General features: G+C 32.0%; 2 protein-coding genes and 1 long non-coding RNA gene across 3 annotated transcripts; 1 reads left to right on the top strand and 2 right to left on the bottom strand.

Annotated features, from left to right (window-relative positions):
- Positions 1–10,376: 10,376 nt before the first annotated feature.
- On the bottom strand, positions 10,377–18,159 carry LOC107912933 (post-GPI attachment to proteins factor 3). The gene is made up of 7 exons (XM_016841325.2): positions 18,015–18,159; positions 17,700–17,797; positions 12,454–12,715; positions 12,143–12,339; positions 11,218–11,405; positions 10,630–10,922; positions 10,377–10,520 (listed from the first exon to the last, which is right to left on the bottom strand). The coding sequence occupies exons 2-6, from the start codon at positions 17,795–17,797 to the stop codon at positions 10,636–10,638; spliced, it is 1,032 nt and encodes a 343-aa protein (XP_016696814.1). The 5' UTR covers positions 18,015–18,159; the 3' UTR covers positions 10,377–10,520; positions 10,630–10,635.
- A 1,845-nt stretch (positions 18,160–20,004) lies between these two features.
- LOC107911339 (uncharacterized) lies at positions 20,005–23,762 on the top strand. The gene is made up of 5 exons (XR_001687846.2): positions 20,005–20,167; positions 20,395–20,457; positions 22,303–22,443; positions 22,534–22,778; positions 23,562–23,762. It is a non-coding gene; the product is annotated as an uncharacterized lncRNA (long non-coding RNA).
- Positions 23,763–41,177: 17,415 nt separating this feature from the next.
- On the bottom strand, positions 41,178–42,844 carry LOC107912932 (scopoletin 8-hydroxylase). The gene is made up of 3 exons (XM_016841322.2): positions 42,193–42,844; positions 41,678–42,023; positions 41,178–41,603 (listed from the first exon to the last, which is right to left on the bottom strand). Exons 1-3 carry the CDS (start codon positions 42,696–42,698, stop codon positions 41,352–41,354), a joined length of 1,104 nt encoding a protein of 367 aa, XP_016696811.2. The 5' UTR covers positions 42,699–42,844; the 3' UTR covers positions 41,178–41,351.
- Positions 42,845–71,109: the final 28,265 nt, after the last annotated feature.

Below are 71,109 nucleotides of genomic sequence, written 5' to 3'. Positions count from 1 at the left end.
TACTATTAGATGTTTTGAATGTATTGGAGATTCAATTATTATTGCAATTTTGATTCGATAGTTTTCCTGACCTTAGGAAAGAGAAATAATAACTTGTAATGAGTTAGGGGGAGAGTAATTTGAACCAGGAGTTCAACAAGGATAACTCATTACAAGTTAGCTGTCAAATGTATTTACAAACAAAATAAGAATAACCAAGTGTTATATACCATCTAATATTTTAATTTGAATCAAAGTCTCAGTAGGACAATTAGAATAAATAATAGATTAATCTGTTCCAAAGATGAAAATTCTTCTAGATAGTCATATAGTAGAGGCAAGTACTCCAAAAGAGACCTAAGATATAATTAATAAGTAAAACTCTAGAACAGATTCAGGTACCTGAAAGTAAAAATTAAAATAATGAAAATAAGAGATCTAGATAAGTTATGTCAATTTGAGAAAATGTGGAACTGAATAATAAAAGTTGTCGACAATAATTTTGCATGCAATAGTATTATGAAATAATGAAATAAAAGGAGGATCTTAAAAAAATCTATTGAGAAATATAGATATGAAATGAATTGATCAAAATAGAAAGATGCAATTCAAGTACAATTAAATTTGTGGAGTTTTTGGACCAGTAGTCCAAATATCTAAAGGTATAAAGCCAGTGAAGGTGTAAATGAAGTAGTTTTGTAAAAGCAAAATAAAAATATGAAGTTTTTCGCTAAGTCTTGGTATTGATTATGAAAAGATATAATATTCTTTTGTGGTGGATGAAATAACATTTAGATATATTATTTTGACAATTCATAAAATATTTTAACTTGCGTTTAATAGTTGTTGTTACAGCCTTTTATGAACCACTATATAATAAAGTTTATATTAAAATCCTTGAAGGATTTAGGATGCTAGTTGCATATTGAAATTCTTGGGAAATTGTTCATTTATATGATTTGAAATAATTTGAACATATGTGGTAAATAGTAGTTGAAGGAAGATTATAAAATAATCCAAAATACCCATTTGTGTTTTTATAGAAGAATCATGATTAAAGTTTGTTATGATTATTGTCGAAACTCCTGAAGAGATCAAAATATATTTCCTCCAAATTTTCCCTCACTCATGACTTTTAAAATAATGTTGATATAAATGCTTAGCAAATATATTCAAATAGTCATTTGAAAAACTAGTATTCAATATTGATTACGTAGAATATGAGAAAGTATGTGGTGTTTTCATGAAGGAGAGTAAATACGCGTTGTACTCTTTTTCCCTTAACCGAGGTTTTGTCCCATTGGGTTTTCCTGGTAAGGTTTTTAATGATCCAACATATTATGTGTATTATAGATATGTGTACTCTTTTTCCTTTACAAGGATTTTTTTCCCATAGGGTTTTTATCTTAGTAAGGTTTTAACGAGGCACATTATCTACTAATGGAAATAAAAGGGGGAGTGTTATGAATATCTTATTAAGTGGATGCCCATCAAGATCAAGATAAGTTTTGATGTACTTTAAATTCTAATAGCCATTAGAAGTAGATCTCTACTTCATTTATACTTCTTATGCCTATAAATAGAGACTTTGGCGAAACTTTGTAAATATTTTGATTAATCAATAAACTACACTCTCTTTTGCTCTCCCATTTTCTTTGTTATTTACTCATTGTCTATTTATTTTATAACACATTCAACATTTTAAAAATACTCTTTGGACCAAATGACGCAACTTTTCGATTTGGGAAGGCTCACTCGAATAGTCATAATGCTTCTGTTGAATAAAAGCATGTTTAACTTCTTCTTTTTTAATCAATGTCATCACCATTCAAAATAAAGTAACTTTTGATCTATTAATAGACTCTTTACCAATCGTGCATTTTCATTCCATCTTCTTTCTTTTTTTTATTTCTTACATGATATATATTATATAATTTTATACCAATCAACTAGCATTTGAGTTTTTTTTTCCAGTAATTGATGTATGAGACACCCACATCTTTTGCATAATGCAATTCAATAAACACATGAAAATTGAAAATCAAATTATGCAATAAATTTGACATACATTTTCTTACGAGAAAGATTTTTTCTAAATTAAAATTTGACAAGATCACTAATCTTTATGCAACCACAATTGCCAATATCCATCCTCATAATACCATGCATGTAGTGGCATGTGAATGTGTAGTAAACAGACAAACCTTCTTTAATTTCTCATTCAAGTAATTTATAATGTTCCAATATCAAGACTTGCAACAGCATACCTAACCAGGAAGCACCATACTAGCAACAAAATAATGTACAACATCAAAGGCAAAAAGTCTCACATAACAGCACCATAATAGAACAACAGCAAGATGCAAAGAATTTCAATGAGCAACAAGAACTAGTAGCATTGACTGCAACACCAAAAATTTCCCAACTGAACCACATCTCAACAATAAGTACCAAAGCCACTCAATTATAATACAATAAATCAAAAGTCTCTTCCTTAACCTGACTTAACACGAAAACAGTAGTATAGGAGACACCAAAAGCATCCACAATTCAATGAAAGACCAAACCAACCAAACAATATATCTCCACTATCAAAGCTGAATTATGCCAATAATCCAAAAATGTCATAGAGATCCAACAACAAAGATTTATTATATTTCCATTGAGATTATACCCTGCAATATTTTTTTTTGAAAAATAGTTGTTTTATTAAAGTTTAAATATGCTATAAGTCTTTATACTTTTCATAAATTTAGAATTTAATCTTTGTACTTTTATCTCTATTTTTTTTTTGGATGAATGATGAACTTCATTAGTCTAAGAAAGCAGTTAAATTGCTACAAAAGAACAAAAATACTGTACAATAACTATACTTTAAGTTATACAAACAAATTAACCAATGATACCTCAAGAAACACAAAACGAAGCATTAATAGTGTCAACTCTATTGATTGGTCTTTCTCGTAAATGAGCCTGTACAATCTCTTTAATATGCTCCAAGACAACATTTTCAGTCAAGTAAGATGCACCAAAATACCTCTTGTTCCTCTGTCTCTATATCACATGCAAATATACACTCCAAGCAAGCTTGAGTATAGCAACAAGTTGTAACGCCCCGTACCCGAGACCGTCGCCGGATTCGAACACGAGGTGTTAACAGACTTAATTCATTATTTAAACAGCTCAAACAATTTATTTTTAAAATTTTCAGTCAAGCTAACAATCTGCGTCATAGTCGCTTAAAAATTCATATCTCGAGTTATGAAACTCGAAATCCAATTCCGTAAATTTTCCCTGAAACTAGACTCATATATCTATTTAATAATTTTTTTCTAGAATTTTTGGTCAAGCAAATTAGTACATTTTATTAGTTAAAGTCTCCCCTGTTTCAGGGTTCGACTACTCTGACCTCTGTGTATTACGAATCAGATATCTCCCTTTACAGAGTTTCAATGACTATGCCGTTTGTTTCTAATAAAACTAGACTCAATAAGGAATCTGTACATATAAATAATGACTTCTAATAATCTTTGAAAATTTTATGGTGAATTTCCAAAGTCAGAACAGGGGATCCAGAAATCGCTCTGGCCCTGTTTCACAAAAATTTAAACATCTCATAAAATATAACTCATATACCTGTTTTGTTCAATCCATATGAAAATAGACTCATAATTATTCAATTCCATATTTTATTCACCATCTAATTGTATCTCTACTATTTTTAATGATTTTTCAGACTCACGTCACTGCTGCTGTCTGAATCTATTTTATGGTAAATTTTACCTATTTCATGTTTTCCATGGATTAGCTAGTAATTTAGCATACATAACACCAAATATGATCATGATTAGCCATTCCAATGGATAATCATTACCAAGCATTTCCATACCACTCAATAACCATATCATAAGACCATATATACAAAATGATTATAATGCTACTCAAAATATGCAAGCCATTATGCCAAGATGGTATACGGATATAGTGTGAGCATGCCTCCGACCGTTCCCGATTTCCAAGCTGGCTTGTCAACACTACAAGGAATGAAAAGGAGGAAGTAAGCATAAATGCTTAGTAAGCTCACATACAAATAGCAAGTAACACAACTATATAAGCAAACATAAAACATCATTTGCATAATCATCACCGAGACATTCATATCACATTTTCATTTATCATCTTACCATATTGTTGTTATATCGAGTTTTCAACCCGAGGGTTAAGTACATACCTGTTCAAAGTATTCATTTCACAACACTTACCAATACGTCTCTTTCATCTCGAGTATTCCTCCATTTGAGTAGAATTTTACCCGTTGAACACATCGAAATATAATTCGGATACATGGAAAGTTTGCACATAAGTGCCACATATGTAGCCAAGCTACCATGTAACCCGCCCATAAGTGAACTCGGACTCAACTCAACGAGCTTGGGCGTTCTCATCCATAAGTGAACTCAGACTCAACTCAACGAGCTCGGATGCCTAGTTACATCTCTCGAACTCGGACTCAACTCAACGAGTTCGGACATTCGCATCCATAAGTGAACTCGGACTCAACTCAACGAGTTCGGATGCTCAACCATCCTAGTGACATGTCACTTGTATCCTAATCTATTCCTAAGGTTCAAACGGGATTTTCCTCGAACACATCTCCTTGCCATCTTCCGTAAAATACCGAAACCAATACTCGGTAGTACTTTATATTTAACAATTAATACACATAATTTGCATTTTATTCGAAAATAACCACAAAGCATAATATTTCATGATAAAAATCAGCATCATATCATATAAACAACATTAAATTGCTTAAAACGACAATTATGTTACTACATTTACACATGAACTTACCTCGTATGCGAAAATGACTACTTTTACCATTTCGTCCACAACTTGGTATTTTCCCCATTTTAGCCCGAATTTTAGTTTTCCTTGCTCTATCATTTAAAATATAGTCTAATTAGGACTCACATTATTCAAATTGACCCAAAATCATATTTTGGAAAATTTACAATTTTGCCCCTAAACTTTTGCATATTTACACTTTTGCCCCAAATCTCGTAAATTAAAATTCAGCCTATTTTCTTATGTTTTATGACATGCTGATCATTTTTCCCTTCTATGGCAACATCAAATTCTCACTCTAACATGTACTTATGACTATTAGGTATTTTTACCGATTAAGCCCTTTTTCTAGTTTTCACTTAAAACCGAGTAGCACAAGTTGTCTAACATAATTTAAAACCTCATATTCTATCATAAAACACCAAAATACACAAATTTCACCTATGGGTATTTTTCCAAATATGAACCCTAGGTTGAATTATTGCTAGCATAAGCTTAATCGAGCTACCGAGACTCCAAAAACGTAAAAATCATTAAAAACGAGGCTAGAACGGACTTAAAATCGAGCTTGGAAGCTTGAAAAACCCTAGCCATGGTTTCTCCTTGCTATATTCGGCCATGGGGTTGAAGATGAGCAAAATTGGCTTTTAATTTTGTATTTTAATTTATTTTACCCCTAAATGACCAAAATGCTCTTACTACTAAACTTTCCAAAAATTCCATCCATGTCCAATTTTTGTCCATAGACTTATAAATTGGTAAAATTTATATTTAAGACCTCCTAATTAATATTTCAAAACAATTTCATACTAGAAACTTCTAGAATGCAAGTTTTACAAATTATTCGATTTAGTCCCTAATTTCAATTTAAGCACTTTATGCATAAAATTTCTTCACGAAATTTTCACACAATCATGCAATCATATCATAGACCTCAAAATAATCATAAAATAATTATTTCTATCTCAGATTTTGTGGTCACGAAACCACTATTCCGACTAGGCCTAAAATCAGGATATTACACAAGTAAGGACTTTCTAAGTTTCAATATCACAGAAGCTAACTCTTGCCTCTAAGTTCCTAAAGCCCTATGAATGGAGCAAAGTTGCAAAACCAACTGTCGCACATTCCTTGAAAAACTGCACTAAAAGAAAATGTGATCACGCGTCTTTGCAGCATCCATGCAGAAAAAACAACAAATATCAAACCAAAATCCCAAAAGCTAGCAAGTGGTCTTAAGTTGGGAGCTTATTGAAAATGACTATCCGAGCAATAAGAGAATGTTAGAGAATATGTAAAGGGAATCATAGCAAATGGTGTCACTCCACCTTCATACCATGAGTTCTAATTGCCTCCCACAATCTAGAAATACTCACTTTAGCATTAGCAAATTGTTAAGAAGAGGCAGCAACTGAAGGCTTCAACTTAAGCTGTAACACCCCCTACCCGTATCCGTTGCCAGAATAGAGTACGAGGCATTACCGAGGAGTACGAAACACTTACAGATTATTTAAATATATTTTCATAACAACTTTTCTCGATTTCATACTATTTCATATTTAAGCTTTATTCACCAAAGTATTTGAAATATCATCTTTATGCAAATAGCACACATGAGGTACATAATTCCATAATTATGAATGAACACATTTATTAAACATATTCCACATTCATATATCAATGTTTCATGTCTCCATATATCAATAACTGTCATTTTTCTTGATTTTCAGATAATTATGTGTAACCATTCATAAGCACGCAATTCACTGTTTCTTCCTGTCAATCACAATTTCAAATGATAAATTCATGTGAATGAGCTCAACCTCATTAGGTGTTTAAATTTTGTCACTTTGATTCACATACTCATAATTTACTAACATATCCTGTCAAACACAATCTCTAAATGACGAAATCATATAATTGAGCTCAATAATAATAATGATAACATTACTTACATTTCTTTTTCCACACGTTACATTTACGACTTACCAACTTGTCCATTCAAGGAACGGCTTACGGATTTGAGTATATCGTGATCTGAAGCCCGAAGTCTAGCTGAAGCACATGAGTGCTAAACGGAAGCCCGAAGGCTAATTGAAGCACACAAGTGCTAAACGGAAGCCCGAAGGCTAACTGAAGCTCATCAGAGCTGAATTGAAACCCCAGAAGGGTTAACTGAAACTCATATGAATTAACGAAAGCTCGTAAGAGCTAAACGGAAAGCAAACACGAGAATTCACAACAAATGCTGGGGTAATTTACCATCAATTCATCTTTTTCACTGAAAGATCGTACTCATTTCCTGCGTTCCGTTCCTCCGAAATACTCAGTTCAATTTCATAACTTTTGTACATAATTTACTTATTTTCAACAATTAACATACATAAATATTAATCACCATTCATAAAATAATATTGAAATTTAATAATATTAACAAATGGTCACTAAAATTGAGTTATATAAACTCACAAGTTCGATTTTTGTATTATAGCCATAATCATAATTTCATAATAAATATTCCAAATAAATCATTATATCATTTCTAATTCAACATTTATAGATTATAATCGGGCATGTGATCAATTTATACACAAGTCATTCATATATATATATGTATATTTACCTCCTCCTCCTCTCCATCCACATCCTTAGTATAAATAAATTCACTTGTAAGTAACATTATCCATAATTTTCACTATTTACTTATATGAATATTCAAGCTATCCATTCGTGTCATAGTCACTAAATTATTTTTATCTTGAGCTACAAAACTCTAAATTAAGATCTTCTAATTTTCCCTGAAACTAAACTCATGTATCTTCTTACCATAAAATTTTCATAATTTTTGGTTCAACCAATAAGTACAGTTTATTCTTTAAAGTTACCCCTGTTCTGCTGTCTGACAGTTCCGACCATTCTTCACTAAAAATTAATTATCTCCTCGTACAGAATTTGAATAATGTTCCCATTTGTTTCTATTGAAAATAGACTAATTAAGGATTCTAAACATATAAATTTAATCCCATAATTATTTTTATTAAATTTTTTATGATTTTTCAAATTCAAAACAGGGGAACCCAAATTCATTCCAACCTTGTCTTACAAAATTTATTATATCTCATGATTTACAATTCCATTGCTTACATGGTTTATTCTATGAGAAACTAGTCTCAATAAGTTTTAATTACATATTTTTTTCATCTTCTAATTAGATTTATAAAATTTATGGTGATTTTTCAAAGTTAGCTTACTGCTGCTGTCCAAAATTGTTTTGGTGCAAAATGTTTATTGCCATTTTTCCCCTAAGCTTTTAATAAATAATAATTTCGTCCCTACTCAATTAGCCTCTCAATTGAGCTGATTTTTATCAATTAACACTTTATTATGTCACTTTAAATTACTTTATATCCTTTGGGAATCAGAATTTCAGCACTAGACTTTAATTCTAAACATTTTTACAATTAGGTCCTAAAAATCAATTTCTATTGAAATTACCTAATAAAATCATCTCATAAACAAATTAAAGCTTTTATTTCATGCTATTTCATCATAAACTTACATCACTCAACCATGATGACTTTCAATTTCATTCATGAAATCAAAAACTAATGAATTTAATAGTAGGACCTAGTTGTAAAAGTCTTAAAAATACAAAAATTATAAGAAAAAGGCAAGGATTAACTCACTTGGTGCAAAAATTATGGAATACCAACTTACAGAACCCCTCCTATGGCGTTTTGGCTGATGAGAATGAAGAAAAAATGAAGAGAATTCTAGATATTCCAATTTGGTCCCATTTTAATTTAGCTAATTTTGGTAATTTTCTAATTTTGCCCTTCTTTCACCCTTTTCCTGATTTTTTCTCAGCTATTGCCACCCAAAATATTTCCTTTGTGCTTATTTTCACTTTAGGTCATTCCTCATTTGACAATTGAGCTATTTAATCCTTTTAGCAACTTTTACACCTTTTTCAATTTAGTTCTTTTTATTTAATTAACCACCCAAACGTCAAAATTTTCTGACGAAATTTTAATACTACCTCACTAACACTCCATAAATATTTCTAAAAATATTTATGGCTCGGTTTATGAAGTCGAGGTCTCGATACCTCATTCTGGACCCAATTTACCTAATTAATTCTTTTAAATCACCAAATTCACTAATTCAAAAATACTTCTATATTCACATTTGACTCATAGCTATTAATTTATTAAATTTTCGACTCACTCGTCGGATTTAGTTATCTCAAATATCTATTCCCGACACCTTTGAAAATTAGGCTGTTACATAAGCATCCTCCGCCAATTTCAGCTACTCATTGAAATAGGAGCCACATCTAGAAAACTTCTACCCTTTAGCATATATTCACTAACCCAAGCGATCCAAAGAGACCTCTCTCCTGCAAGCAAAGCACAGATAAGCTGCAAAATACAAGCTTGGTTTCATTTTACCACATTTTTTAACCCCAAGCCTCCTCAGATTTAGGAAATAAATTGCCTTCCAACAAAGATGAGCCCCTCAACCCTTTCCAAAAGAAGCTAAGACAGAATTGACAAACCTTCTTGACAACACTCTTAAGCATTAGAAATTGATGGCTCCAATAAGCTTGCACACTAAAGATTACAACCTTAATGAGTTGCAGTCTACCAACATAACTCAAGTGCTTAGTAGACCACCCTTGAATCCTGTTGGTTAAAGCAACACAGTTAGACTGAGACAGCTTCCGAGAAACAAGAGGAACTAAACCTCGTGCAAGAAGTGAGACAGCTTCCAAGAAACAAGAGGAACACCAAAGTACCTCACTAGTAGCCTACCGACTTTAAACCTTATGCAAGAAGTGAGACAGCTTCCAAGAAACAAGAGGTGCACCAAGGTACCTCATTGGTAGCCTACCAACTTAAACCTTGTGCAAGAAGTGAGAAAGCTTCCGAGAAACAAAAGGAGCACCAATGTACCTCATTGGCAACCTACCAACTTTAAACCTTGTGCAAGACTTTAAACCTTGTGCAAGAAGTCATGAGAGCCAATTACCTCTAAATGTTTAATCCATTTATTTTTTCAGATTTTAAATTTTAGATCTAACTGTTAATACAATTAAAATTATTATTAAATTCACATTCATTACAACATGTTTTGAGTTAAATGGATGCCAAGAAAGTACTTTTTTTTAAATGTCACCTCAACAAATTTAACAAAAAAAATTAGTATAAACAATTAGACCTAAATTGTAAAACCTAAAAAGTAAAAGAATAAAATTTTTAAAAATAAAAAAAATAGACTAAATTCCAAATTTGTTACCGATGGCACATTTTAACCTTTTATTAACTACTAATTGCGTCATCAGATACAAAAGAAGGGCAAAACCAGATAAATAATAGGCTGTTCAACGACCACGTCAGTTAATAGAAGCGACCAATGTAGAAATGGCTCTTGAGGTCGTGTGCTTCTACTAAGAATTCCTATCCATCGTTGCTCATTTAAAACAAAAATTAGTTCATAATTTGAAAAATACGGAAAAATTTACATGTTGAAATTCCAACATAAATGTATAAACTAACAGGGTCAAGTACCAATTCAACAAAATATAATGATTTGAATCTACAAAAGAATTCATGTTGAAGTTGAGCATCCAACAAAAATGGTCTTTTTTAAGTTTCAACCAACAGAGCAGTGAGCAGATGAGATCTCCATTTCTGCATCATAAATAACCGGGAAATATATTATATGTAAAAACATTGTGCCAAATGATACGACAAAAGACTTTTGAATGGTGGAGCTGCTACAAGATGATGTTAGTTTTACATGGGACTACTTAGCCTTCTTAAGGAGGATAGAAGTCCTAAACTTTGCGTCGTCCCTAATGAAGCTCCACCACAGGCAGGTAAGTGGAATAGTTGTGGCATGCCATATAGCATGAGCATCAAAGAATCCTTGATAAGGAGGGAAATCATAGATCTCCAAAAGCATTGCAAGCCCCCCTCCAACCACCACCACCCACAACTTCCAGCGAGAAGGATGGTGAGTAATACCAACCCAGATTGCCCAAATGAGAAGTTGAGCAACCCCAATGGCTACACAAACTTTCATGTTCCACCCTGCACAAATGTTTCATAACATGTTATTCTGGCTAATAGTGCAAGAAAATCATGTTTAAAAGGGAAAAAAAAATACAACACTCCAAGGGCATGGAGCTGTCCAATTTTGTATTCTTAATGAGAGAAGTGACATTGCACACAGTTGAGGAAATAAAATGGAGTATCTTCTAGCACGTTATATAATTAGAACATATTATGTACACCTAAACCCACGGACATAATGTACACTTAAACCCTCAGATACTGAAAAAATGTTAGAAGTAGAAACAAGCTATCAAAAGAACATAGATCTTACCATAGTCAAAGGTATAAAAGTTGAGGTACAATATATGAGTAGTTACAAAGGCAAGAAATGGAGCGGCAACCATGACTCTAGCAGCCTCAACTCTCACATTGAAACTTCTTAGTATGGATACAATAAGAGAGTACCCAAGCAGTGCCACAGCAGATGAGTAGTCTAACTTTTCTGTTAAATCCACATCACTGCAGTTCAAACAAACATATCAGGGTCAGAACAAGACCATCATTTGGGTGTACGTGGAGTTGCTCGCAGAAAGGGAGAGAGAACTTAGAGTTTCTAGGCACGTGTGTGACTTATGATTAAGCCAACTAAGCCAAATATTTTCCAATCTAGACAAGACATTGAGGGAAATGCAACATTCCTACCAACGGACAGACAGAATGCATTAAAATGAAAAAAGAAAAAAATATCCAGCTGGTAGGTAAAATGACAAATTAAATTCCTCTACCGTCCTGTTCTCCTGCACACCTACGACATTGGATACCTTAAGCTAGACATCACAATGAGGATACAATCTTCTAAACACAAGGAAAACCTCACAAAAAGGTAAAAACATATCATGTCTGATACATCGGACTCTGACACTTGAACCCAAGCACATGCAACACAGAACACAGACTTGAGTAAGGAGAGAAACAAAACTAGGTTCTGTTTAAAATGCCAAATCAGGATCTGACTTTGCAAGGTAATAATGGGGCAAGAAGGATCTTATTTGCCATATTAGTTTCTTTCGGTTCCCCTTGTTACATTAGTTTTATGATTTTATAAAAGCAAACAAAATATCCATCCAAACCGAAAAATATAAAAGCTGTAAGTTTGCAGGTACCACTCAAAAGAACCACACATGTCGTTGATGCAAAGTTCCAAAGACATTTATTTCTGGGAAATAGGAGAAGTGGAGAATGGAAAATTTTATTACCGACTGTGGAAAACAGCACTCCAGAGCCATGAGTTCATTGCCAAAAGTCCATATATGTGCCACAAACTTGCATATTCATAGTATGCTTTCTTATCTTGTCTCAAAGGCAAGTTATAGTAAAGAAGGATGAAGAAAGATAGCCAACCATGAAAATGCATTGCTAGGTTGAGTGCAGAGAATGCTACAGAAGCTGGTTCCTGAGCAAATAAACAGCAAAGTCAAGATGAATACTGCAAAAAGAAGTCGCTAAAATTCCATAAAAAAAAAAGGAAAAATGCTTGATGGAGTAAAAAGAAAAGAAAAGAGCAAACCTGAATTCCAAAAACTCGCGTGAAGGGCCATTTACCATGATACTTGACAGGTCCATGACCAACTGCTTCCCTTTCTTTCTCTCTGTCAATCATACAATTGTAACGACAGTCACTTTGGCAATCCCATTGTTTCCACTTCAAGTAAAGTGGCTCTTGCATATACCATGGACCATCATTGGCAACACCATCGGAAGGAAACTTGCAGTGTGGAAAGCATGTTCCCCCAGCACAACCAGTTTTCTCGCATTCTGCCACACAACCCCTAAAATTCAAACAATCCATGTTTAGACTACCTAATTGTCTAATCATTTCACACAAAATGGTATAGGAATCAGGATTAAATTATTTTCAAGTTAGAGAAAAAGGAGTATGGCATATTGCAATCCACAACAAAGAACACCCTTACCCCATTTCAAATTACAAAGAAATAAGATGGGTTAAAATATGCCTACAGTCCCCGTACTTTTTGAAAATTAGGAATTTAGTCCCTCTACTTTTAAGATTTCAAAATTCAGGCCTAACTGTTAATATTGTTTTTTTTTTTGGTTAAATTCAGGTTAATTACAGCATCTTTTTTTAATTATATGGCTATCAAGTAAGTAGTTTTTATTATTATTTCAAAATGTCAAAGCAACCAATTTAACAAAAAAGAAAAGAAAAGAAAAAGTAACAGCATTAACAGTTGAACCTAAATTTTGAAATTTGAAAGTAGAGAAACTAAATTCCTCAAAATAAAAGTATAGGGAATAAATTCCTAAATTTCGAAAACTACAGGGACTACAGGCACATTTCAACCAATAAGGTGCGACTCACTTTATTCCTCTTATCATTTATTTTCTTTAGACAGCTTTGCCAAAGCATAATGCTGTTAGATTACTCCTACAACCACAGTGAAATTATTGTGGATTCTTTTGTGGGCCGAACCTATGTTAGGAAAGGCCACTAATTTTGATTAAGGCTTAGTTTTCTTGATTAAGATCTTATTTTAGTCGAGCTCTTTCCTTGGGTTTCTTAATTGCAATTTTATTTCAATTAATTTCTTTACTTTCTAGAAAAGGTTTCCTGTTTATGTAATAAGATTGATCCTTATTTAAAGGGAGGTATGGAATAATAAAACCTAAGCAGAACTTTATCAAAAATGCGAAAAAGAGATCTTGATCTCTCTCTAACAAGTCCTAAGATTTCAGTCTCCCTTTGATGAGTTTGAACTGTCAACCACAATAGGTTGTTCAAGAAATCAAGACAAGGGGAAGACAACCTGACTTTGACTTCCCTGTCAATCGACCAGTGACACAATCCTATTCATGTATTCTTAACAATTTGGCATCAGAGCCTACCACAATGGGCAACTTCATACAAGCATTGTTACAGGAAAAGCGTTACAAAATCTCCAGTGGAAACTAAATTTAATGATGTGGAAAATCACATAGACAACCATCGTCAGCAAATGACTTTACAAATCCAGGAATAGATGAAACCTTAATTTTTTTACTTTAGGCAAATCAACAATCAGAGATGGTGACAAAAGCAGGAATACAATCTGACTATTGAGCATGTCTCCCACCAGCTGCTGGAGGAGACGACAGGTCACCTCAGGTACACAAAATTAGATTTCCCTACTTTTGATGGGTCCAAAGATGACTTGATTTGGCTCCACGCTGTGATAGTTCTTCGAAAGCCATCACACCAAGGAGGCAGGCCCGTTTGGCAGCCTTCCACAGACTGGGTGAGGCACAACTTTGGTATTATTAGCTTAAGTTGGATAGGCAAATGATGAACTAGTTAGAATTTCTCAATTATTACTCCCTCCGTTTTGGTCTTCCGATAAGCAGCAACCCATTGCGGGATTTGGTTAGCTTAAAATGGACAGAGACTATAGAGCTTAATCAGCGACAATTTTAGGAAAAGTTAGCATGAGCTAGTCAGTGTGTTCCAGTAGACCCAGATGTTGGATTATTCATGGCTGGACTTGATATTCCGTTCAACTAGATGTTCAAATGCACAAACCCCTTCATTTAACCATGGCTATAAGCCTCACTAGAGCCTTTGAATAGTGGCAACAAATGCTAAAGGTTGGGAATAAGTGTAGGGGAACTTGGCAAGGCAATTAGGATTGTTCTGATTCTCCTACTAATATGACAGTTCGGCATCCCAACCTTTAAGGGCAAAAATACGTTAGGAAGAAATGCTAAAGCAAATTCGGTAAATTCATCTACCTCTTTTATACAAAAATTATTAAGGCAGAAACAACTGAGAAAAGGCAAAGGACTTGTGTTATAAGTGTGATGAGTGGTATACAATTAGGCATCAATATAAGCTCTTTTGGTTGGAATTCTTTGACCATAATGACGCAGAACTAGAAACTGAAATTGAGACTAAACCAAGCTAATTTACACGATCAAGTTCATACTGACTTCAAAATTGAGAACAAGCTCTTTCTGCTGAAGGGAGTAATGTTGTGGACGCTTTTGTGGGCTAAACCTAAGTTAGGAAAGGCAATTGATTTCGATTCTCTAATTAAGACTTAGGTTTCTTGATTGCAATTTGATGTCAGTTGATTTCTTTTCGTAGGTTTCTTTATTAATTTTTTTCCTTTCTAGAATGGGTTTCCTTTTTACGTAAGAATAATAAAACCTACCTAGAATTTTATCAAAAACCCTAAAAAATATCTGGTTTATCTCTAAAACGAGTCCTAAGGTTTCAAACTCCCTTTGATGAGTTTGAACTGCCAACCACAACAGGTCATGCCAAAATCTAGATAAGGGGAAGACAGTTGACTACGCGTTCCCTGACAATTGTCTTGTGATATGATCCTGTTCGTGTATTCTTAACAGATATATCATATATGTGCATTTCTTCAAAATATAACTTTGCCAACATAAACAACTTTCATCTGATTTAGGTAGAAAATACAAACTGCTAATTACTTCCATAAATGTCCGACAAACCGGCAAAATCAAGACTTTACTTGAGGAAGCTCATATAAAATACACATGAAGTATTGTTGTGGATGAGTTTGTGATTTTATTTCAGTAGATTTCTCGATTGTGATTTTATTTTAATTGATTTCTTTCCTTAGGTTTCTCTATTGCGATTTCACTTTAGTTGATTTCTTTCCTTTCTAGAATATAGCAGTTTATTTTCGTTTATGAGGAGCCTAATTTATAGGGTTCCTAATCATGTAATAAGATTGGTCATTATTTAAAAGGGTGAATGGAATAACAAAAACCTAAGTTGAATTTTAGTCAAAACCCTAAAGGGATCCAGGTCTCTCTCTAACGAGTTCCAAAGTTTCAAGCTCCATCTGATGAGTTTGAATTGTCAATCAAATTAGGTCGTTGTGGAATTCAAGTTAAAGGAAAGACAATTGATCTCATTTTCCCTGTTAATCATATAGTGACACGATTCTATTCACATATTCATAACAAGTGCAACCTTGTAATTTAGATGAGCAATAGTTATGGTTCTTAGAGGTCATATCACCTATTGCAATTACCCTAGCACTGCAAGTTTGAGAAATTAAATGACAAAGTACCATGTATTACTCCTGTACAGGCTGCAAACTCTAGTATTTGTTTTCTTGTTATAATTCCCTTCTCAAGCATATTATAGTAAAATCAGTTCTTATTCTAGGAATCAATCAAGTAAAAAACTTATCCAGATAAACAATCATGTGTGAGAGGTTAAGACTAGTATCAACAACAATGACACAAGGTTCAATATCAGATATAGGTTTGGAAGGGTGTGAGAGTGTCTGATTAAATCTGAACAACTATTAAATGTATGCAGACATAAGTGCATATGGGTATTTATCATGAAATATGCACATACAAACAATGTCCTCATCCAAAGTATATAATTTGTTAAACATGGTTAACAAGGAAATATTTGTGGAATTGAAAACAAATATTTAAATTCCTACAGCAAAGTCTAAAAATATTCATAGAATTTCATGATCAATTAAGAGAAAAAAGAAAAGAAAAGAGAAACCGAATGAAGGATTAAGAAGTTCTTGTTTGTATATGCAGCCAATTAGAAGCCACAATGATGCACAATTATGTAAACACCGTCTAGTCTTGTGTTCTACTTTCATCCAAAAGGACCCATTCCAACGTTAAGCATCAATTAAATAATGGATACAATTTGCTTTATAAAGAAGGAAAATTGTAAAGCAACAAAGTCAGTAGTTTCCATGAGGTGCTAACCTTGATTACTTATCACCTGAACTAATGCACTCAGCTTTGAGTGCCTTGTTGAGCTACGTTGCCCTGACAGCTATGCAATCAATATAATACCTAGTCTCATCTAGGCAAGCTTTCAAGGACCTTGAAAGCTTGCTTTTAACCACAAAGATGAGTATAGTAACTTTATATTCTTCTCTCGCTAAAATCATTAAAAACTGAATGAAAAAATGCTAGACGTAACTCACAAATGCAAACACTTGCAATAAAAAAAAAACTTTAATTGTTGTGACCAACATAAGTTTGTCTTCAACTTGAAAGGAAATTACACTTATCTAGCCGAGGGACAAGCCAAGCAATCAAATATCAACCCTCATGAGCTCCATCATACATAAAGTCTCTTTAACTAACAGAAAAAGTTCACACTATATTAGTAAATGCATATTTGCTATGTGAACTCAAAGCAGCTCCTCCTCACATCCCCAGGTTTTACCAAGAAACCTTGAAATTTCTAAACTTACCCATAACCCATATGAAGCACATATCCATAAAGGGTGCAAAGACCAATTTTTGGGACTTGCATTAATAACATTTATAAAGCTAGTAATACTCAGTGGTGAATCACGAGTTTATCTTTTAAGGTAGCAACACAAACCAGTCACATTATGCATCCACTGCATTTCTTATTGAAGAAATTATCACTAACATTAACCAAATGAGTGGTATAACAATTATTTCTAATGCATGACTCCTTCCAATCTAAGTAAAATGCATTTGCAGTAGACACTGAAACTTCAAAACTTTACAGAACCTGATAAAGTCTCAAGATCCTTCAGCATATCCTTATCGAAAATCAATAATCAAGTATGGTTTTTTTATCGAAACGAACATTAAGCCACAGCAATTTCCCCCGGGTAGCTGGAAAATTGATTTCTTTTTTCCTACCATAAATAAACTTGTATGATGCATAAGCTAAAAAGTAGAACATTAATACATCAAGGGGGGGGGGCAGAGAATTAAGGGTGATGGAGAAAAATTAAAAAAGGAAAAAGAAAACCGAAAAACCTGTAACGTGGATCAGCATCACCAGCGCTAGCATCCAAGAGGCCAACAAGATATGAAAAAACCAGAAACAAAGCTATTGAATAACGATCTATCATCATCTGATTGAAAAAGTGTGAGTAGCAAACAACAAGTATCAGAAACCAAAAGAAACAGAGGAAATGGAGGCAATAAAAGTTTTGATGGGCAAGTTCAATATCAGGGTAATTTTGGTTTCTATGGGTTGGAAGAAGATGGAGAAAAAAGAAAGAATGGATAGATCAAAACAGGATTAAAAGAAAGCAAGAATATGAATAAAAAAGAGAGTAAATGGTTTACCTTTGGTTGGGCCGCTTGCTGGGATTGAGATTGCAGAGTTAGACTACATATAAGAATATATAAAGAAGAAGAAATACGTTGAGAAACGATAGCTGAAGCTGACTTCTTTGGACTTTACAGATTGGCTTTGGGAAAGAGAGAGAACGCCACTAGGCTGAAAATCGTGTGTGCATTCAAAGGGTATTAATGTTTTGGGGCCCAATTTCAGTTTTATTGGATTTATTTATTTATTTAGTTTTAGTTTCAAATGTTTGGCTCTTGTAGATTAGTTGGACCAACAACAGCTTCCATTAAGCCCAATATGTTGTCAAGAAGATTTTATTTCAATGATTGCTACGTGTTGGTGGCTGATTGGATGAAAATCACATCAGTTTTCCTGATAGTGTTTTAAAGTTAAAATTTAAAATTATATTATTGATTGGATTTTAATTTGATTGATATAAAAATTGTTATTAATGTAGGAGGACGTGAATTTGAGTGCATTATCTTTTTATTATAAGTTAAGAGAATTATATATAATTTTAAGCATTATGTCAAAAAATATACATATAAAAAGAAGATTAGTGTGAGAAATTTTAATGGAAGAAATTTTTGAAGTTGAAGTGCTTGAATTTATGAATGGTAATATACATATATAATTTTGCTCCTTGTATTCTTACCCATCATCCAAGTGACCAACATGTATTCTTTTCGACAACTCATGCACTCTTTCATCCTATTCTATTTATTATTTAACTAGTTTCTTTATATTAATTAAAATACAATTTATTTTTAATTTAATATTTAAAATATTCAAAAAATTAATGACACGTTGAGAAAATTTGAAAGTAAGAACATAGAAAAATATATGTTAAAAATGAAAAAAATTAAAATACTATTATTTAAAATAATTTAAAAGTTTTTTGGATATATGACTGATTGTTTTTTAGTTTAAATTATTTAAGAGATAGTAGATAAACTTTATATATATTAAAATTAAAAAATTGCTAACCCATGCATCTCTAGATAAACAAAATTAATTAGTAAATTGAAAAAGTTAATTAAATTTCCTAAAATATTGAAAGAATATATAATTGCAAAAGAGAAAAAAAATTTAAAACTTTTTTTTTCATATTTTGAAATTTTTTGTTTTTGTTTTTGTTTTCTTACATAAAAATTATATAAAAATTTCAAATTTTATCTAATTCTTTTAAATATTACTTAAATTTTCAAAAAATTATTTATTTAAAATTAATATGAAAGATATAATAATTCGATATAAAAATTATAAAAAAAAGTCAAGCATTAGCGGCGTTTATGAGAAAAACGTCGCAAAAAGTAAGCAGAATTTGAAAGAAAAAATATAGAAAAATATATGTTAAAAGTGAAAACAATTAAAATACTATTATTTTAAATAATTTAAATTTTTTTGGATATATGATTGATTTTTTTTAATTTTAGATATTAAATAATTTCTTATATAATTGTAAAAGAGATAATATTAATTTTAATATATTAAAATTATCAATATAGTTTAAATTATTTAAGAGATAATAGATAAACTTTATATATATTAAAATAAAAAAATTGTTAACCAATGCATCTCTAGAGATACAAAATTAATTAGTTTCCTAAAATATTGAAAGAATAAATAATTATAAAGGAGAATTTTTTTTCATATTTTGTTTTTGTTTTTTCTTTCTTACATAAAAAATTATATAAAAATTTCAAATTTTATTTAATTTTTTTAAATATTACTTAATTTTTCAAAAAATATTTATTTAAAATTGATATGAAAGATATAATAATTCAATATAAAAATTGTAAAAAAGTCAAGCATTTGCAGTGTTTATGAGAAAAATGCCGCAAAATGTAAGTAATAAAGGCGTTTTAAAAAAAATTAATTTATTTTAAACAAAATGGCGCCGTTTTGCCATAAACGCAGCTAATTTTTAGTTTTGATTGAAACAACGCCGTTTTATTTCTCTCCCCCCAATTCCCTTTTCTTTCTCAGCCTTTCTCAACCTGTTCTTCTATTTTATACCCGAAAATTCTCTCAACCTATTATTCTACTTTATTTCTCAGTCTATTCTTTGATTTTTCGAAACCCTAAACACCCAGTTTCCCTATGCCTAGCCACTCTACGTAGCACCGAACTCAGTCTTAGCAAATATGTGAGGTTTTTGATGTTTATTATTATTATTTGGGTTTGTTGAAATTTACTTCCTTTAATTTCCAATTGTGTTAAAATTTTAGAAATTTTAATTTGGATTTCTTATTTTTATTATATTAGTTTTCAATCGTCTTAGAAATTTTTGATGTTTTTTTGTTTGGGTTTCTTATTTCTATTATATTAGTTCAAATGTTTTTTTTTTAATTTGGGTGTTGTCGGTTATCTAAGTTCTTCGCTTATCAAGAGGCTCCTGGAAAGGGACACATTGTTCACGCAACTACAAGGAATTTGGTTAGTTTTTCTTCTCTCTTTGCTATCTTTGATTCATTTGTAGAAGGTGATGATTTTGTTTTGCTTTTATTAGGTAGAAACAATGATTACATTTGATTTTAGTGTCATTTTTCTTAATTCCTTTTGGGTTAGGATAAAATGAAAGTGGTGAGGAGCACAAACATTCCCTTTTTTACATGTATTCATTTTCCTTAAGCTGCCAAAATAACAAACTAAGGATTTCCAATTCTGTGAATTTTCTGAGAAACTTTTTATTATTATTGGGTGGGAAGAATGCTCTAAGTGTATGACTACTCAATTTATTTAAATTAAACCAATTTTGCTATTCATCTTCTCTTGTCTCCATCTATATAAAATTCTTTGTCTTTTATTCTATTTTTCAGGAAAAACTAAAATGAGAAAAAAAACTCTATCGTGAGTTTTTCCAATAGACCAATAAAATAAATAGAGTGAAAATCATATTAACATAAAAGTGAAATGATTTATGCATGCAAATAAAATATTTTGATATTTGTGAAAAATGTTCCCCCAAGTCATGATCAAAATGTTGAAAATTGCAGTCCAAAAAAATTTTCATTTGAAAATTTGAAGGTTGGATTTGGGGAAGTTTAGGTAAATTTTTACTCCCCCTTGTTAATATGTTTACTAAAATATTGCTGTTAAATTTATAATCATATTTTTAAACAATAATTTTAATTTGATAAGGTTTTATAACATATTTGTAATTGCACACTTAGATGATAGATTTTGGGTACAAGCACATCAATATGTTCTTTTTCACCGCGATTAATTGAACCATTACGCAAGTAAGTTTTAGAATTTGATAAATATTCATCTTTTTAATTTGTTTATCTTCTAACCAAGTAATCCACTTTTTAACATAGCGAGTACAAACAAGTCTTGAGATCTCGTTCACGCTCCCAAAGATTACAACATCGAGAGATTCATAAGTGTTCACAGAATCTTTTCATGAATGGTTAGGGCAAACAATATGCAACTGAAGCTTTCATTGACAAATATCTCATAACATTTATAATTAATCAATTTACTTTCGATTCAATAGGTTTGGAGTGGGAAGGACGTCAATGACGAAATTAAATGGCTTTCTCAAGGTCTGAATAGAGTAGTAAAAAGATATAATGCCTTCCTCATCAATGGATTCAGGTTTCATACAAAATCTTGCAAAAGATTGAGGTGGACTCAAAATTGTGGAATAGTTGTTAATTCTAGTTATGCTAGTGCTAGGGACAGTAATCTTGTTGAGGGAAATGTGGAGTATTATGGACTTCTTACTGACATTATTGAGTTGGATTACTATGGCAAATGGAAAGTTGTCTTATTTCGATATGATTGGGCTGATGTTAATACTGCTCGCGGAATTAAAAAAGATCAATTTGGTTTTACAATACTTCTCTCGATTAATTCACACTGGACAACAATTGATAGACGAGCCGTATGTATTTTCTTCTTAAGTGAAACAAGTTTTTTACTCAAAAGATCCAACTGATGAAGGTTGGTACGTTGTATCTTGTAACACCCCTAATGACTTGTTTAACATGAGCAATGGAAGTAGAGATGACATCGATGAAAGATCAGAAACTTTGCCTTTTCAAGAACAAAACTTAAATGAAACTATCCCTAGTACTAGTACACAATTTCAATAGGTTCGCCAGGATGTGGATGAAGATATTTACGAATTATGATGTAGTAAGATTTTACGATTTTTTAATTATATGTAATATTATAATTTAAATCTTGATCTTGTTAAATATTTTAGCTGTTTTATATGTACTATTATTGTTGTAATTAGTTACTAAAATTTCAACTATTTTATGTGTATTGCAGATAAAATGCCTAAAAGAAGATTGCAAGATCTAAATATTGTTCAAAATCCTCCAAATTTGGAAAAAACAAATAGTGAACAACAGACTACTATTAGATCTTTGAATGTTCCGAATACAGTTGACGAAGCTGCAGAAATTTAAAGTAATGTTACCTTTAATTTACATGCGTGTTGACTTTTATCATTGATTTTTGTTTTCAAATTCTTATATTATAATATATCATTTTTTTCAGTTGAAAGTGGTGGGACGTGCAAAACTCGAGGACATACACTATTAAAAGATTTATAAGAGTTAAATTCTGTCGAGCATGTCAAAGTAGCTAGAAACAATCTAGGTCAACCTATTGGATCAAAAGCTTGACTTTTAGCAAGATACTTGGGCATTATAGCACAAAATGCCAATCTGTTGCCTATGAACTACGAGTCATGGCATCATATGTCTGATAGTAACAAAAATCAAGCTCTCGATAATATTAAGGTAATAACATGAATGTAATTTATAATACTTTCGTTTAAGTTTCATTTATATTTACTTTCTAAACTTATATTATTTGGAGTAGAGATTTGCTTTGGAGGTCTCGGATAATTATGTGAATAAGGTATTAGGAAAAAAATGGAGAGACCATAAAAGTGCTTCAAAGAAGAAATATTTTAAGAAAAATATAAGCCTCGAAGAGAAATTGCGAAATGTCCCATCGGGAATGCTGATGTACCAATGAGAAGATGTAGTTAGATTTTGGAATTCAAAGAAAGGATAGGTATTACGTACTTCCAAACTCTTATAATTATTTCGGTTTATAGTATTTATTATATATGTAATAATAATTTCATAATGTAGAATCGTGAACAAGTTGGAACTACTAGTAGGCAAAAACAAAAATTCACGCACACAACTGAGTCGAAACGTTTTGCTTGTGTAGCTGAGGACGAGGTTTTTTAAATTTATAAGTTGTGTCAAATATTATTTACTTTCTACTAAATAATATTTTTACTATTATATTATAGGAATTGTCGTTTGGTCAAAAAGTTGGATGCCTTTAGCTTTTTGATATTACACATAGAAAGAAAGATGGATCTCCTATGACTATTGAAGCTACAGAAATTATAGTATATTTACTTAATAAAATTTGAATTATTTTAAATATTTATCGTGTTCAATTATAATGATTTAATTCGTAGTTTGTAATGCAAATAATGTTAAGTTATGTTGCATTTGTTTTGATTATATATTTTGTTTTTAACTCTTTGATTGATTTATTAGGATAAACTAAAGGATAAAAGGGCGGAGTATGAAGCGATCGCTTCGAGTGATGGTTCTGTTAATCTTGACAACACTGATAACTAAATTATTACTGAAGTTTTAGGTCTTGAAAGGCATGGTCGGGTTCGATTTCAAGGATCTTTTGTTAACCCAACCCAATATTTTAGATCCAGCTTGCAGCAATACATGCCTTTTGGGAGTCAGGCTCAAGCTGAAGTTTAGAGGTTAAAAGACCAGATGACTTAGAAGCAAGCGAGCACAGTTGAGTAAATTGCTCAACTTAAAGCAGAGGCAACATCGAGAGAAGCAGAGGTTTAAAGAAAATATGAAGAATTCCTACTACAACTTAAAGTGGAGGCAGCAGCGAGGGAAGCAGAGCAAAGCAAAAAATATGATACACTCTAGCTATAGCTTTAGAATATGATGAAGATGTTTTAGCAGTCGCATAATTCGCCATCTTAGACGTTTGTTTTCTTATTGTAAGAATATTTTAACATTATAACTTTTGAAAATAATAAATTTTGTTATTTCATTTATTAATTTAGATCATATACATATTTCTTTCGTTGGATTTGAAATATCATTTAAATGTGCAGTTTTTGGTTGGATTTGATGTTATAGGAAATTATGTTGACAATTCGGGTTCTATATGAATGAAAACGGGATGTTAAAAATCTGCTAAAGTTAGTGGCGTTTTTTCCACAAACGCCGCTAAAGAACATGACCTTTAGAGGTGTTTTTAGGAAAAGCGCCACTAAAAGTCATGTTCTTTAGCAGCATTTGTGGGATAAGCGCAGCTAAAGGTCATGTTCTTTAGCGACGTCTGTAGGTTAAGCGTCGCTAAAGGTTATGTTCTATAGCGACATTTTTCCACATAAACGCCGCAAAATTTAGCAGCGTTGTCTAAAACGGCGTTTTTTGCAGCGCTTATAAAAACACCGCAAATAATTTCAACGGCGCTTATAAGCTCCATTATAGGCCCAAAAAAAGGCCATTAAAAACCTGTTTTACTGTAATCCCTTATTAAACATTGTTTTCTTTGTTCCTTAATTTTTTTTCTTAGCATCAACTTTTAAATTGAATTGTCAATACAATTTATTACAAATATTTCACATGAATATTCATAGTCATTTAAAATAATATGAAGTGTTTAAAAGTAAGGATAAAAAAATATATATTTATCAAATAAGTAAGCTAAAAACATATTTATAATTCAAATTCAATACATAGTTTTTTAGCATTTAATTTTCATATGTTTATGAAATATCAGCTTAAAATCTGATTTCTTTTCTACTAAATTATTATTAAAACATCTATCAGTGTGAGTGAGACTGGGGTTGAATGCTGAAATGTTTTTCCTAAGTTATTGAATTTATTGCATCTCTTTTCACCCTGCTATAAAAACAGTAATTGACTTTTTCTTTTTAAGATGAGAAGTTTCTTTTCTAATAGTCAAACAGCCTCTTCCAATAAATGAAAATATGGCTTTTATATATCTAATACTATAAAAATTCCTTTTTTTAAATTAATTTATTCATAGCACAGACGTTTACCAGCAATTTGCGCCTTTTGTCTCCACTGAATTCAACAAAGAATAGCAGCAACTACATTTTTTATAATGCAGAGAAAAAAAAAGCACCATCGATCATAACATTTTATTATACTGAATAAATATAATAAAATTTAGTATATAAATAAGAGGTATGGACCTAATTGAACATTCTAAATATTTCAAATAAAGACCTAATTGTATAAACAACAAAATATGAAGGACCAAATCTAAAACTATCCATTACTCATTTCTTCGAAATGCTTAAAAAGATTTCCCTCCCTAGATCGGTGTCACCATGGCGATAGCTTGTACACTATATACATAATGCCCAACCTTTCTATTTTAACTTAAGCTAAATAGCATATTTAGTTACTAACTTTGATCAACAATTACCCCATTACGGAAAGTTGATGTGGCACATTAACTTAGCCACTTAATTGTCACCTATTTTCCATGCATTAAAAATAAAAAAAATGGAATTGAAAAGAAAAGCTCAAAAATGTCTTCTTCATCATCCATTAGAAACCCTAAACTATTTTTTTCTTCATTCGAAAGCTTCACCTCTTGGCTCTCGGCGTCTTCTTGGCTTTCTTGTTGGTCTGTAGGAGAAGGCGTGAGTTGCCCAATCTTAGTTGTTTCAAGAATTTGTAATTCGAACACTAGTGGGAGCTTGGGGATGAGTTGCTTTACAATGCATAACCACATAATTGCACTGATAAACTTTTGATAGAATTATCTCACTTGAGAAAATATAAATATATTTTTATAGAGGGAAAAATTGGAGGACGGATGCCCATTTCCAATGAATTGGATGATGTGTTTACGTGTCTAACATGAAGGTTGGCAGTGCTCAGGGATAGTATGATCGCAATAAGGTTGGATGGCTAGTGTACAAGCCCATTTGGCCCGGGCCCAAATAACCCCCAAACTGACCCAACTAGCCTAAATTTAGGGTTTCAGAATTTAAAATCCTAAATCACCTAATCCCACCGCCCCCCGTCACATCGCCAGTGCAAGTGGCACCTGCCTCCACCGCCATTCGCCTGCAGCATTAAAGGAGGAAAGGACAGTGCACAGAAGAAAAAAACTTGTAAAAAGGGCTATAAAAACCACAGAGGGATCGGGTGTAAGGGGCTTTTTTTGGTTCTTGATTTTCATTCTTTTTTCGAAATATAAAAAGAAGATTAACATCAATAGGGCTCAGTGATACAAACACAAACTTGCAGCAAGGAATATCAAAGACCGGTCTAAAGGTCTATTTACCGTTTATCTTACCTTTTTTTGCTTTGTTCGAATATTATCGGCATATATCATCTCTATTTTATTAAAAACAACATACATATATTAAATAAATATATAAAATAAGAGAAAAGAGAGAAAAAATCACTTCTTGGTGATTTTCGGCCACTGTGTACATTGGCCGGCGCGGAGGACGGTGACCAGTCCGGCGACGGAGACCTGGGGCTGAGAGAGAATTGAGAGGCTTGATTTCTGTTTTTTTTAAGAATGGAGAAGACTGATTTTTTTTAAAAGATTTTGGGTTTATATAGTGACATAATACGACGTCGTTTTGGGCCTTAACTCTCAGCACCAAAACGACGCCGTTTAGGCGCCGACCCGAAGACCCGACCCTCTCCACTAAGGATCCGCGTGTTTCTTCAACGGAAGGGCTATTTGCGCGTTTAGCCCTTCCACATTTTTTTGCTTTTAAATTTCATTTTTTTTGCTTTTAATTTATGCCCAGGAATTTGATTTCTTTTCCAATTTAGCCCCTTTGAAGCTGCACGTTTTGGGACAAAGGGTTATTGTCCATTTTAGTCCATTCTGGTTATTTGCGTGTGCGAATTAATCCCCTCTTCTTTTATTTATTACATATTTACCCCAAAATTGTGCTTTCAGATTCAATTATTTCCTTTCTATTCCTTTTGATTGTTTTATTACCTTATTTATATTATTATGTTTGCATTTATATTTATTTTATTCTAATACTAGCATTATTATCACTTCTATTGTTTTTACTATTAATTAATGTATGTTTTATTACATATATAAGTATGTACATATTTATATATAGTACTATTTTAATTACTTTATTTTAATATTGCTATTATATTATATTTACTTTTTACATTTTAAATATTATTATTATTATTACTATTATCATTATATATTAGTGTATATTTTATGTACATATATGTATATATATATTTTTATATATAATATTGTTTTTTTATTACTTTAATTCAATATTTTTATTATATTTGCTTTTTGTATTCCCATATATTATTATTATTATTTATTGTTATTACAAATATATATTTTTTCTTCTTACTAATGTATTATTATTATTGTTTTCCACTTTATTATTGTTACTAGTATTATCATCATGTTATTAGATTAATTGATTTTACATAGCTATTATTATGTTATTGTATATATTCTCTATGTATCCATTTATATTATTACTTATAGTAGTATTACTATTACCATTATTATTTATTACCTCATTATTATTACTACTATTATATTATTATTATTATTATATTTTACCCATTACTCTTTAAATACACTTATTTTGTTTTTATTTCTCACTCATATTATATATTATTTATTTATTCATATATACACATACATATATACCTTTTCATACATCATTCCAAACCTTAAAATATTTATTAATTGTATCATTACTATTAATATTATTATTATCATTGCTATATTATCATTTTTTAGTTTTACATAATGATTGTTTATTTATTACTAGTTCCTTTTAATTTCGAATATTTCCTAGCTTACTTATTATTTTTATTCGTTTATTTTTATTTTTGCTCTTATCATTATCCTTTACATCTGCATCTATGGTTATTCTGTTATGTCTATCAATATCAAAACTTGTATTTGTTTACGCATTCATTATTATCCCATTTTATTACGACTTATGTTATACTAGTTTTACTTAACCCAAAATAATTCTTTCATAAAAGTAATATTCCGTATTTGGTAATTCGAGACAATCGTGCCCTAACTTACTGGGTTTCAATTTTTCTCATTTAACCTAAATAACGGAATACTCTTTTAAATCGCAACATGAGTTTTGAAAAATGCTTATTCTCGGAGATACGAGGTGTTGTGCCCCAACTTACCGGGATGACATTTTGTCACCTCGAAACAAGAATTTGTTTTAAAATAAAGGCAATATTCGGTGTTTGAGAATTCGAGAAAACGTACCCTAGCTTACTGGGTTTCGATTTCTTTCGTTTACTCTAAATAATCGAATACCCTTTTAATAAGCCAAAATACATAAATTTTATATAAAAGGCAAGCTCGCCCTCGAAAATTCAAGATGTCGTGTCCTAACTTACTGGATGTGACATTTTATATTTTGAGATGAGAAGGTCTTTAACATTTGAGCATTTTTACGAAGAGGGATCGTATTTCAATGTCTTTCAAGTTTTCTGTAATGACCTGAAATTCACGGGCACCGGAAAAGTGAGTTATAGGGCCTCCGTCTTAGTGAAATAAGTTCGAAAATAATTATTAAAAATATTTATGAGCCTAGTGGTGTGTCTAATTAGGATCTAATTAAGTGAATTTAGCTTAATTTAGAGTAAGTAATAAAAAGGATTAAATTGAATAAAGGGTAAAAGTTTAATTATAAAGCAATAGAAAATAAAAAGGATTAAAATGGAAATTAAGCCATTGACTACAAATGAGGTGGCATATTGGTGAAATAAAATCAAAGATTTTTTTTAGGTTTTATATATTATAATGATTATTATTATGGTTTTATATTAAATTGTTATGATTATTTAATTGATAATATATTATAAATAAATTAAATAGAAGACAATTGTATGGTAATAAAATATACATGTGTAAGAATTGTATGGGTACATTTGTAATTTAAATATTTAATTACTTATAATTTAAGTATAAAAATATTTTATAATTATTAATTGTATTAATTAAATCATGAGATTTTTATTTAATAAGCAAATTAGATAATGACATTTGTAATAATATAAATATGTACACTTGTTATATAATTATTAATTTACTTAATATTAAAGTAAAAGATATTTTAATATATTATATTAATATTAAATTATGTTAATAAAATAATAAAGTATAAAAGAATTAAAGAAATAAAGAAACAAAAGGAAATAGAAACAGAGTTGAAAACGGGAAGGAGGGGAGAAAAAGAGAAAGAAAAATAAAAGAGAAAACTAAGGATTTGAAGCTTGGAGTTAATTTGGTAAGTCAATTAAGTCCTTTTTAGTTAATTTTGATGTTTTAGGAGCTTTGAAACAAGATTTTGATGAAATTAAGTTGATAGTTCAAGAGTTCATATGTTCCAAGTAGGGTTCATGTTGGAAAAATTATGGAATTAGGGATTTAATTGAATGAATTCTAAGTTAGAATTGATTAAGGGATTGAATTGTAAACTAGGCTATAAGTTTTATGTTGTAGGGACTAAATTGAAGAAATTTCGAAATTAGGGAAATATGCTGGACATTTTATAGTTAAATATAAGTTTAGACAAAATTTGAATAGAAAAAGAGAGTGAATTGGATTAAGAAAATAATTAAGTTTAGTTAGGATTAAATTGGGAATAAGGTAGGAGTTGTTTAGAAATTTAATTATTTATTATAATTAATGTTGTAAATAATAATGTAAATTACTATTATTTTCGTAGCCAACAAAGAACCGGAAGCATCAGCATTGAAAGGAAAGGAGAAAGTCATCGAGGACTAAAACGGGAGAATTACGGTGTGTATTACTATAATTCAAATTTTAATTATTATTGATTGCTGAAATTTTAATTGTTATGTATGGTAAATAAGACTTGAGGTAAGTATGTGAAATCGATATGAATATTGAGTGAAAATGAAAGTGATATAAATTGAATCAAATTGAATTGAAGAAGTGAATTATGGAATATGTGATTATTTGAAAAGTGTATTGATTGAAAATAAATAAATTGTGACAAATGTATGGTGTTGATGGTATACACTTGTGTGAAAATTAATTTGTATATGAATTAAGATAATAGATATTTGAATTGAATGAGTATTGAAAATTTTTGTGTAAATGAAATTGAAATTAGAAAAAAAATAAAATAATACCCTATTAACTTGTCGGACTAGATTCGATACAAATGGCATGCCATTGGATTTGTGATGTGATGAAGAGATTGTAGTTCGGCCGAGAGGATGTTTCTGTTATTATATACTTCAGTTTATCCGAATAGGCATTTAATGCTTTATTGGTGTGTTTGGGAGGATATATTATACCGGTGTGTTATGGAGGATTTACAATATTCCGGGTGTGTTTGGGTTGGACATTCTAGTGTGTTTGGATGGAATCCGCGTATCTGTCATAGTCCGAGCTTTGTTAATAGGGTAAATAATTGAAATGAAATTTTGAAAATGAGATTATTTGTTTTAGCACTATTGAAAAGTACGAGAAAGAATGTATGAACTAAATTATGAATTGAGTTAGTATGAGAAAAATAAATTATGAATTTAAGATTTATGAAGTAAAATAATTTTATATAAAAGTAGTTTAAATAATTATAAAATTTATGGTTGATGTTTGTAATTTATTAATGTTAAATAGTCTTGATTTATAGTAATACCACTGAGTATATCCATACTCAGCGTACGGTTGTTTCCGTGCGCAGGTTAGTAGAAGTCAAGTGTCCCGGCTCAGCATTCAGAACAATCCCGACTCCAACACAAACTTGGTGATGTATATTTTTCTTTTGGGTAAAGGTGGCATGTACATAGGTGTTATTTAGTCACTTGAATATGTATATTACTTTGGGTAGTAAAGGATGAATTATAAAATTTAGATGGTTAAATGAAATGGTAAGGAAAGTACATGATATTTTGATACATGAACATTAAGTTGTTAAATGAATGAAGTTTTTAATCAATTTTGAATGATGCTATGATAGTTATTAAATTAAAATTTTGTTAATAATATAAATATTAGTATATGAATGTGAAATATTGGTGTTGGTTGTTTTGGTTTGAATTTGCAGGAGGTTTAGGTAAAAATAAGCAGAAATGCTGCCGAAATTTTTATAAAAAAAATTGGAATACTCGAACAAGTCCCGTTCTACTTTTAATACGTGTTTGAACTTCGAGAGTTCAAGATAAGGACTTAATTATTATATTATACTATGAAAGTTATATTAATTGTAAATTATTCGTAAGTTGTCTGATATATCCGGTAATGCCTCATAACCTCGTTCCGGTAACGGCTTGGGGTTAGGGGGTGTTGTAATTATTGGTATCAGAGCTATCAGGTTTAGCCGATTCTCGGGCTAAATTGGGCTCGGAAGTGAGTTTAGAAGTACATGCCACTGTCGAGTCGAAATTGAGTCGGGATTTTTGGATGCTAATGTATTTCTTTGATTTTGTTTTATGGATAAAATGTCAGATGAAAGAATGGATAATGTTGAACAGGAAATGTATACTGGAAGTCGAGAATTAGAAGAAACTGAATCTGTTACACCTGGTGTGAATCCGTTAAATAATCAATCTCCTAACGTAGGGAGAGAAAAAAATACCTCACAAGTGTTAAGAGATATAGCTGATGCATTACAGCATATAGTGAGAGCTATACCTGCTACTACATCTGTACCTACTGTCAGACAGGCCCCAATTAAAGAGCTACGAAAATATGGTGCCACGGAATTTCAGGGATTAAAAGGAGCTGATCCATCCGTTGCTGAAAATTGGATAGAAACAACAAAAAGAGTTTTGCAACAATTAGACTGCACCCCCCGAGAGAGTCTGATATGTGCTGTATCACTGTTACAAGGAGAAGCGTATCTCTGGTGGGAATCTGTGGTTAGACATTTACCGGATGATCAGGTAACTTGGGACTTGTTTCAAAAAGAATTTCAGAAGAAGTATATTGGGGAATTGTACATCGAAGAGAAAAAGCAAGAGTTTTTAGTGTTAAAACAGGGGAATATGTCAGTATTGGATTATGAGCGAGAGTTCTCTAGATTGAGCAGGTATGCTTTAGAATATATTCCAACCGAGGCTGATAGTTGTAAACGATTTCTACGGGGACTGCGAGATGAAATCAAGATTCAATTAGTAAGTCTCAGAATTACTGAACTTATTGATCTGGTTGAGCGAGCAAAAATGATAGAACAAGTACTGGGTCTGGATAAAAAATCAGAAATTGGTAAATCAGCTGGGAAACGTATGGGAACTACTAGTTCTAATCCATTATCGAAGAGATTTAGAGAATCAAGAAGTGACTGGAGATCCAGTTTTAGTTCAGATAGAGGTGGTAGAAGCAGAGGTAAACAGATGACAATATCTACTAGTAGTGTGAGAGGTCCATCCCGAAGTATAGAAATTCCAGACTGTGAGCATTGCGGAAAGAAACATTTAGGTGAATGTTGGAGGATAACTCGACGATGTTTTCGATGTGGGGCCACAGATCATTTCATTCGAGATTGTCCGAAAGGTGAAAGTGCCACACCTGCAACATCTCAAAGATCAGTACCTACTGTTCGTGGCAGAGGATCTAGTAGGGGTGGTTCGGGTTCTGTGTCTAGAGGTGGAGGTGTCAGAAGAAACAACGATATAGTTACACAACAGTCAGAGGTCAGAGGCCAGAGCGCCGGCCAGAGCGTACGTAGTCCGGACCCGTGAGGAGGGCGATGCACATGATGTTGTTACAGGTATATTTCTATTGTATTCTGAGCCTATTTATGCTTTAATTGATCTGGGTTCGTCACACTCATATATAAATTCAAAACTAGTCGAATCAGGGAAATTAGAATCTGAAATGTCTAAAGTTTCTATAGAAGTGTCTAGCCCTTTGGGACAAATGGTGTTAGTAGATAGAGTATGTCGGAGGTGCCCATTAATAATACATGATAAAATGTTTCTTGTGGACTTGTTGATCATGCCTTTTGGTGATTTTGATATCATTTTGGGTATGGACTGGCTATATGAACATGGGGTAGTTTTGGATTGCTATAAAAAGAGGTTTAGTATTCAGACAGAAAATGGGAATAGAATTGAAGTGAATGGCATCCGTACCAGTGGTTCGACACGCATTATTTCAGCGATGAAGGCTAATAAATTACTGCAGCAGGGTTGTCCAGCATACTTGGCATATGTTATTAATTCTGATTCAGTTGGGAGTCAGTGCAGTCAGATTAGAACTGTACGTGAGTTTCCAGATGTATTCCCAGAAGAATTACCGGGCTTACCACCTGACAGAGAGGTTGAATTTGCTATTGAGGTGTATCCAGGTACAACACCAATTTCTATACCTCCGTATCGAATGTCGCCCACTGAGTTGAAAGAGTTGAAGGTGCAGTTTCAAGATTTACTAGATCGTGGATTTATTAGACCAAGCATTTCACCCTGGGGAGCTCCAGTATTGTTTTTGTATTGATTACCGATAGTTGAACAAGGTAACAATTAAAAATAAGTACCCGTTGCCTCGCATTGATGATTTATTTGATCAGTTGAGAGGAGCTTCTGTGTTTTCGAAGATTGACTTAAGGTCGGGTTACTATCAGTTGAAGGTAAAAGAAAGTGATGTACCGAAAACAGCTTTTCGTATGAGGTATGGCCATTATGAGTTCTTGGTAATGCCATTTGGGTTAACAAATGCCCTAGCTGCTTTTATGGATCTCATGAATCGTATCTTTCAGCCGTATTTAGATCAGTTTGTGGTGGTTTTCATTGATGATATATTGGTATATTCGAAGACAGAGGCAGAACATGATCAGCATATTCGAATAGTTCTACAAATTTTACGAAAGAAACAGTTATATGGAAAGCTTAGTAAATGCGAGTTCTGGTTATCAGAAGTGGTATTTCTGGGACATGTAATATCTGCAGATGGAATTTGAGTTGATCCGAAAAAGATCGAAGCAATTGTTCAGTGGAAGGCGCCAAATAATGTATCGGAGGTACGCAGTTTTCTCGGTTTAGCTGGGTATTACAGGAGGTTTGTAAATGGATTCTCTAAGATAGCACTACCAATGACTAAACTATTGCAGAAGAATGTTCCTTTTATTTGGGATGATCAATGTCAGAAAAGTTTTGAAACATTGAAGCGAATGTTAACCGAAACACCAGTTTTGACATTGCCAGAATCGGGTAAAGAATTTGTAGTGTATAGTGATGCTTCTTTGAGTGGTTTGGGTTGTGTATTGATGCAGGATGGGAAGGTAATAGCCTATGTATCTCGTCAATTGAAATTACATGAAAGGAATTATCCCACTCATGATCTTGAGTTAGCAGCTGTGATTTTTGCATTGAAGATTTGGGGACATTATCTTTATGGTGAAAAATGCTACATCTATACTGATCATAAGAGTTTGAAGTATCTTCTTTCTCAGAAGGAATTGAATTTGAGACAAAGGCGTTGGATCGAGCTTCTGAAAGATTATGATTGTGTTATAGACTATCATCCGGGAAGAGCTAATGTTGTAGCTGATGCATTAAGCAGAAAAACTGTAATTGAATTAAGAGCAATGTTTGCACGGCTTAGTATCACTGATGATGGGAGTCTTTTGGCCGAATTAAGAGTAAAACCGATAATGTTTGATCAGATTAGAATAGCTCAGTTGGAAGATGACAAATTATTGAAGAAAAGAGATATGGTACAGAATGGCACAGCAGAAAATTTTAGTATTGATGATTGTGGATGCTTGAGGTTTCGAAATCGGATTTGTATTTCAAATACTTCTGAGCTCAAAGAGTTAATTCTACGTGAAGCTCATGATAGTTCGTTTGCTATGCACCCCGGAGGCACGAAAATGTATCGAGATTTAAGAGAATTGTACTGGTGGCTAGGGATGAAAAGAGACATAGTAGAATTTGTAAGTAAATGTCTGACTTGCCAACGGGTAAAGGCAGAACATCAGGTTCCTACTGGATTGCTTCAGCCTATTAATATTCCTGAATGGAAATGGGATCGCATCACGATGGATTTTATTACGTGATTACCGTTGTCAGCAAGCAAAAAGAATGCTATTTGGGTGATAGTTAATAGACTTACCAAGTCAGCACATTTTATAGCAGTCAGGACTGATTGGTCGTTGCAGAAGCTTATAGACGTGTATATTCGAGAAATTGTTAGACTACATGGCATTCCGATATCAATAATTTCAGATCGAGATCCTCGGTTCACATCGAGATTTTGGAGACAGTTACATGAGTCGTTGGGTACTAGACTTAGTTTCAGTACAGCTTTTCATCCCCAAACTGACGGACAGTCCGAACGGGTAATTCAAGTACTAGAAGATATGCTTCGAACTTGTATTATTGAGTTTGAAGCAGGTTGGGAGTGATATTTGCCACTAGCTGAGTTTGTCTATAATAATAGTTTCCAATCTAGTATTCAGATGGCTCCGTATGAAGCGTTATATGGTCGAAAATGTAGATCACCAGTATGTTGGACGGAATTGAATGAAAGAAAAGTAATTGGGCCGGAATTGATTCGTAAAACAGAAGAAACAGTCAAGAAGATTCAACAGAGATTAAAAGCAGCTTTTGACAGACAAAAATCTTATGCTGATCTGAAACGTCGGGACATTGAATATTCAGTTGGAGACAAAGTATTTCTTAAGGTTTCTCCTTGGAAAAAAGTTTTAAGATTTGGTCGGAAAGGTAAATTGACCCGACGTTTTATTGGGCCGTAGGAAATAGTGGAAAGAATTGGACCAGTTGCATATCGATTGGTTTTACCTTCTGAATTACAAAGGATTCATGATGTTTTTCATGTTTCGATGCTACGAAAATATAGATCAGATCCTTCTCATATAATTTCTACAGAAGATATTGAAGTTCGACCTGATCTATCATATGAAGAAGAGCCGGTTCAAATTTTAGCACGAGAAGTGAAAGAATTAAGAAATAAAAAGGTTCCTTTAGTGAAAGTCCTATGGAGAAATCATAATGTTGAAGAAGCGACTTGGGAACCAGAGGAAACTATGAGAGTACAATATCCTCACTCTTCTCAGGTAAATTTCGAGGACGAAATTTATTAAGGGGGAGAAATGTAATGACCTGAAATTCACGGGCACCAGAAAAGTGAGTTATAGGGCCTCCGTCTTAGTGAAATAAGTTCGAAAATAATTATTAAAAATATTTATGAGCCTAGTGGTGTGTCTAATTAGGATCTAATTAAGTGAATTTAGCTTAATTTAGAGTAAGTAATAAAAAGGATTAAATTGAATAAAGGGTAAAAGTTTAATTATAAAGCAATAGAAAATAAAAAGGATTAAAATGGCAATTAAGCCATTGACTACAAATGAGGTGGCATATTGGTGAAATAAAATCAAAGATTTTTTTAGGTTTTATATATTATAATGATTATTATTATGGTTTTATATTAAATTGTTATGATTATTTAATTGATAATATATTATAAATAAATTAAATAGAAGACAATTGTATGGTAATAAAATATACATGTGTAAGAATTGTATGGGTACATTTGTAATTTAAATATTTAATTACTTATAATTTAAGTATAAAAATATTTTATAATTATTAATTGTATTAATTAAATCATGAGATTTTTATTTAATAAGCAAATTAGATAATGACATTTGTAATAATATAAATATGTACACTTGTTACATAATTATTAATTTACTTAATATTAAAGTAAAAGATATTTTAATATATTATATTAATATTATATTATGTTAATAAAATAATAAAGTATAAAAGAATTAAAGAAATAAAGAAACAAAAGGAAATAGAAACAGAGTTGAAAACGGGAAGGAGGGGAGAAAAAGATAAAGAAAAATAAAAGAGAAAACTAAGGATTTGAAGCTTGGAGTTAATTTGGTAAGTCAATTAAGTCCTTTTTAGTTAATTTTGATGTTTTAGGAGCTTTGAAACAAGATTTTGATGAAATTAAGTTGATAGTTCAAGAGTTCATATGTTTCCAAGTAGGGTTCATGTTGGAAAAATTATGGAATTAGGGATTTAATTGAATGAATTCTAAGTTAGAATTGATTAAGGGATTGAATTGTAAACTAGGCTATAAGTTTTATGTTGTAGGGACTAAATTGAAGAAATTTCAAAATTAGGGAAATATGCTGGACATTTTCGAAATTAGGGACTAAAAAGAGAGTGAATTGGATTAAGAAAATAATTAAGTTTAGTTAGGATTAAATTGGGAATAAGGTAGGAGTTGTTTAGAAATTTAATTATTTATTATAATTAATGCTGTAAATAATAATGTAAATTACTATTATTTTCGTAGCCAACAAAGAACCGGAAGCATCAGCATTGAAAGGAAAGGAGAAAGTCATCGAGGACTAAAACGGGAGAATTACGGTGTGTATTACTATAATTCAAATTTTAATTATTATTGATTGCTGAAATTTTAATTGTTATGTATGGTAAATAAGACTTGAGGTAAGTATGTGAAATCGATATGAATATTGAGTGAAAATGAAAGTGATATAAATTGAATCAAATTGAATTGAAGAAGTGAATTATGGAATATGTGATTATTTGAAAAGTGTATTGATTGAAAATAAATAAATTGTGACAAATGTATGGTGTTGATGGTATACACTTGTGTGAAAATTAATTTGTATATGAATTAAGATAATAGATATTTGAATTGAATGAGTATTGAAAATTTTTGTGTAAATGAAATTGAAATTAGAAAAAAATAAAATAATACCCTATTAACTTGTCGGACTAGATTCGATACAAATGGCATGCCATTGGATTTGTGATGTGATGAAGAGATTGTAGTTCGGCCGAGAGGATGTTTCTGTTATTATATACTTCAGTTTATCCGAATAGGCATTTAATGCCTTATTGGTGTGTTTGGGAGGATATATTATACCGGTGTGTTATGGAGGATTTACAATATTCCGGGTGTGTTTGGGTTGGACATTCTGGTGTGTTTGGATGGAATCCGCGTATCTGTCATAGTCCGAGCTTTGTTAATAGGGTAAATAATTGAAATGAAATTTTGAAAATGAGATTATTTGTTTTAGCACTATTGAAAAGTACGAGAAAGAATGTATGAACTAAATTATGAATTGAGTTAGTATGAGAAAAATAAATTATGAATTTAAGATTTATGAAGTAAAATAATTTTATATAAAAGTAGTTTAAATAATTATAAAATTTATGGTTGATGTTTGTAATTTATTAATGTTAAATAGTCTTGATTTATAGTAATACCACTGAGTATATCCATACTCAACGTACGGTTGTTTCCGTGCGCAGGTTAGTAGAAGTCAAGTGTCCCGGCTCAGCATTCAGAACAATCCCGACTCCAACACAAACTTGGTGATGTATATTTTTCTTTTGGGTAAAGGTGGCATGTACATAGGTGTTATTTAGTCACTTGAATATGTATATTACTTTGGGTAGTAAAGGATGAATTATAAAATTTAGATGGTTAAATGAAATGGTAAGGAAAGTACATGATATTTTGATACATGAACATTAAGTTGTTAAATGAATGAAGTTTTTAATCAATTTTGAATGATGCTATGATAGTTATTAAATTAAAATTTTGTTAATAATGTAAATATTAGTATATGAATGTGAAATATTGGTGTTGGTTGTTTTGGTTTGAATTTGCAGGAGGTTTAGGTAAAAATAAGCAGAAATACTGCCGAAATTTTTATAAAAAAAAATTGGAATACTCGAACAAGTCCCGTTCTACTTTTAATACGTGTTTGAACTTCGAGAGTTCAAGATAGGGACTTAATTATTATATTATACTATGAAAGTTATATTAATTGTAAATTATTCGTAAGTTGCCTGATATGTCCGGTAATGCTTTATAACCTCGTTCCGGTAACGGTTTGGGGTTAGGGGGTGTTACATTTTCAATCTTCGACACTAAGACACTAATTAATCAACTAGGTACCAATTTTTGGGCATATCGAGTGTGCTAATCCTTCCTCGTGTGTAACCGACTCCCGAACTCATTTTTTGATTTTCGTAGACCAAAAATTATCGTTTTAGTAAATCATAACTTTTATTAAAACGATTAATTTATGGTGACCCGATCACACCTCATCAAAAAGGATTGGTGGCGACTCTCCTTTTTTTTGTTTTCATTTTTAAAATTCAAGTCGATTTCTGTTTTAAAAAAAAAATGGTTTCGACACCTAGCTCCTAAAGATTGATGAACTGTTAACTCTTAAGTAACTTTTGGTTACATTGTTTTGAGGAGAAAAGTCCGAACAATAATAGGGTTGGCCTATCCAACTCTTCTGGTCCAAGGGATGGGTGGTTGCTAGGGGCTCAAGAAGAGCCGGGTAGAATAATGATTGGTTAGCTACTCGAACCTATAGATTATATGTTTGCCAATATGTGGAACAAAATATAAGAAAACAATTCAGATTATTCGAATATATGAAATCCCATTACAATTTAATAGCCTGATTTTTCAAAATTTTAAGTTTAATTTACATATAAGTAAATGAGATAATTCAATTTCAAGGATTGACTAGTTTTTTATAACAAGATTGAATTAATAGAATATAAAAACACCTCATTCTCTTACATTGATAATAATGTCGATACTAATCAAGTTAAGACTCAATTTGTAAAAAAATGATAATTTTGAATCAAAATAAGATAATCGAAAATGAGGAAAAATCAAAGTGATTAGACTTTTGTACCTAAAGATTGAGGTTGTCAATGAAGGAATCACTTAACAGACAAAGAGACGAACCAAAGAGCAGGCGATAGGGTTGACAATCGACGTGGTTAGCGGAAGGAGGAGGGATTATGGATTAAGTATATTTGAGAATAGGGAAAATGTGATATCCTGTATAAAACAACTTATATTTCGTGGCGTCTTTGGAAAACACCGCTTAAATATAGACCAAATATGATGCTATTTTAGAAAAAAGTTAAAGCCATATCAATATTCTGCCGCATTCTAGTGGAAAAAACACAACTATTGTGGAGTTTTGACTACAAACGTGGCTAAATACCATTTTACTTTGTTTTAAAATAATATATATAAGATTAAACATTATATTCATTATATTCTATATTTATAATATTTTTATTATAACATAAATATTTTTTAAAATTATAATATAAATGATCATTTTCATCAAATAAACTCCATTAACTTAAAATAAAAAAATAATATTTTAAAAAATCAAAAAATTTAAAATTTTAAAAAATTATTACATCATAAATAGATATAGCAACGTTTTTCTAGAAACACCATAAAATATAAAAAAATATTGCGGCATTTCTAGAAAAAAGCGTGGCAATTGCGTCGAATTATTGCAGCATTTTCTTAGACAAATATCACTACATCTTGCGGCGCGTAATAAATGTATCATTTTGTGGTGTTCGTCTAATTGTAAAAACCCCGCTACTTGTGCGGTTATATATCTATTTTACAGTAGTTAATGTATAATCTGATATATAAATTTTAATTGTGACTTAAATATATACATAAAATTTTAATTTTAATTTAATTATATATATTTTAAAAAGTAAATATATCAAATTATTTTTATATTTGATATATATAATTATTTTTGTATATAATAATAAATAAAAAATAAATTATATCAATAATTGTGCTAATAATATCTGAGAATTGAATTAAATTAAAATTTTATAAAAAAATTAATATGTAAAATTATACATTAAACTAAAATTCATATATAATTTGAGATTTCTCTCAAACTAAAATAATGTTAAATTTTAAAATTTTTAAAAAAATAATGAAAATTAAAATAATAATAAATGAAAGAAAAAAACAAGTCCAGCGTTAACCCCATTTGGGGTTTCTTTATATAAATAATTAAGAAAAAAAGAATGTACTGAGGATTGATAGATGAAGTGAAAATGGATCCCAACTTGAAATTAAAAATTACAATTGAACTATACATTTCCAATTATTTGTCTCTGACCTTTTGTTCAATGCCCTAACTTCACTCTCACAATGAATTTTCAGACTTTTTTTTTTAATTTTAAAAATGATTTATTAGTTTTCTCTTAAATTATAGCCAATTGTAGAAGACATGTGATATCCCTGACTCAAGCTAACCATAAATCTGTATTTTGATTTCTAATAAACAAACACAATTACATGAAAAAGCAGCTTTTTGTTCAAGCTTGGGACTATCAGGAATGTAGAACTTGAAAGAGCTTATCACCCTTGAATTTATTGGTAAACTGGTGAAGCACCTAATCTGCATAATGCTTATCAAGTGTGAGTTATGCAGGACTAATTTTTGCAAAATCAAGTGACTTTTTACCGTCCAGTGCATTTGCAAAAACCTTATTCATATAATCAACATAAACAAACTCTTTATAAACAGCAATTCCATCTTTCTCCACTACTTGAGGCAGAGGTGCAATCTTTGTTGTTTCTCTTGGCATTATAAAAATGGGTACTGACACCCTTGAATTTGTACTTGAAGTACAAACTATATGCTCTGCACTTTTGTATTTTCCATTGCTTAGTATCTACAGATAATAATATAGTTATAAACGTGTTATTAGATTTACAGATAAATTATGAAATTATACTCGAGAATTACCTGTAGCATATCACCAACATTGATGACCAAAGCATTGGGAGTAGGAGGGATAAGTATCCAATCTCCTTTCTTTCCATAACCTGTATCTTGTTCTATTTTGACATATAAACCACCAACTTCATCTTGTAATAAGACCGTGAAAGTACCTATATCAGAGTGGCGTCCTACTCCAAGGGTAAGATCTGGATTAGGACATATTGGATAAAAGATCATACTTAGCATCTTCTTGCCAATAAGTACATCAATCATTGAGTCGTCTGGTTTCACCCCTAAATTTCCCAGCGTAACTTGAAGCAATTTTTTCACCATGCCTGTTGAACTCCTCAAATACTCAAGTAATAACTCCCTAGAAAGTTAAAAAGAAAACACATAAAAGGGTCAAATAGATAAGCAGCAATTAATTTATGTATCTCACTTGATTTCTTGAGGCCAATGTTGAAGAGCTTCATCATCATTGGTGTATTGACATATAAAAGGGTCAAATAGACAAGCAGCAATTAACTTATGTATCTCACTTGATTTCTTGAGGCCAATGTTGAAGAGCTTCATCATCATTGGTGTATTGCATGAGGATATAATCTTTCCATCCCAATGCTTTCTCTTTCTCTGGGATATAGCTGGTCCCGTACTTCACTAGTGGACTTGGACTAACGTCTGCAAGATAAACGGCCTTCCTTTGAGGGGGCAAGCTGAAGAAGTAATGTGCAGAAACTTTAAGGGATTCCAGTAGATGAAGGGGGACACCATGGTTAACAACTTGGAAGAAACCGAGAGTTTCAACAGCTCTAACAATTTGGTTGGCCACTTCATCGTGGTCAGGGCCACGGCCATCCAGCTTCGACAAATCAATGGGTGGCAGGTCATATTTTATGGCGTTTTCCTTGTCTATTCGCTCTTCCGGTGGTTGCACGTAAGCCTCTGGCACCGTGGAAAGCCCTGAATCCACTAGTCCTTTCACACCATTTCCTTGTCGGACAACAAACTCGAAAACAGAGTTCCTATCCTCCAAATTCGGAGCCATGGATTTCCGATCACTGTAAAACAAAAAGGTTTTCTTGGTTGTGGATTGTGGATGGTGAAGAAAAGCTTATCAAGTTGATCAGGATGAAGTTCAATAAAACTTTTAATGGAACACGGTAAGTTTAAGGAAAATACGTAGGTGACGGATCTCAGCATTTCAATATTAATCTCATATCTTATTTCTTTTTTTTTTCTCTTTCTTTAAATTATTATTATTTTTAATTTTTTAAGATTTAAAGTTTAATTTAAAAATTAAAAATTAAGCTTTTAAGTTGGATGTTCAAGTTTTGGAGTTTGGATTTTTTTTCTTTTGAAATTCTTCAATGAACTTTTATACTATTAAGCCATAATACTTCAAAGCCTAATATCAGTAGTAGACAATGCATCCTCCATTTATATATGTAATTGATCCAAGAATATATATATATATATAATAATAATAATAATTTAAAAATATATCATTTTTGTTTCAACAAAATATATCATCTAAAATAACATTTCAAATAGATTATATACCTATTTTAAAAATTGATCTGAACAAAATATAAATAATTCTAAAAAATATCATCTAAAACTAAAATAATATTAATTTAAAATTTAAAAAAAAAACAAGATGATGAAAATTAAAATAAAAAGAAAGGAAAGAATCCAGGGTTAACCCATTTGGGGTTCCTTTTCAATGTAAGGTAGTGAATAAAACATTAATTTTAATTTAATTAGGAAAAAAAATATGAAAATATGATTATTAGAATTGAATTAAATTGGTGTCGATTGAAATATTAGTTTAAATATATACTTTATACTGTGAATCGGTGTAGATTAGTTAAATTATTTTTTATTTTTTATTTATTTTTATAAATATTTTAATAATATATTTAATCAAATTCATTATACCGACAAATTAATAGTCTATTCAATTCAACTACCAATATGATTATAATTATTAAAAAAAATCAAGGAAAACTAAATAGATTTCTGGGATATAAATGCAAACCAAATAATTAAATAAAATGTAATGAGGATTGATAGGTGAAGCGAAAATAGATCCCCACTTGAAATTCAAAATTACAGTTGACCTACTAATTTCCAATTATTTTTGTCTCTAACTTTTTTTATTCGATGCCTTAACTTCACACCGACAATTCAAACATTCCAAGTGGGTTTTCTTTAATAATGATTAAAATTGTATAAATTAATAATAATTCATAGAGATTATATATAAAAACAATAAGCTTATTTCCTTCAAGGATGGAGGCAGGGGTTAGCGGCTACCCCTAATATCAATTTTCTTTTTTATTTAGACTCTTTTATAATTTATAAATTTTTAAATTAGTAATAGTAAAATTATATTTTAGCCCTTTAAAAATGATAAAAAAAATTGATTTAACTTTTTAAAAATTATAAAGATATAAACTATTAATATGATAAAATTATATTTTTATTATTATAAAAATATACCATTTAGTTTTGCCAAAAAAAACTTTTTGGCTTTGCCTTTGGATGCAGTGACGGTTAACATAGTTGTTTCCCAAGTTTAATATCTGGGCAATTTCTTGAGGAACATGAATAATAAAAAAAGTAATCAGAAATTAAGAAAATGAAGAAAAAGAGACTAAATGGTTGGGCTGCTGCTTGATGGGATGAGAAAATTGCAAAGTTAGATTTATAAACAAGAAACAAATCCGTAGACGATGGCTAAAGCTCACTTCTTTGGACTTTTTAGATTGCCTTTTTGGTTGGGTTGAGCATTCAGAGGCTACTTTAATCTTTTGGGGCCCAATTTTACTTTTATTGGACTTTAGCAATTTCTGATTTCACTATTGTTGATAAAAACCATCTTTTGTCTTGTTAAGAATGTGATTGTCACGGTGCTTGCTTATAAAGGCATGTGATCAAAGCGTCCATAACAGTTTAAGGTAATCATTTGAGTGAACTTACTTAAATCACTAAGATTAGCTTCTAATAAGTTCATCTACTTAAAGCTTAGTGGTCCATTATTTTATCAATTAGAACATGTTCCTGAGCCAAAAGAGTTCAAGGGAACTAGGTTCACGAGGAATATAGACAACTCTATGTGGGGAATGACTTTCGAGCTATTGGGATCGAAGATGATGCTGCTAAGATAAATACTACATCTATGTATTTTACTGATATCGTTTTTTGTGGTGCCATTGTAGGGGTATAGATGAGAAACGTGGTGTCATCACTATTTAAAACGTGGTGTCATCACTATTATACTTTTGTAGAGTTTCAAATATAATTCAACTAGCATTTTTACCCATAATATGCCAAAGATGAGGTTCGTGCCAAGTTGCAACAATTTATGCAACAAGGCACATTTTGCATTATATGAAAGTTCAGAGAGTTGATGCTCCAATTTTCTGACTTGGATGAGAAAGAGACATTCTTTTTCTTCATGGATGGACTTAAGCCTTAGACCAAGCTAAAGTTGCAAAGAAGAGGTGTTCAGGATCTTACCTAAGCTATGACTATAGCTGAGTCCTTGATCGAGCTTAACATGAAAAAATCAGATAAGTTTGAGTCTTCCAAGACTAAGGACAAGGGCAATGGTGGAGGAAATTAAGAAGGATAGTCCAAAATGGTAATGGGAAGTCACCAATAAGGAAGTGGAAGTCTAACAAATAATGGGAAAAGAAAAAAAAAGGGATCCAGTGAAATGCTTCTTGTGATGGTAGCTAAGCTTACTACCATCAATAAGGAGGATACAATAACGCCTCCCAAAAAATTTCAGTGCCGGAACTCACGTTGTTCTAAAATTTAATTAAATTTTGAGAATGAGGTTCATATTAATCGAGTAAATGTGTTAGATTAATTTGGATGCTGAGAAATATAGTTAAGCGTGGGAAATTACGAGATGTCAATCCAGAATATAGACTAATTTGTAAAGGTTTTAAAAGAGTTGGGGTAATACGAGAATAAGGGAAAGTGATTATTGGAAGAAGTGATGAAATTAGTTACTAATATTGTGATTGAACAAGGGACTCAATGACAGTTTGAACCTAAATATTATAACTTAGTGGATGAAATCATTTTGTGCCATTGATGAGGCACTTGTTTTAACCAAATAAAATCAAGGCCTTCAATTTGATGATACTGGATTATGGAATGATTAAAAAATATAAAAATAATTTATTAAACCTCAATGTTTCCTGGGAAGGAAGCCACCGAAAATGGGAACTAAATTAAAAGAAACCAAAGAGTTTTTTTCTTTCTTACTCGATTGCCACCTAATGCAGAAGTGAGGACAATTTTTTTTTTTTGAATATCGTGAAAATTCTAGCATAAAACTAGCCGGTTGTACGACTAAATTGTAGTAAGAGTATACCCAATTATTGGCAACTTCGATTGATAAAATATGAAGTATTTGTAAGTGCTATGATCGGTTCACGAAGGAGGTGAGTGAAGCTGACTTATTCTTTTTATTTGAGTATTAAATTGAGTTCAATAATATGATTTAAGTGTGATTTTATAGTAATTATGGCTATGGTTTTTGTGTTGATCATATGTGTTTTGAAGCTAAAGAATTTGAAAGAGGTAAAGAGTAATAGTGAAGTTAAGGTGGTGAAGGATTGATAGCTTGGTGTTGGAATTTGGAATTTTGATAGCTAATTACCGTAAGTGTTCTTTAAATTTTTAACACGTAGATATGTTTGCTTCACCAAAGCACGAAACTATGACTATTTATGATATTGAATTATAATTTAAAATTTTGATTAATCGTGTTTGTTAATTTTGATATTTGACACTATTAATATGTTAAAATTGTAATTTTTTTATGAAAATCTTATTATTCGTGTTGTTGAGAATCTACGATTCTTCTTCTTGTGAATAATGTTTGATTAAAATTAAAATTTATAATTTTTATGTGAGGATATGATTATAATATATTCAACGTTATAAAATATATGATATGAGTATGTGATAAAGCTAAATTCCATTTATGATATTCAAAGCCCTAGTAAGCATAGGTTAGAATAGTAAACATAGTAGTACTTCTCATTTTTGTTATTTGGTGTGCTTGACTGGATTCACTTGTGTTACGTATGGGTTTCTCTGGAGTTCTAGCACTATATGAGCATATATGTGGAGTTTGGACTCCTCGAGTGCATTTGGTGTGTTTGGTTGGGCCGCTATGTGCTATTCTAACATTTGAAGTTATGTGATTTGCATATTCGTGTCTATTTATGCTTAACATTTACCACTCAGTTAAATTTTGATATGAAAAGTATGATTTAATAAAAGAATCTAGATTTCAATATGAAATACTTTGTTGTTACTATTGAATTCGCTGAGCATGTCTCATGGATTGTGCTATAATATGATATGAAATATACGCGATTATGCTAATATGTTGATAATATGATAAATGAATTTATGATGTGACAATAAGTTAAATTGATATGTTATAAAGTTAAGTATGTTTAGGATGAAATTTGTTTGATAGGTAAAATGAGTCTATGTTGATATGAATTTGTAAGACATTGTAATTTGTATATATGTGTAAATCGAACTTATCACAATTATATGGTAGCATGATGATTGTAACTTCTTGTTCTAGATATGTATAAACCTAAATGCTTCTAAATACTTAATAGATTATATGTTTAGAATTCTTAGGCACCATTGAGCTTCATGAAAGCTCAACGTGAGATTTTCATGTTTTTTTGCATGTTGGTTGTTGATATGAGGTTTGTGTAGAGGTTTGAGAAGTTGCATCATCCACAACAGTCATAATCTTCCTAAGTATAAGTTTGAGAGATGGTATGTACAATACTTTTAGACTTGTGACCTTTATATGTATATGATCTTTGAACCTTTAAGTCTGTGTAAATGACCTTATGGTTCTTTGTAAATGACCTTTTGTGGATGTGTATAAGTTTATGCATAATCTTCTTTAGGTTATAAAAGCTTTAATGATGTGTAAGTAAGGCTATTTAGGCCAAATGATCTATGCTCAAGTTTTTTATGCTTTATGTAACTTGGTTATCTTTCTTACCTTATTGAGATGGCTTGGGTTTGGTAAGATTTTATGGATTGTAGACTAGTCATCTAGACATGCATCTAGTGTCCTACGAATAGCTTATTGGTAATTGGGAATTTGATGATTTGTTTAGGAACCTAAGCTCATGCTTAGGTGATCCTTCTATTAAATCTTTAATATGTCATTTGTAGAACTAGTTGTTGAACTTATTTAGGTAGGATTGAACTTACGAATAGGCCAATTAGACCATTAGGGTTGTTGCCCAGAAAGTTGACATTACTTGTGCATTACGACACTCTTGTATCGATACTTGAGGAGAAGGTATTGGTACCATCAACGTTAGTAGCCAAAAAACTTGAAATAAGAGATCCAAGTATTGATATGTGAACCTTAAGTATCGGTACTTATGGGCTATGTATCGATGTCCAAGGGAAAGGTATTGATACCATAAAGCATCAAAGTTAAAAATGAATAGTGCCGTGTAAGGGTGTTAATACCTTTTCCACCTATTAGAACAATTTGTTTTGTTTAAGGCTCTGATAGTCTGACACTCCAATTGTTGCTTAGGTGCGGAATGCAGTATCCTCTATCCAATCAAGTCTTTAGATTGGGTAGGGGTGTTATAGATGCAAAGCTAGAGAATGAGGCTTTGAAGTTTTGTTCAATGATACTCAATTCTACTAAGGCAATGAGAGGTTAAAAATAGAAAGGATTGATGTTTGTAGACATTAACATCTTAAGTAGAAGGAAAAGTGTTCTGGTTAGTACATGACATCAACATCAATGTAATGGCCCATTTTTACCCAGGCCCACACAAAAACCCAAAAACAAAAAAAAAACACAAAAAAATAAATAATAATAAACCAAAATGTTTATGGATCTAAAGTCCATTTACAATTCATTTAGCAAAAAATAATAGCCTAAACAAATACCCAAAATCCATTAACCCAAATTGTAGTAGCCCAGTACAAAACCCAACACCCATTACAAGCCCAAACCTAGATCAATCCTAACCCATTACCCCAGGCCCAAAATACTAATGAATTTTTTCGGCAAAAACCCTAGGTCACTAGAAGCTTCAGCCGCCGTAGCCTCCAACCGATTCTTCCACACTTGCCACGCTCCACGCCCACGAATAACTCCTCCACGCCATGCATACCTGCAAAGAACTAACAACCATAGCAGCAAGCAGTAGATCACAACAATACAACAAAATAAATAAATAAATAAATAAATAAAGATTTTTATTTATTTTTCCTGAATATTCTTGATGTATTTTGGCTATAAAAAGCAGTTGTAAACACTGACATGGGGGACGGAAATATTGAAAAAGAAACTAGCAATGAAAAACTGAGGTAATTCCAGATTTCATTTTCTGGTATTTCAATTCATTTTTTTCCTTTATTTCCTCACAAACCTCTTTCACGTTAGAATAAAAAAGAAAATAAAAGATTTACCTTGCGATTGTGCTAAGAGATTCCGCCTTCTTCGTTGAAATTGGGGCATAGAAGGAATCTCGAGGTCGAGGTTATCGTTCCTCGAAGCCCGAATCTGTTGGTCACCGTTGATAGGGGCCGATCGGTACTTAGGAGAGGAGATTAGGGATCCGGTTAAAGGGAAATCAAAAGGGGAGGCTAGGGTTTGAGTTCAGCCGAATTTGGCTTGTTTTTAGCCTTTATAAAGAAGTAAAAACGGCGCCGTTTTGAGCCTTTCTCAATGGCTCTGAAACAGTACCGTATTGACCATGCCCGATCCGACCCGATATGGTTACTCTGGAGGATCAGCGCGTTCCGCTTGAAGGGAACATTTGCGCAATCGGTCCTTCTCTCTCGCATGATTATTCAATTAGGTCTTAATTGTTTTTTTTCTTTGTTTTTTAATTTGTCCCTGAGATTTGTGCGTTATTGTGCTTTAATTTGCGCCTAAACACAACGTTTTGAGATTTGGTGTATTTTCTATTTTAATCCTCAATCATTTGTGCACATACTATTTCAATCCTCAGCTTAGTTTTAATGATTTGTCCATTTATAAATTATCCTTCCGATTTTGTTTTAATTTCAATTAAGTTTATTTTATGTGTTATATTCTTTTGGATTTATTTGTTTAGTTATTTACGTAATTATTTTTTTAAAAAAAAACCTATTATTTTAACCTATTATTTTGAACTTTTTTTTAAATTCCATTTAGTTTTAGTTTTTTTTTAATTTTGCTTTTATATATTGATTGAATTGTTTTACTATATAAGTTATTGTTTTAAGATTCTCTTTATGTAAATTTATATTTAAAATATTTATGTAATATTCATTCTCATACATTGACATTCATATATACATATACATATTTTAAGTCAAGTTATTTATTTGAACCTCTTTTGATCATGTTCATGAAATTTTTCTTTAAGATTTTACTTATATATATGTTATTTGTTTCTTTTAAATCCAATTTTGAGTATTATATATTTTTCGTTTGTTTCAAATATTTTCCTATATCATTATACTCTTATATATGCATTGTTTGAACTAGGGTTTTTACTCCATGTATATTATTAATTTTATATTATTTAATACATACGATTTCTTTTAAACCTATTCCTATTTTGTTATATATATATTTTTGTTATTTGAAGGAAAATCCGCATATTTTATGTATCATTTAAACTATTATTATTCACATACTTGGTGTATATATTTGATCATGTTATTTTAAATATATAGTTTTTTTAAAAGGAAATCCATTTGTATATATAATTATGTTGTTAAAATATATTACGTATATAACTTATGATAGAGTTAATTTAATCTTACAATTTATGTCTTAATTCCATGTTATTTTTGTATATCATTGTTTCTGAAACTTATTCACATATACATTTATTTAGTTTCATATTTTGTACACATGCAATCTTCTCATATTTTATGTTTTTTTTAAAAAATTATCTTTATTATATATATTGTGTTAATTTCAAATAAATGTATTATTTCTAAATATTTGGCATTTTATTTAATTCAAATGTTTTAATTATATATTTATATTCTTAGTTTTTTTTTCCATTTGTAAATTATTTAAGTTCTAGCATAGGTTACTTGCTCGTTAATCCATTATTTTTAGAAATTATTTTAATATTATATCAATTTTACATTGTTTGGTATTTCATGAGTTAATTATCTTCACGTCATTTCATATATATATCTACATCGCGTTTACTTGTTTCACCCATGCTCATAGATTTTGCTGTTTTAAATTAATTGTTAGTTTGATTTGATTGATTAAATAAAATCATGTTATCTGCACTTATCAAGTATTGTACGTTTTTCATGCATATTAACCCATATTCATCACTTCTTTTCCTCTTGATTTACAAAATGTTGTTTCGTGGTTTTTAACTCTCTGAAATCAATTATTCCATTTTATGTCCAATAAGATCAATGTGTTTCGAGATAATTTACAACCGTCTATTTAATTTTTTTGTTAAAAGCAAGGCAATATCCAATATTTGGGAATTCGAGAAATCGTGCCCTACCTTGCTGGGTATGATTTTTCGGTGAACTAAATATTCGGATATCCTTTTTATAACTTTAGCGTACGAGTTTTTAAAAGTCAAAAATCAATCGTATCTTTGAAGGTGTAAAGGATCGTATCCAATCGTGCTGGGTATGATGCTGCATATCTTTGAAACGAGAGAATTTTGACAGCTAACTTGAACTATTCGCACATTTTAAAGAACCATGCTTTGAAAGATTTTTTTTTTAAAAATCTTTGATATAAGGATAGCATAGAGTTAATTTGGTACCAATTTTTTGGGCGTAATGAGGGTGCTAACCCTTCCTCATGCATAACTGACTCTCGAACCAATATTTTTAGATTTTACATGAATCAAAATTGTTTCAAGTGAAACAAAACGTTTTAGAAGGTGACCCAATCGCACCTAAGAAAAGAGATTGGTGGCGACTCCACATTTTGGTTTTCAATATTCGATTCCCATTTTTCCTTCAAATGAAAAGATGGTTTCGACAATCAACATTTATAGGGATTCTAAAAATCACCCTGTCGTCCTTTTCGTAAATAAATTATTCAATTTATTCAGATCCAACCCCTTACAGTTGGCAACTTTAGATCGCATATCCTTAGGTTATTGGTCACATCTACTACACTATGAGTCATCCCATAATCATAATCTTGTGGTAACAATAAATGATCCATACAGTGACATCCTCTCTTATCCTTATATGCCATTGAAACACCCCTAATCCATCTCCGTCGCCGAATTGGGGTCATGAAGTATTACAATTACATTTCAAACATTTAACACTAAATAAAAAAATTCAATATAATGATACTAATTCAAATCTCATACCAATCATAACTAAATGTTCGTATACAGACCTTAAAATGAGTTTACGAGGCCCTAAAAATAAATTGGAAACATTTTGGGTCAATTTGAAACAAGACAGAAAAAGTTTAAAAAATTAAAAAAATTTAGAAATAGGGGACACACGGTTGTGTGTCACAACCTAGACTGTGTAGATCTTCAAAGTCCAGAAATATGACCATGTCCAAGTCCGTGTGTCTGCCCGTGTAGGAATCGATGTTGGGTCATATGGTCGTGTCTCAAACCGTGTAACTCACTGTTTTAAGACACATGTTAGTGTACCAGGCCATGTGAATCCTACTCCTAAAGGTAAAAAGACACACGACTCTGTTTGTAGACGGTATGGGTCACATGGCCGTGTGGTAGCCCGTGTCCCAGACCGTGTAAACCTATATGTACCTAAAAACTCAAGTTTACAAAATTGTGATTACTTGGACACTAAGCAATCAATTCATCAACCATTTAACCTATTCAAAACACCATTAAACATGCTCAAAACATGCCAAAACAACCATATTAAATGCCTAACCAATGTGCCCTCATTGACACCACAATTGAATCATCAAACACAAAACAACAATTCAATCATTCATCACCTAACCAATATACCATTCAAGGCACCTCAAACAAATTTCAATCATTTCATAACCAAGTTAAAATCATATGACATAGTTCATTAATTAATAGTCAATAAGTCATGCCTTACATTTCTCAAATAACCAATTTCTTTGAAACTTATAACATTCACATATACACAAGCAATTTTAACCATTACAAAACATTTTTTTCCCCATAAACACATATCCACCATATCTATATATGTATACCTTACCTGTAATCATATGTTTAAAAGACTCAACTTCTAAGAAATATTACACCCATTCATAACTATACACTAAAAGTCTAAGACCCCAAAATATCATTCTTGGTACATGCCAAAACTCAAAAAAAAAAAAATACATCACCAACATTGAGTACGAGATTTGTCATGGATGCTGAGTCATAGAACAACGGTAAATATCTAACCTGTAGTCAAGTGAAAATTCAAAAAGTAAGCAACCCATGTTCTCTAAGGATCCCACTTACAACTATTAACCAAAAGTTTACATTTCATAACATATAAGTCATCTCTATGAAATTTACCATAATTCTCATTGAATCATATCCATAACATCATTTAATACAAATATCCTCTCATGAATTATTATACCTTACTGAAATGTATCATCCAATAAATGGCACCCGGTGCCTAACGGTTAGACCATAAATAAGGGTTTGTACCCAACGCTGGTCGTTTAATTCGACAAGATCATTTGTGTGCCCAAAACTAGTCGAACAAGTTGACAATGTTTTGCGCCCAGCGCTAGTCGGATAACCAACGATGGTTGTGCCCAGCACTAGTCAAATAAATTAACAAAAGTTGCGTCCAGCGCTAATCGAATAACAGACGATGGTTGTACCCAAATGCTAGTCAGATAAATTGACAGAAGTTGTACCCAGTGCTAGTTGAATAAACGATAATGGTTGTCCCTAACACTAGTCGAACGAATCGACAACAATTATACCATTGCAAATCTATAATATCATATAAACAATTCAATATCATATTTCATAATTCCATATCACATTTACCTCAATTAACTACTAAACATTCATTGATTAGCTCCATAATATTACTTTTCATAACTCAATATCACATTTTATATAGATATAGATATACATCCATAAACCTCTATTCAATTGAATTAACAAATACATTAAGGATATAATAAGACATCAAGCAGTATCTAGATTAATTAAAACAATTTATAAGTTCAAGTTCAGGGAATGCAAACTTACTTAAAACCGCAGACGATTATTCTGCAACCTTCTCTCTTTCCCTAATTTACAATCGATCTACTCGTTTCTTGATCTAAACATAATAAAGTAATTTATAAACTAATTCAAACACCCTATCAAGCTCAAATTCAAACTATCCTACCATTTAATTACATTTTTACTTATCTGCACTTTACATTTACCCTCAGTACAATTAAATCCTCAATTCTAAATCATATTATTTAATTAAAATCAAGAAAATCCCATTTCAACCAATTTTTCCACAAGATCCAAAACAACTCATACTTTCAATTAATTCACAATTTAGTCCTTGAATTTACCATTTCTATATTTAAGTCCCTAAACTTTAAAATCATCAAGAATCATTTTAAAAAAATGTCTATTTAATTACCAAACTTAATATCAAACAAAATAACACCAAGAACTTAATTTCCCTACAATGGCAATCTCCACAAACTTCACTAAATCTAAAAATTCCAACTTGGGTAAGTTAATTCATGACCTTAAAGTTCCAAAACTATAAAATTTAAGTAAAAAGAATCGAAACTTGCCAACCAAATTAAGCTTGAACAACAATGGCCGAAAATGCTATTTCTCCCAACTCCTAATCGGCATGCAAAGAAGAATGAAAAATAAAGTTTTCTTCTCTCCCCACTAAGCTATTTGTTTCTTTTATTATAATCATTTTCCTTTCATTTTCTATTTAGTTTATTCTAACATAATTTACTAAATGTTATTACATAATTAATATATATATAATTTAATATTAATTACTACTTTTATCATTCACTTAATTTAGTCATTGTACTTAATTTAAACACTATTAATTAGAATTATCTAACTATCATTTAATTTGCTTCTAAGGTAACTCTAAAAATATAATAATAAAATATTTATGAGCCCGATTCGCTAAAATAAAGTTCTAAAAGTACGTTTCTTGACACTCCTGATTTTCGAGTTGTTACAGTCATCTTAATCCACTGATTAGAACCTTTAAAGCATCATGAATATCGTTTCTTGCGAAACTCGAATTAGTTCCCAATTGAGATTATAAAAATTTGTCTTGTGGAAAATATTTATCTTTAGCACACTGTAAAGAAGAGTATTTGGAGCCATCAATAGCCTCCATTCCTGCTTTGATAACATTGCTAAATTCAAACACTGTAACTTATTGGAACCCTATGCCTCCATTTTTTTTTTATTGCACGTCATGTCCCATAAAAGTCATTGGATACTTTTCATACCATCTCCCTTTGAACCCCGCCAAAATGGATTTATCGTTCATTGTAGCTTCTCACATTACACTCTGGGGTGGAGTCAAGGGTTAGCAGGGACCTTAGTCCCTTAAAATGAAAATTTTCACATTTAGTTTTTTTATAGTTTTAAAAATTTTAAATTAGTATATAGTAAAATTACACTTTGTTTCACTAAGAATGAGAAAAAATTAATTTAATTTTTTAAAAATTATAAAATTATAAACTATTAAAATGATAAAATTTTACTTTACTATTATAAAAATATACAACTTTATTCCGGCTCCCTCAAAAACTTTTCTAGCTCCACCCATGAAGACAATTATACAATAAGATGGGATGGATTACACCATAGACTTCAAAAGAATCTCTTTACCGACTCTCGATGAAAGCTTGTTATTCCATCTTTGAATCCATTGACACAATCTGTCACATAAGAAAACAAAAGGCAAAGATCGCCTTTTTTACTCTTACTCACTATAAATCAAAATCTCAAATATGTACTATGATCATGAGAAGCATGTACTCCCTACACCTCTGACAATCTGGCTCTATCACTTTCATTACTATTTGGGTTAAAGAAAACATTGAACTTGTTAAAATTCACTGCTTAGTCTGACGCCTACTCATAGATACTCTTAATAGTTGTGAACTCTATATCCGTGGCTTTGAAGAAACATAACAAATCATTTGCAAATAAAAGATATGACGCCGTAAGACTCCTGTGGCACAGCTTCACCTTGTTATCATACTCCTACTCTTTGCATCTACAAATAAGTACGAAATTTCTTCTGCGCATAAAGTAAACAAATATGGGGACTACTGATCCCGAGTCTAAAGCCCCTTTAAGGATCTACAGGGCCTACCTCTGCACCATTTACTAACATCAAATACTACATTGTAGTAACATAAATTTCTTAGGGTATTTACGATGCTCCAAAGGTTCTAATCACTGGTGACTAAGTTGTGGTATATTAATAAAAATTAAGTATAGAAGGTAATTAAGTTGTTTAATAAAAGTAAATTTTGCTTTTTTTCTAAATTATTTATTTCTTAAATTTAATTTTACTAACATTATATTTTATTTTATTTCTTACACTTTCTTTAGATATTTCCATAATTTATTTCAAATATATAATTTTAAAAAAATGAAACCAACTTGATATTTTTAATATTAATTGATAAGTAGCTATCTAGTTACTTGTTTTGTTCAACATATTTTTTGAAAATTTTGTATTAAATAAAATAATTAATATGATTATTAAATACATTTAAAAACTTAATATTTTACCAATAAGTGTTGGATGCAATAATAAAACACATTGTAAACGAGAGACATAGGTTTAAACCTTGAAGACAACATTGTTGAGAGGAGCAGTCACAAACCCCGAATATGGACGGTAAAACAGACATAAAGACTACCACTAAAATTAACTTTTTATTTTTATTGAAATGATTCTTTTAAATAATCAAAGATAATCAATACAATTTAATTAGGCTAAAAATTTTAAATTAAGTACGAACTTAAAACCACTTAATTAACGCTTCAATAAAATATCAAAGTTGATAATTGAAAGCCTATCTATATTTGACTTTTAGATCACATTAATTTAACAAACAATGAAAAAAGAAAAAAGAGGCTGCGGAGATTAATTAAAAAACAAGAAAAACGAAAATTAGAATCAACGCAAACTAAATAATTGAAAGAATGTAGGGACTACTGATGGATGAAGTTCAAATCCCCACATGACATTACAAACTACAATTGACCTACAATAAATAAATATAAAAAAAATTATATTAAAAAATTGAGGTATGGATTATAATAGTAAAATTAATTGTTTGCATCTAAATTTTATTATGATCAATTTTTTTATTTTTTTATTATATAAAAGAAGATAAAAACACCAATAAAAAAATATAACTTAATTTATATATTAAAAATATTTTAATAATTTTATAATTAAATTATTGTTCGATTAATCTGTAATACTAATTTAATAAAACATTTTAAATAAGTATAGATTATGTAAAGAAAGAAATAATTCTATGTGGCATTATATATTATGATAAGTGGGCACTTTCATAGTTTGACATATCATCTATTATATAATATTTATACAATTGTTGGATCACGAATCTTAATCAAGACATAATACTTTATTTGATTTAGAAAAAGTACAATTATTTTAATTTAGAAAAAAGTATAATTAATTTCTTTATATTTAAGAAAACTGCTTAATAAATAATTGGTATCAGAGTTTATCAAATTTTTTTAATGTTTATTGTTTTAGTTTGCTTTAGTTTTAAGAATATTATTTTCGTTTCATTTTTCTTAATTTAATAAATTTAATGAATATTTAAAATTAATAAAATAGAAAATTTGAAAATATAGGGCTATACAGACTCGAACCATAAACCTTCTCAGTAAAACAGATTGAACTGAGTATTAACAAAATGATTCGGCCTATTTCAAAGACCCAACATGCATTTTTTTTTGAATTGGACTCTTTCATTAACTGATAGAAATATCAGTTAGTCTACCGTATATATGTATTTTTTCTAACAAAAAAAAAGAAGAAGACAATTTCGTGTGCTTTGATTCATTACTGATGTAGGAGCAATTCCAAAGTGTTTCAAAAAGGGAAAAGATTATCTTAAAGTAGGGTTTGCTTCTGGCCTAGATCAACCTAAGTTAAATGGAGTCTCTACCATCCTGATTAAAAAATCAAACCATGAAACTTCATACACCTTAAGATTCATAGGACGAAAAGAGCATTTGTCAGGCTATTGTTCTATTGTTTTGTTCCTTCAAAGTAATGGAGTAAGAGATCGATTTCTCAAAAAGATCATTGCATGATAGACTTCCCTGAAAAAAATTGGCGCATGTGTAAACGAGGTGCACCTTTGTTAATTTTTGCTTCAATTTGGAACTTGTATTTAACGAAAGTTATATATTTTGGTACTTAAAGGTAATGATTTGTCGTAATTTACTATGTCAAATTAGGCACTCTGTTACACTTGATGAGCTTATTCTCGAGGAATTTGAATGTTTTTATCATGTTTATAGTTAGTTTTTGTCTTTTTCCTTTAATAAGTGAATTAATCTATTTTACGTTATTTTTTAAACCCGAATTGGCCAAATGCACCATATGGAACTTAACAGTTGATTGAGTGTTGTAGGGAGTCAACAGTGGTCCGAACATGAGTGAAAACATTACCTAAAAAGGGGTTATCGCGATATCGAAGTTGAAAGTCGTGATACCCTTGATAATGTTGAAATGAAGAAAATTGAGGCGAACTATAGTGATATCACAATATCGAGACCCCCGAGGCTCCTAATTTCAATACTGAATTATAATATTCAAGATTGGGTATCGCGATACCAATGCCTGATAAAGAGAAAAATGATTGCATGGGTAGTTTTTGTCCAATACCCACACCAATTAAAATTAAGCGCTTAGGGACATTTTGGTCCAAAATTTTGGGTTGAAATCAAATATTAAAACCCACTTTTGGCTAAAAAGAGCTTTAGTTATAAGTTTTCTTTTATCTCTTTAGCTTAGGCTTAGGGTTTTTTTTTCATATTTTTAGTGTTTAACTTACTTTCTTTTTTTTTTGTTAGTTTGATAGTTAGTTTGTTAGTTTTACTGTAGCTAAGTGTTATTTACATTTAAGAACTTGAACTTTACATTTATATTTTCATTTTCATCTCGAGCTTTTAATATAGCTTAGTTCCATTTGTAGTTTGTTAGATAAAAAATCTGATTTTTAGTGTACTTGTGCATCATCTCCACTTCCATTGTTATCTCCTTCAAGCTTATTTCAATAAAACCCTAAGCTTTCTTAACCCTATCTCTTGCACTTAAATTAATGTATGCTTTGGGTGTTTATTTTAGTGTTGTTTGTTTAGAAATGATAATGTATAGCTAAATATAAGGTGGTTGGTTGATACAAGTGTTGCTTAATTAGTTTTTGGTACAAGGACTAAATTGAAAAATTGGACTAAATCAAATAAGCTTAAAAAATTAGGATTGATTCCTTTAAGGGAAAATCAAGATAAGTGAGACCGATAAAAGATCTTATTATGTACCAATTTGGTAAGTCCCAGGTTAGTCTGTGAGGTCAAGAGATAAACAAGACTAATTTGTCTAACTTGGTAAAATTGAAGCCGATAGGTAAAATGGAGTCAATTTAGGAGTAATAGCAATTTATATCCCTAATTCAAAAGTCAACTGACTTTACAAAAGTCAACCAACCATTTAATTTTATCGTATTTAATAGTTGCATAGTTTGTTTTGCCTACAATTTAGTCTCTGTTTTAGGTAATTAATTAGTTTTAATCAACTTCATTTATGGATTGTCGTACTATAGCATCTAGCGAGTAATTGTTTAAACTCTTTAATTGCATGTTTATAGCTAGAATTCACTTAACTGCCAACTCCTTTGAGTTTGATCCTCAGAGTGCTCTAGTACCCTGTTGTACAAATATATTACAACTGACTTGTCACAGTTGCAAACATTGCACTTAGTATTCAATTAATTGTTGTTTTAGTGTTGATTTCTCACCCTGTTCGTGAGATAAGGAAAGGCGATCAGGTAACAGTGCTAACTTTTTAGTATTTAATTCCAATTTTAGAGTTGATTTGATGAGAATTCATAATTAGCTAATAATATTAGCAATTAAGTTTCATCAAATCAAACCTAAAACCCGAATTAAATCACTTATGTGCGAATGCATTGTTGCACACACGTAAGTGAAATAAACTGCAATGTAAAATATTTATTTAAATCACAAGATCAAACTTAACAATATAAATATACATATAAATAAATCTGAAAAACAGAAATAAAGATTGGGTTAAAATATTATACTTGCAAGTAGGTAGGAAAAACAGATTGGTAGTTGAGGCTTATTTTCACAGTTTCTTTAAGACAGATTCGACCGTTCCTTTGGTGCTTTGAGAAACGTTGGTCGACTGTCTCTCAAGACACAACAACAAGATGAACATATTAATAGCACGGTTACAATGATCAACAAACTGTAGCCTTGCCTTCGTCTATCACCTAAAGCGGTTCGAATATTATACAGGAAAAAGATCCCCCGAAATTTAGGAAAATTCAATGTGAATCTTTTCCTACAGATTATTTGGTTTTAAATAAAATTCAAATGAAAAATTTTTAGAAATTTTGACTAATGGTGTAACGCCCCTATTTTTGGGCCTAAAAGTATTGGGCCTTGAGTCTGGGTTCGGGTTGAAGATGACCCAAATAATTTGGATGTTATCATGATTATTATTTTTATTATTATTATTTCGTATGTTTAGTGTAGTAATTAAATAAATTACGAAGGGTTTATGGTGTGGGAAAAAAAGCCCAAGAGTAAATTTAATTCGAGGCAATTCCTGAATTTTAATTTTGGGAGAGAGGGTTCTGGCGATATGGGCTTTTAAAGTTGAGGTGGTAAAATAGGACACAAAAAGATCTGTGGTAAAGTGGCATGTGGCGCCACCTAGGTGTTTGGGGAGTGACGTGTGGATGTTTAGGGGGAGCCAGAGTTCAAGTGACAAGGTAAGCGTATTGTTACTTTTATTTTTTTGCGTACATGTGCCGGGCATGTGATAGAGCTTAAGTGGAAATTCGGTTAGGGCTTTAGGAAGGTTGGGCCGTGGGTCTGAATGGCCATTAGGGCAAGCTTTATTTTCTTTTTGTTTTGTCGAATTAGGGTTAGCCACCTAGAGCCTTCCCTTTCATTCTATTCTCTTCTCAGTGTCACAAAAAGCCGAAAAATGCAAAGTTAGATCTCCTGAGTGCCAAATTCTTCCTTCTCTTTTCCTCTCTTATTCTATTTTCTTTTTCTCTTTCTTTTCTTCTCTGGCTGAAACAATCCTACCATTTTACTCATCTCCTCTTTCATTCCCATTCTTTTCTAAACCTCTATAGCCGATTGCCATAAAAGTCGAAATCTCGAAAGTTGTTTCTTGTGCTGATTTATTCTAGTCAAAATCCTCTTATTTTCTTCATCTCTTTTGGCCAATTTTCACATCCTCTAAACCTCAACCTCTGTTGGCAATACCACTGCAAAAACCACCATACCAAATCATCTTCCTCTTCACAATTCCAAAAGCCGAAAACACCGTAGTTTTTAGGGACATATAGTCGAATCTTTAGATCTCTAAGATTCGATTTCTGCTAGTGTTTAAGGGCTGGATCTGCATCAGATCTGAGTAGAAACTGAAGTGGAATCGTTTTGGTTGAAAGAACCTGTAGTAAGTACTCAGATCTATTCTTTATTTCGGGTTTTAGAAAAGCCAAAATCTCTAAAGGCATAGGGAGGCTGTCGATTGGAGCTTAAGTCTCTAAAGGTTGTAACAATTGATTTGTTTTGGTGTTAGTGTGATCTAGAGGCTGCTGATCGAATGCTTGGACAAGTGGAACGACTAGATCTAGATCTAGTCACTAGTTTTGGCAAAGGTAGGATCTCAAGGGCCATATGTATTGATGGCCGATTATGGTAAGTAAGTTTATGATGATTGCCATTGTATTTTGGATCTGATATGTCTAGTGACCGATTGTAGGATATCGTGGGAGATTTCAGTAGAAGTTGTTGCAAATCAGGTATGTAAACGACACCCACTAGTAGACCAGATCGGTAAAAGTCGAAAAGCCGAAATGCCGAAAAGCTGACATTTCGAGAACTTATGAGCGTGCGAACACTCTTGAGATTGTTTGTATTGATAATTTTGGTAAATTCAATGGTAAGATTACAGAGTGCGCAATTTCGTGCACTTCGGTATATTTGGGCTTAATGGGCCGAAATCGGGTTAATGGGCCAACGGGCCAATTCGGTAAAAACACTCGGTAAGTGTTTCTGTTAATACGTGAATAACTGTAATGAGCATGAAACCCTAAAAAGACTGATAAAATTACTGAAATACCTCTGTAAGGTAGAATTACCGTAATACCCCTAAAGGGGTAAGTTTACGATTACGCCCCTCGAGGGTAAATAACTGTTCTTACACTATAATCTGATTGTCTTTCTGAAGCATGCCTTTTTAATTATATTTATATTTTGTATACATGTCATACTGCATGGGGTTGGGTTTTGTTATGGGGAAGAACCCGTTCTGGTAGCTGTGCCACATATTCTGATAGAAGCAGCTTTGCTGCGGATTATAGTTAATGCCGCAACCGGTGCTAACATTGTAAGTGTAGGGATGGCGTGGGTGATTTATTCCCCACATGAAGTGTAGGGATGGACGGAGGCAAGTGCAGGGTTGGATGAGGTTATCATGCATTAATCATATGAGACTGTTTTGCTATGGGCCAACTATATTGAAATGGCCCCAACTGTGTTAATATGGGCAAGACCCAACATATCTCGACTTGTAATAGGGATACGGCCCAGATTGACACTGATATGGGCTAGGCCCAATATACTCTGATACTGTAAGGGGCTATGGCCCAGATTAATATTGATATGGGCTAAGGCCCAATTAACTCTGATTTCTGAATAGGGCTTAGGCCCAGTAGAGCTTGAACTGATTTAGGCTCTAGTTGGGTTTACTTTACACACTGAGTTTTCCAAACTCACCCCCTTTTTCCCATCTTTGCAGGTGAGCCTTAGATTGTTGGACTTGGAGCTGGAGGGATTCAGAGTGGCCATGTGGACTGTTTAAAATAAGTGTTTATACCTTCACTTTTATTTTAGATTGTTTCTTTTATGTTTTCTGGTTTTAATTTGTACTAAGGCCGCTTTAATTATTATTAGTTGTTTTTAATATGTTTTGTTAGCTTAGATATGATATTGTTTTAACTATTTGAAATTGAATAGCTCTAGGGCGCATTTTAAAAAGGATACTTGATTTCAAAATATCGTGATAAAAAAGCAAGGCTTCCGCAACGAAAACGTTTTCAAAATTAATAACCTTTGTAAATGGTTTTAAACGAATTGGTTTTCCCTGAACAATCACTCAGTTAAAGTGTGGCAATGGTTGTGTGCATGTCTAGGATTGGATCCGTAGAGAGCTGGGTACTTAAGTAGTCTAATTGACTCACCTCTTCTTTACTGGCATCCTACCTGGTGCACAGCTTCTATTCACTTTAATCTATAACGAGGATATTCTTTAAACACTAAGAAAGACTTTAGATAAAACATGACTTTTCTAGAAACGCTTCGATGTGACACGCCGGATTCAGTCGTAACGTCTGGGCTGGGTTTGGGGTGTTACATTTAATGGTATCAGAGCCCGGTTGCAACAACTCAGCTGTGGATCAGGGTCCGAAAAGTTTTTTGAAAAACTTTGCTAAACTTAGGCCCAAGAAGGGTATTTTGGAAACAGTTTTGGAAAATTCTTTTCAAAGATATTTTACAAGGTATACATGTTTTAAGGTTCAATCTTAAAATGGTTTAAGTTTTTCTGGGTTTCGAAAATTTGATAACCGAAGAAGTGGCACACTGAATCCCCGGCACCAAGTCTGTAAGTATTTTTATTCTGTACTGTACTGAAATATTGTTATACTACTATAGATAGTATTGAGACCCTACTATGATTCTGTAGTTAGGGTAATACTGAAACTGTAGAAACTGAGACAATAGGGAAAACTGAAAACTTTAGAAGACTGAGACTGTAGCTAGGATACGATACTGCGAAAACAAGAACTTTAGAATACTCTTTATGCATAGGACATCTGTATAAATACTGAAATTTTTGAATCGAGACCTTGGCAGTTATTGTTATGCATGCTGATAATGTAGAGTGTTGATATGGATTCTGAGGGTAAGCGAAGTCTGCCAACTTCGGGTAGCGGTAATTCAGAGCTTGGGACTAAGGCACTGGCCGAGTTAGTAAGAAAAGTGGTAGGAGAATATTGGAGACCAAGGTTAAGGAAATTAGGGAAACGCTTCAAGCAGGGTGCTTAGAGTGTAAGAAGAGGAAGGATTCTAGTTCTCAGAAGACTGAGCCTCGTTCTGTGAAACATGTTAAGACACGACCAAACTTTCCAACCTGCAAGAACTGCAACGGGCGTCATCCAGGTGAATGCCATAGGAAGACAGGAGCATGCTTTAGATGTGGGTTTGAGGAGCATCAAGCTCAAGATTGCCAAGCTTATTTTATTTAAGTGCGTGCTACGAGTTGTATGCGTACTTGATAGATGTTTCTTTACTTTGGTAATTAAACGTTCTGGGTCGTACTAAGAATTATTTTTAATTAGAGTACGCAGTAGAAGCATAGTGGTTTGACTTGAGTAATACAGTTAGTTGATAATTTGAAAATTTCAAGGACGAAATTTCTTTAAGGGGAGTAGAGTTGTAACGCCCTGATTTTTGGGCCTAAAAGTATTGGGCCTTGAGTTTAGGTTCGGGTTGAAGACGGCCCGAATAATTTCGATGTTATCATTATTATTATTTTTATTATTATTATTTCGTATGTTTAGTGTAGTAATTAAATAAATTACGAAGGGTTTATGGTGTGGGAAAAAAAGCCCAAGAGTAAATTTAATTTTAGGCAATTCCTGAATTTTAATTTTGGGAGAGAGGGTTTTAGCAATATAGGCTTTTAAAGTTGAGGTGGTAAAATAGGACACAAAAAGATCTGTGGTAAAGTGGCATGTGGCGCAACCTAGGTGTTTGGGGAGTGACGTGTGGATGTTTAGGGGGAGACAGAGTTTAAGTCACAAGGTAAGCGTATTGTTACTTTTATTTTTTTTTGTGCATGTGCCGGGCATGTGATAGAGCTTAAGTGGAAATTCGGTTAAGGCTTTAGGAAGGTTGGGTCGTGGGTCTGAATGGCCATTAGGGCAAGCTTTATTTTCTTTTTATTTTGCCGAATTAGGGTTAGCCACCTTGAGCCTTCCCTTTCATTCTATTATCTTCTCAGTGTCGCAAAAAGCCGAAAAACGCAAAGTTAGATCTCCTGGGTGCCAAATTCTTCCTTCTCTTTTCCTCTCTTCTTCTATTTTCTTTTTATCATTCTTTTCTTCTCTGGCCGAAACATTCCTACCATTCTACTCATCTCCTCTTTCATTCCCATTCTTTTCTAAACCTCCATAGCCAATTGCCATGAAAGCCGAAATCTCAAAAGTTGTTTCTTGTGCTGATTTCTTCTAGTCAAAATCCTCCTATTTTCTTCATCTCTTTTGGCCGATTTTCACATCCTCTAAACCTCAACCCCTGTCGACAATACCACTGCAAAAATCACCATACCAAATCATCTTACTCTTCACAGTTCTAAAAGCGAAAACATCATAGTTTTTAGGGACATATAGCCGAATCTTTAGATATCTAAGATTCGATTTTTGCTAGTGTTTAAGGGCTGGATCTGCATCATATCTGAGTAGAAACTGAAGTGGAATCGTTTTGGTTGAAAGAACCTGTGGTAAGTACTCAGATCTATTCTTTATTTCGGGTTTTAGAAAAGCCAAAATCCCTAAAGGCATAGGGAGGCTGTCGATTGGAGCTTAAGGCTCTAAGGGTTGTAACAATTGATTTGTTTTGGTGTTAGTGTGATCTAGAGGCTACTGATCGAAGGCTTGGACAAGTGGAACGACTAGATCTAGATCTAGTCACTAGTTTTGGCAAAAGTAGGATCTCAAGGGCCATATGTATTGATGGCCGATTATGGTAAGTAAGTTTATGATGATTGCCATTGTATTTTGGATCTGATATGTCTAGTGACTGATTGTAGGATGTCATGGGAAATTTTGGTAGTAGTTGTCGTAAATCAGGTATGTAAACGACACCCACTAGTAGACCAGACTGGTAAAAGCCGAAAAGCCGAAATGCCGAAAAGTCGGCATTTCGAGAACTTGCGAGCGTGCAAACGCTCGAGGGATTGTTTGTATTGATAATTTTGGTAACTTCAACGGTAAGAGTTCAGAGTGCGCAATTTCGTGTACTTCGGTATATTTGGGCTTAATGGGTCGAAATCAGGTTAATGGGCCAACGGGCCGAATTCGGTAAAAACGCTCGGTAAGTGTTTCTGTTAATACGTGAATAACTGTAATGAGCATGAAACCCTAAAAAGACTGATAAAATTATCGAAATACCTCTGTAAGGTAGAATTACCGTAATACCCTTAAAGGGGTAAGTTTACGGTTACGCCCCTCGAGGGTAAATAACTGTTCTTACGCTATAATCTGACTGTCTTTCTGAAGCATGCCTTGTTAATTATATATATTCTGCATACATGTCATACTGCATGGGGTTGGGTTTTGTTATAGAGGAAGAACCCGTTCTGGTGGCTGTGCCACATATTCTAGTATAAGCAGCTTTGTTGCGGATTATAGTTAGTGTTACAACCGGTGCTAACACTGTAAGTGTAGGGATAACGTGAGTGATTTATTCCCCACAGGAAGTGTAGGGATGGACGGAGGCAAGTGCAAGGTTGGATGAGGTTATCATGCATTAATCATATGAGACTGTTTTGTTATGGGCCAACTGTATTGAAATGGGCCCAACTGTGTTAATATGGGCAAGGCCCAACATATCTCGACTTGTAATAAGGCTACGGCCCAGATTGACACTGATATGGGCTAGGCCCAGTATACTTTGATACTGTAAGGGGCTATGGCCCAGATTAATATTGATATGGGCTAAGGCCCAGTTAAATTTGATTTTTGAATAGGGCTTAGGCCCAGTAGAGCTTGAACTGATTTAGGCTCTAGTTGGGTTTACTTTACACACTGAGTTTTCCAAACTCACCCCCTTTTTCCCATCATTGCAAGTAAGCCTTAGATCAGTGGACTTGGAGCTGGAGGGATTCAGAGTGGCCATGTGGACTGTTTAAAATAAGTGTTTATACCTTCACTTTTATTTTAGATTGTTTCCTTTATGTTTTCGGGTTTTAATTTGTAATAAAACTGCTTTAATTATTTTTAGTTGTTTTTAGTATGTTTTGTTAGCTTAGATATGATATTGTTTTAACTGTTTGAAATTGAATAGCTCTAGGGTGCGTTTTAAAAAGGTTACTTGATTTCAAAATATCGCGATAACAAAGCAAGGCTTCTGCAACGAAAATGTTTTCAAAATTAATAACCTTTTTAAATGGTTTTAAACGAATTTGTTTTCCCTGAACAATCACTCAGTTAAAGTGTGGCAATGGTTGTGTGCATGTCTAGGATTGGATCCGTGGAGAGCTGGGTACTTAAGTAGTCTAATTAACTCACCTCCTCTTTACTGGCATCCTACCTGGTGCACAGCTTCCATTCACTTTAATCTATAATAAGGATATTTTTTAAACACTAAGAAAGACTTTAGATAAAACATGACTTTTCTAGAAACGCTTCGATGTGACACGCCGGATTCAATCGTAACATCTGGGCCAGGTTTGGGGTGTTACAAATGGAGCCAATCAATTCCGTAAATTAAGGAGCCATTAAACCTAAATTAACGTTTGAATTAAAAGATCTATTAACTCCTTTTAATTCCAAACAGGTAAGCTTTACTAGGAAAAGAAATAAGATTACGTATTGGGCTAAAATATCCGTAGGCCTAGATGGGCCTAATCGGCCTGGATATTTAGCATCGCCCACGTCGTGCGGGTGCGCCCCAACATTGACGGGTTTGGACTTGCACCCTCTGCTGCACCCTCTGCGCGCGAGGGAGAGCATTAGTTTAGTCTTTCAATAACCACCAAGTTGGTTCATATATATAAACATATTTCATACTTGGTATCTAACCAATGTGGGACCAAACTTTCCATTTTACTCAACATAATTCACAAGTCGCTTACTTTGAGCATCAATTTTCATTTACCACTCAACCATTTTGAGCATATGATATACTGTTATAAAGGTCTCATGGGGCAGAATATAAAACCATAATTTTATGATTTAAATCTCAACCTTTAGTAATCGAGAATATGCCTTAAAGCTTCGAAGAATCTATTTTTCCAACAATCCCCCACGTGAATGAAAATTGATAGTTTTAACAAAAAAGCATTGACTTGATGTAGTAATAGAATCTACGATCGATAATTGCATAGGATAGGTAGGCATCAACCTTTGAACCTTCTATTGTGAAAGTATATTTACTTTACTAGTTGACCAGTAGACGCGGCGATGTCCTTGAACTGTTTTGTCATTTGTGTAAAGGATGATATACCTCACAAAACTACCTCACTGGAAAGGTTTTAGTTCTGATGGGTATGTTCATATGGTTGTGAACATCTCTTGGTTGTGCAAGAGTTTGAGAGAACTATGCCCAGTAGTCTCCTTGAAGCGGCCCCACTTCACTCTCACATAGGTGACCTATGTTGCTCGACTCACCAAAACACATGACGACCATCAAAAGCATTGCTTAACCTATCCCACTTTTAATCACTATTTATATCATAGGAACAGACTTGGGATAAGAACCCCCATAGTGACCTCACAAGGTCTATGCAAGTAGGTTGTCTCTTTGAACCTAGATATTGGGATCTCCAATCAACTAGATTAGGTTTTTTTTTACGTTGCGCTTTTAATTTTCATAGGCTTTAATCTCATTCTTTTTGATGTTTTATCAATCTGATCTTGGTTTAAGCCTTTAGTTAGCGGATCCGCAATGTTATTTTTTGATTTTAAAAAATCAATAGAGGTAACTCTATTTAAGATCGGTTGTCCAACAGTATTGTACCGGCGACGCATATGTCTCGACTTACCATTATACAGTACGTTCTGTGATCTACCAATTGCTATTTGGTTATCACAATATATGCATATTGTGGGCACAGGCTTTGGCCAGTCAAGAATGTCATCCATGAAGTTTCGAAGTCTAAAGCTACAAACTCAGATTCCATTATAGATCTGGTCATAATCGTTTGTCTTGTGGAGTTTCATGACATAGCTCCTCCTTCTAATGTAAAAACATATCCACTTGTGACTTTGGTATCTTGAATATCAGATATCCAACTGGTATCGGAGAATCCTTCTAAAATAGAAGGATATCTGGAATAATGCAATCTGATACCCTCACAATTGCTTTCCAGTGGTTTTCCCCTAGATTACTTGTGAATATGCTTAAACTATTCACAGTGAAAGCAATATCTAGTCTAGTACAGCTCATAAGGTACCTTAGACTACCTATGACCCTTACATATTCCACTTGGTTAACATTTTGACCTTTGTTTTTGGACATATGTTGGCTTATATCTATTAGAGTTTTGGCTATACCAAAATCATCCTTGCTAAATTTCCCAAGAATCTTGTCTACATAATGTGACTGAGTCAATATGAGACCTTTAGATGACCTCTTGATTTGGATGCCTAAAATCACATTAGCTAGTCTCATATCTTTCATGTGAAATCTTGAATTTAACATGTTTTTGGTCCGTTATACCATTTCATTGTTACTTCTAACAATGAGTGTGTCATCAACATATAAGTATAGAATTATATATCCAATGTCGATAGTTTTAACATACACACATTTTTCACACTCATTAATCTTAAAGTTATTTGTCATCATGACTTTATCGAAATATTCATGCCATTACTTTGGTGCTTGCTTAAATCCATGCAAAGACTTCACCAATTTAAAAACTTTCCTTTCTTGTCCTGGAACTACATGACCCTCAAGTTGTTCCATGTAAATCTCTTCATCAAGATCTCCATTTAGGAATGTTGTTTTAACATCCATTTAATGTACTTCTAGATTCCACAAGGTGACAATTGCAAGTACCATCCTTGTAGAAGTTATCCCGGATATTGGAGAAAAAAAAATATCAAAGTAGTCAAAGTCTTCCTTTTGTCTATAACCTTTTATAACCAATCTGGCTTTATATTTATCAATTGTTCCATCTGCTTTCATTTTCTGTTTGAAAATCCATTTAGAGTTTAGTGGTTTAATTCCTATAGGAAGATTACTAATTCCTAAGTATGATTTTACATGATGGAGTCAATTTCACTTTTAATAGCATTTTTCCATAAAGTGCTTTCAAATGACTGTATAGCATCATTATATGTTTGAGGTTCCGCCTCTAGCATAAAGGTTAGAATATCTAATCCAAAATATTTTTCCACCGCTGCTCGTTTACTTATTCTTAGCTCTATCTCAATTTCAACCTTTTGTTGAACGTCTTGACTATTTTTATCTATAGTCTCTAAAGTTTGTTTCGTTAAACTTAAATATATTTCCCTAGTTTTATAAGGGAGGATATTTTCAAAGAACGAGACATTATTTGATTCATACATAAGAAATCGATATGCATTGTTATGTTCTGCATAACCAATGAAAATACAATCCACCGTTTTAGGACCTATTTTCATTTGCTTTGGTAACGGAGTCACTACCTTCGCAAGACACCCCCACGCTTTCAAGTCGTTGTAGGAAGATTTTCTACCTTACCATAACTCATATGGTGTCTTGTCCCTTTGCTTGCTGGGAGCCTTATTTAAAAGGTAATTTAGCTGATAGAATAGCTCCCCCCTCCCCATGTTCTGTGATAACTCAGAGCTTCCTAGCAATTCGTTCATCATTTCCTTTAAAGTCTGATTTTTTCGCTAGACTATTCCATTTAATTGAAGAGAGTATGGAGGTGTCCCTTCATGAATAATACCATGTTGTGCATAGTATTCACCGAATGGTTCAACATATTCACCATCATGATCACTTCTCACCATCTTAATCTTTTTATTAAGTCCGGCTTCAACTTTCTGCTTATAAAGAATAAATTTCTCTATAGCTTCGTCTTTGCTCTTAAGCAAATATACATAGCAATATTTTGTGTGTAATAACCCAAAATTTGCGGGCAACGAAAAAGTACATTATCGGGCCTCCGTCTTAACAAAATGGATTTGTAAATAAATATTAGAAATATTTATAAGTCTAGTAGTGTGTTCAATTAGGCTTTAATTAAGTAAAATTAGCTCAATTTAGAGAAAATGGTAAAAAGGACTAGATTGAATAAGGGGTAAAAGTTAAATTATAGATTAATAAAAAATAAAAAGGATTAAAATGACAATTAAG

Source organism: Gossypium hirsutum, chromosome A13 (assembly GCF_007990345.1).
Source record: "Gossypium hirsutum isolate 1008001.06 chromosome A13, Gossypium_hirsutum_v2.1, whole genome shotgun sequence".
NCBI classification, from domain to species: domain Eukaryota; kingdom Viridiplantae; phylum Streptophyta; class Magnoliopsida; order Malvales; family Malvaceae; genus Gossypium; species Gossypium hirsutum.
This window is presented reverse-complemented; position numbering and strand designations above follow the sequence as displayed.

What these genes read in the sequence shown, in the direction of transcription:
- LOC107912933 (XM_016841325.2), bottom strand. Translation starts at nt 17,797, where the DNA reads ATGATGATAGATCGTTATTCAATAGCTTTGTTTCTGGTTTTTTCATAT. An exon ending in AGTGCTGTTTTCCACAGTCG is followed by an intron (nt 11,406 to 12,142) that starts GTAATAAAATTT and finishes TTTGAACTGCAG; the next exon opens with TGATGTGGATTTAACAGAAA. An exon ending in CTTTTATACCTTTGACTATG is followed by an intron (nt 10,923 to 11,217) that starts GTAAGATCTATG and finishes ACATTTGTGCAG; the next exon opens with GGTGGAACATGAAAGTTTGT.
- LOC107912932 (XM_016841322.2), bottom strand. Translation starts at nt 42,698, where the DNA reads ATGGCTCCGAATTTGGAGGATAGGAACTCTGTTTTCGAGTTTGTTGTC. An exon ending in CATTGGCCTCAAGAAATCAA is followed by an intron (nt 42,024 to 42,192) that starts GTGAGATACATA and finishes TTAACTTTCTAG; the next exon opens with GGAGTTATTACTTGAGTATT. An exon ending in ATGTTGGTGATATGCTACAG is followed by an intron (nt 41,604 to 41,677) that starts GTAATTCTCGAG and finishes TATTATCTGTAG; the next exon opens with ATACTAAGCAATGGAAAATA.